Raw genomic sequence first — 72,089 nt, forward strand, 5'->3', positions numbered from 1 at the left:
GGTGACATTATGTAGTTCACTTGCTGGAATATCGAATTCAGCCACATCCTATTGGATTTGGTTACTTGTGGGTTCTCTTTTAATAGAGGCTATGCAAGTCGGGCACACCCCCTGAAGTTGGTGAGGTGTGACATTGCATTGTTTAATGCAATTTCAGCGCAGACCTCCATGGAAATGCTGAATGATACTGTCTTTGGTAAAGGAAAGGTTAATTTGATTCATGGTTGAACCAATCCTTTTGTTTACCAATTGTAATGATTAATTGACCAGAATGATAATTTTTACCCTTAATGTTCCAAATTACATGTTTTCAGTGTTTGCTCAAGGACTGATAGAGTTGTGCTGGAGTGACTTCAAAATTTACATCGATTCACAGAACCATAGATGTTTTTCACTCGTTTCTTGATGTAAACAATCTACAGTTCCATACACATCCACATCAGCAAACTGTGAATTGATGTGATTTTTAAAGTCACTCCAGTATTATTCTTATGCTAACCATAACATTGGTGTCTTAATTGATTGCTTAAGCTCCTAATATTAAATTTCTTGTGTTATTGTGCTCTTTTGAGGATTTAAGTTTGCATGTGATTGCTATGTACGTTAGTCAACTGTAGTGCAAGGTGGAGTTGGGGTTGGAGGGGGGGGGGGGGGTTTAAGATGATTAACTAGTTTTGAGATGATATTTTGGTTTAGGCATAGATGATGATGATGATTCTGCTTTACTTGAAGCTTTTTAAAATTTCAATCGAATCTCAAAATCTTTGTCAAGAACAACTCCATCCTTGTGAATCCCAGCTGCACAGACAAGGGCACAAACAAACATCACAACAAGGCCAAATCCAGTGGTGGATGCTCTTGGTATCAGTAGTAGTGGCTTGGTAGGAGAGATGGAAAGGATGTTGGGTGGCTTGTAGGATTCCTCTCAATTGAATCAGATGATGCAAAGCTTGCTCTCTAACCCTCAGTACATGAACCAGGTATATTTGTTATTTTATATATATCATTGAGCATAAAACTGTTTCTTATTTTTCTGTCTTTAACACATTTGTCTTGCTTGTTTGATTCTCGGTCTCAATCAGCTTGATTCCAATTCCCAATTAAGAGAAATGATGCAAAACCCAGAATTTCTTCCACAAGAGACGTCCCCTGAAAGAATGCAGGTACCGTCCCTTTATCTTTTGCCAAGTGAGCATGTTAAATAGTGAGGCTTACACATTTCCCGTTCCTGCTTTCTGTGATGTAAGATTGCCAGTGTTGAAGAGGGACATCGTATTCCTCGATTATTTTTCATGATTTAGATTACTATAGCTAGTTGGTACATGCTTGTTCTCCGTTGTTTTTTATTTTTATTTTGACTTTTATTTTATAATTTTCTGCAGCAAGTTTTGGCCTTACAGCAATCACTTTTGTCTAATCTTGGTCAATCGCAATCAGCACAGTAAGTCAAGGCATCTACCAATTGCTATAAATCTTTGCTTAAATTTACTTCACAACCATAATGTTCATTTTCTATTGGAAGGCGACTCTCAAGCACATATAGTAGGCTATGTAATGCCTTAATTTAGTGTGAAATCCTTGTCTTGGTTATTCATGGACTGTTTCATTTGTTTACTCTCTGGGTGACTGTGCGGGACACTGAGTTAGACTTTATGCTCACATGGAGGTGTGCATAGAACCAAAGATTTTTCTCTCATATCATTAGGAAAAGCATCGATGTTTCTGTGCACACCTCCTCGTCAGCACAGTCACTACATGCAGATTGTTTATGATTATATATTTAGATATGGATTTATTTGTTTTCCTGCTGTTTATTTCTTCTCTTTTTTATGATGATGGTTATGCTTTATGAAAATTGTATTGGTGGGATGTATATGTATGATTAATGAATTAAGACTATGTATATCATCAGTTTATAAGAAATTCTAAGTTGGTCTTATAGGGTAAGTTATTAGTGATGTATAGCTGATCAATTACTTGCAATCATGTACCTTAACTTGCCATTTTGACGATTTGGGTGTGGCCCAAATGTTAAGATACTGTGTATTTGAGTGAGATAAAAACAATTAGGTTCGAGTTTTCTTGGTCATATTGTTGGCTGAGATGATCTCATTATTCAAATTATATCTCCGGGTGATGAAGTACCGTTGAATCGGTAGTGCATTTCAGCTTGGAATATGTAGACCAACACTCCACTCAGAAGGATAGGTTGTTGAGTATGACTTGGTCATATTGTTGTCTATCAAGTTTCTTTCAAACTATGAACAACATTTCCCCTCTATTTTTTGCAGTTTTGTTTTTGTTTTTGGTGTTGTAATCTATATTGTTTTTTGTTTTGTTTTTAAATCAGTGCTTTGTTTGCGTCTCTAATCTATATAGTTGAGTTGTGTCTCTCATGTTCTTAGCATTCTTGTGTTGTTTTTGTACTCATATGTAATTTTCTTAGATGGATTCTTTTTGTTCTTTATTTGCTGTATGCCTATATCAGTAATAGATTTCATCTTGGGGATATGTGTGAGTATTAGTTGAGTTGTGTCTCTTATGTTTCATAGGTGAATGAAGGAGAATCAGAGTAATTCCCACACATTTTTCTCAGGGTCTAAAGGATCCCAAAGCTTCAAACCCAAAGTTGAATCTGGTTCGTTAACTTGAATACATAGATGAAGTGAAGATGGCTTCGAGATCCTGTTTTTATTAATAGATGTAGATTTCCCATCTTGAAACCTTTTTTCTTTATTAGTGTCTCGAAGAGGAAGAGTAAGAGGGACCCTTTTTTCTGAACTACTACTTTGTTGCTTCTTGTGGTTGGGGACTGCATTTTCCTTGTTGTCGAATGGGATGATGATTTAAGCGTAATTGGTTTGGATTTGTAAATTATGACTCATTGCAACTCTTTTTGTATATAAATTAATGTGATAGAGAACCTCGATGTTCTCTATTTGGATTTATTCTAACCGTGGGTAATAGGCAAGTAGCGAAAATAAAAAATAAAAAAAATAAAAATTAATTTTAGATATCAATTTATAACAATTTTAGATATCGGTTTATAACCGATTTCTAAAGTCTCAGACGTAGGACATCAGTTCTATAAAATCCGTTGTCTAAAATCTTTTTGGGTTATTGTGTGCTGTTATATAAAGACGCAAATTAGGAAGGGTTTTAAGCCGTTCCAAATTTCATAGATCTGGAACGGTTTTTAACCGTTCCAAATCATGAAACATAGAACGGCTTCCAGCCGTTTAACCTCATTAACGACGCCTCGATTAAAGACGCAAGCCGTTTCATAGTGGCTTAGGAACGGTAATAAACCGTTCCTAATTTCCATATTTGTTGTAGTGGTTCATCAATTATATGGGTTTGATTGGTACTATTTTCCTAGGGAAAGAGTCACCGGCGCTGAATTTATTTTTAAGCATTTTACGATTCAACTTGCTTCAACCTAAAACAAAGTTTTTGTGGTCTAGTTCCCAAATTGAGATATCCTAATTCAATTGAAGTTGATATAAAGTAAATTTTAGAGTCAAGGGTAAAAAGATTAAGAGGTTAAGAAGGAAAAAAAAAACTTAAAATAAATAGTGTGCACAAGGACACACCTAAAGTTATTTTTCAGCATTTTACGATTCTACTTGCTTCGAGGTCTAGTTCATGACTTATACATGAATCTTTCAAAAAGAGCATTGAGTCTCTCAGACGTGTCATCTTGTCTACCTGAACAATTACAGAGATTTGAGATAAATACCAACAGAGAAGAAATCCACTCCAATTCGCTAAAAGCAATTTAACAAAAATCAATATTCTTCTAAAGAGCACAGCCAATTTCATAAAGCTAGGATCATTGAAACTCTTCATATTCTTCTAGATATTACTTAAACAATATTGAGTGATTTTAAATTAGATAATTGTTGTTGCTGATTAGATTACTAATAAATACACGCATTCGCAAAGATCTACTCCATCTAAAAAAAATATTAGAGAACTACTACTATCTAGTACTGATCTGGCTACAAAAACTCAATCACAAATTCACAATTCACAATTGTCCCTAAATTTCTAAAAAGGAGTATAAATTCACCAATTTTAAAACAAATTCTATGAGGAAGAAAATTCAAAACTAATCTACAGAATTAAACTACACCAATATTTTATAGATAGAAACAAAGACGATTTCAATTGATATGGTAACAGTTAAACCTAATGAGAAATTGAAATTGATGAATTACAAAATAAAATATAAAATTAGAATCAAAATTACCTCCGGAGACAAACAAAGGCTGAGATTTGTGAATATGAACGCCACGAACAGGCCCATCATGCTCATCAAATCTATCGATAAGAGTCCCCATCCTATAATCCTAGATCACACCACTGTGAAGACTCGCAAGGATCCATGGCCTCTTAATATGGAAACTCAAGCCCTTCACCTGATTACTCTTTGTTTCGAATTCCGTCAGCATCGTTTTGAATCAAATCTCAAACTCTAATTACTAAAAACTGCATCAACCACAAATCAATTTCATCAAAACTTTACAAAATCGAAGATACCTCAAATGCATCTCTGTGATCTCTCCATAGATGAACAAAATTGGACTGATCAATCAAGAACATACCTCTTGATGACTTATCAATCAAAAAAGATGATCAGATCTTGATCGAGATCGATCAATCAAATAGAGTAGGAGATGAGATGAGAGAGAGAGAGAGGGAGAGAGAGAGAGAGGGAGAGAGATAGATCGTGGGAGAGACTGAGAGCGAGACTGTGAGAGAGAGAGAGAGACGATGAGCGAGAGATCGTGGGAGAGACTGAGAGCGAGACTGTGAGAGAGAGAGAGAGAAAGACGATGAGCGAGAGATCGTGGGAGAGACTGAGAGCGAGACTGTGAGAGAGATAGATCGTGAGAGAGAGAGTGAGTGAAAAACGTGGTGTACAAGCCGTGGAATTTTAAGTTATAAAATTCGTCGGGCCCGGCCCAACAAATTTTTTCTTTAAAATTTGAGTTTTTCACGTAGTGAACTCTAGGATTTTCATATTATCTATGGTAAAGTACTTGTTCTACCAAAATCCAACAATGTTACATTTTTTTAAAATTTTATGAGACATTTAGTTGATTGATTTCAGTAGTTGAGATTTTTTATCTAAAGGGATTTATAAATAACATTTAAATTCGCTTGGTTTAGGGTTTTATTTGAATAGAAGGATTCCAATCATTAATCTGGATTTTAAAAACACTGGTTCAAGGGAGTTAAAAAGTCTTTATTCCAGTACGGTTCTGCTTATGTTTTTTTGCTTTTTGAACTACCGAATTTTTTCAATTTATACTGTAAATAGAGAAATTAAGATTCCTATTATATTTCATTGTAGCAATGTGGATCAATTTAGTGGAGAAAGCCACCAGTGGTACTTCCTTTGGATGATAATCAGGTTAGTTCTTATCTTTTCTTATTATTGAAACATAAACAAGTAAGACTATTCATCGATGCAGGGAATTGCCTACAATTCTATGAAAATAATGTCATTGTTATAAATTCTTGGCCAACCTGCAAATACCAATCCACCATTATCATCCCTCACAATAAATCATAAACCACCTCGAGTTATAGTAAAGGATCCGTCTGTATTGATCTATATATGACTCCCCCATCTGAGCAACACCAAAAGTAATGGGTAATGCGTGGGAATTGGAAATGAGTGGTACAATTCCAGTGCTGAACAATGTGTTACAACTGCCTTTATTGATTTGGCTTTCTTCATATTTATTTTTTATCTTATCCTGTCTTTTATCATCTATAGTTGGATGATGGTAAGGGTACAATTTGCCTTTACTCAAATGTGTAACGTTGTTTCCCATCAAATTGCGCCCGCATTTAACAATGCTTTTAGATGAAATTGTTCAGGATATAGTTGTCTACTTCAGGTGCATTTTATTAGAATTACCATTAACTTTCTCAACTTTTATAATGTTCTTCAAATCATCATTCAAAATATGGACATTTCTATTTCCCAACTGCCATATAATTATTCTAATCCTCCCACAGCATAGCATAGATTGCATGGATAGGATCATAAAACTAAGTCTAGTTTTGCCCTATTCCAATTGTGGGACTCACTGAATTGTTGGTTGATCTCACTCTCTAGTAAGGGAAAAATTTTGGCCTTCCATGTCTTTGCTCAACATTTACCTTTTTCCATTCATATAGAACCATATAAACCCAACTTGTATTAGTTTCTTATACGTCATGTGCAATTAATCTTTTTTGGTTTTCGTTTATAACACGATTTTGTATTTTATGGATTTTGATTGTAGGTAACATTAACCGACATTCTCAAACAAATAGGTACTTATACTAATCCGTGACATGCATTTTAACATGCTTAGTTTTATGGACCATCAACATTATAATCAACTTCATTTATGAATTTATATAAAATCCTATAAGTGGTTTTCTCAATGCTTATGTGACATTATTATTATTTTTTTTATTCCCGGGCCGATCTATTGGATGTCTATTGTATTCATCTAAGTCATGGGGTTTTTTTTATTATAACTCCTACCACAAGCTAATCGAAGGAAGCGATTGAAGAAGCTATATTGAAGTATTTCGTTCAATTTGCACTTTGCTGATGTGGAGGTGCGCATGAAACCATAGATGCTTTTCTCTCTCGATGAAAAGGCATCTATGGTTCCCTATACACCTCCACGTCAAAAAAGTGTGAGTTGTGGTCAACCTTGAGGTCACTCCATTTAATTTTATAGTTGGAGTTATGCCCCCATAAATTTGTCAGAGAGTTCGGTGATTAAAATATATTTGCTCATTTAGTAAAAGAAAAGCATGAGATGCAAATATTATGCATATATATGTTGTACTAGTTTAACGTATTGCAATATTGTGTGGAAGGTTGAGATATATAATAGGAAAGATATTTAGAAGGTTAATTAATATTATTAATAAGATTCTTTTATAGCAGGAAAGCCAAGGTTAGATATGATTTTCTTCCATTTTTTATTCTTGTAATTTTCTATATAAATTTACAAAGGGTTATTCTAATGATAACCAATTAGTCACACATATTATAATCACAATACCATAAATTACTCATCTTAATTTATAAGGAGATTAAAACTTCTTATAAAACTGTCTTGCAAATTATTTGAGAGTATGTTATGTATTAAGAAATGTCAAAGGAGGCAAATAACACTTATTTACCATGAAGATATATAATGTTCTCTCCTAAGCATCAACATACACTTCCACGCAAGGCGCCATTCTTCTAGCATATATATATATATATATTTCGTTCTTCTCCTCACTGCAAAATGAACACAAGATCTGATAAATCAAACAGACTTTTTATGGTTCAATAAGAAATTTTTAATCAATATTTTTCCATATGAAAAAAGTTACATAGAATAAAACATTGAATGATTTACAAATTCCTCCACCTTTGGTGAATATTTGAGATATACCCCCACCTATTTATGTTTTAAAAATTAATGACATACCCATTTTGACCTCGTTGGCCTTCTATCATGACTTGGGCATTCCCTCATGGACTAGTGACAAGGACCTAAATGCCCTTGTCAACATCTAAGACAAAAAAGTTGGAATTTTCTCCCAAGAACCAGTCATCTTCAAGCTCTTCAACTCTACTATCAACTATAGTTACCCCCACCCCACCCTACCCAACAAGAAAATCCTGGCTCCATTCATGAGTAGTACTCCTAATAATGTGCACCTTGACAATAATTAATGAAATGATATGAGCATTGAAATGTTGAAACCAGAAATTCGACACTTGAGTTGACAAGTGGCTATACATACTTCGTTCCTCAGCATGAAAAAATATATTTGTAATTACTATTGAAAACGAAAATGAAGATCTTATACTCACAAAGAGGTCTACATGACTGACTACATGTTCATAGCCCACATTGTGGCACAAGCCATGAATGTTTGTCCCCACCTACACACCAAAGATCAGACTGATTGGTGATCTAAAGCCATTGGGTTCTATCCTTTTCCATCATGAACTTTATAAATAGAGCCATAAATTTGATTACTTAAGATCTCCAATCAGGCCTTGATTTTCGTATGTAGGTTTACTAAGGTGTACTTAGGCGAAACATTAAAGGATCAGTAGGCTTCAAAAGTCTACATCCGACACTGTTTTCTGTTTTGACTTGCTTTCCCACTGTGATCGTGATTGAATGAGAATGGAGAAGAGGCTTGTGGGATTATATTGCTAGGGATGGCTATATTTCTAAGAGCGAACTCTAGGCACACATGATGAAGATGGCATCCGGAGAACAGAATACTACGCTAATTCATGCAGCAAACAGGTCAGTTGTGTTACTCACAATGTGATAATATTCACCAAACGCATTTGAATCCACCATAGGAAAATTCATTCCATCAGAGGGATTAGGTTCAGCTGCTCCGCCATTGCTTCCGCTCTCCTGCTCTTTCTAATAAGAAAATACATTTATTTCGGTCTGGAACGAAATATTGATCTCAAAATTACTTTCTCACGAAGACTTGCTCTTTCTAAGTCGTGTTTAGCACGACTAACTTGACTGGGTTATTCATAAATAGTGGTAGATAGGATTTATTCTAATAATCGTTATATTGATGCATAAGATCATGAACAGATTATTTAAGAATTAAAATAGTAGGATTCTATTAATTCCCTTGATTGTGATTACAAGCACATCGACAAATGGTAAAATCATGTTACCTAATACAATTTTAAAATATTTCCGAACCCAGATAAATTTATCGTGTGAAAACTTTTGTAGGGAATATATCTCTATAACACCCCTTTGGTTGTAAGACATTCGATTATGCAACTTTTGAAAAATCAAAGGGATATAAAGATAAATTCACAACAAAACTTTTTGGACTTTTGTATATGTAAATATTTTAAAACTGCATCCCTTTACATGTGAGATCATCATTTTTATAACCAGTGAGATTGGCACTTTGAAAAACCGGCTATCTCGTTTTTTATGTTTTGGGAATTAAAATTAACAGTTAGCCAGAATGGAAATTTTGTCAAAAGTTGGCCACATTTTGGAAAATTTCTCTGCATAAAAAGTAAAAAATAATAAATAAAGAAGTAAACTCTAGCTCTCAACTAATAAATACCTGAATTTCATTATCTCTCGGAATAACGCCAACAAAGAAGTCAGGAACCTCTCCACTGCCTATGGCGTTGATGATGTCGTTCCTCTGAAGAGTTCTTCTCTTATTATTCTCAGTGTGCAACCATGCCCGAAGTGTCAGCTCCAGAATAAATAACTCACAGGCTTTGGAGAAAACAACTGGAGCATCACCACTCACCATCTGTTGGTACAATTTTAAACAAGCCAATATTAACGACCATCAAAAACTTACTTAGTTGCCACAAGCTTTTGTATTAAACTAATAGAACTTTGTTTTTAAAACATTGTAACCAATGTCGATTTGACAATTATTCAGCAAGGTCAATTTAGATAATTTATATAATAAAAAAAAATTGGGAAAATTTTGGGTGAAGTCTAGGTCAAAAACAAAAATCTTTGACTTTTGTTAGGAATCGCAATTAATTGAAAAAATCGCAGATGTTTTCTAATAATCAGAATTTGTTTTCATTTAGGCTCCAAAACACTACCTTGTTTTGGCCATCATTTATGCTACGGTTGTCCCTTTTCTAAAGTCAGCAAATGCATTTTGGGTGAAATTCAATTTTTCTTACATTAAACAGTTCAAAGGTTAGTCGGCGGTTCCGAACCTTCAGAACGCATTTTGAGGATGTTAATTAGATAGTTTTTGAAGCCGTTTTTATTTTCAGCATGTTTCTGTAAATTCTTGTCAGGGTATTTTATGTATTCTGTCATATAATTATTACTAAGATTTCTTATGTAACACTTAAGATCTCTTAGATATCGATATGTAGGTAGTTTTGCGTTGGTCCTAATTTGAAAGAAAGAGCCAGACTCTTCATCTTCTCTCATTTTCATCTCATTTTGTCCCCCCACCCACCATAAACCCCATTACAATTTTTATTTATTTTCATGAAAATTGGACCAATTTTGTGACTGTAGTCCCAGATGCAACAGGAACATGCTTATAAAAATAATTATTTATCGCCTAATATATTATATAGAGAATATTTCCAAAGACGATCAACTTTTGGCGAAATTCTGATTCCGCATCATTATTCATTTTAATTCCCAAAATGTGAAGTTTGAGATTGCAGGGTTTTCAAGTGACAATCTCACAGGTTTAAAGTGACAATCTCGCAGGTATATACATATTATGTTTTTTCCAAAGTTACATTCTTGTTTGGCTGTCACTTTGGAAAAACAATTATCTGCAAGATTTCACTTTAAACCTGCGAGATCATCATTTGAAAAACCTGCAATTTCATTGTTCACATTTTGGGAATTAAAATGATGAAATGGTAATTTTCCATATATTTTTTATGAATCTATGATTCATATGTACAGTAAGGAAGAACATGGATTAGTAGGCATACCTTTATGGCTTCATCAGATTTCATTATTCTCTTTATCCTAGCTAAAGGAAGCGCATGCTGCTTGAAATCTGAAAGGCAACATCAAATATATTAGTACCACTAAATAACTATAAAAAATAGGATTAATCTTTAAGGTTAATAATTATGACTGCCTTTTGACCTATAGAATTCATGTTTCATCATTGCTAATATTTCCAGAGTAGAAAGAGATTGCTATCTTCATCAAATTTTAAATCCACACCATCAAAATTTTCCATGTTAAACATTTTTTCTAGGGATATATTTTTCTTGGGTGCATGCTAGAGTTTTCTTATTAAAACATGTAACTATTGGCATCCAACAGAGTCGACGGTTTTAGGCCGTCGTGTTCAGCAATTTTTTACATAGTGATCAAGAGTCAACGTAAAATTACAACTATAATGAGAGATAATTTGGAGTTCAAGAGCCTTAAAAAAAATAGAACTAAAACAAAGCATGTAGAGTGAAACTTTAGCAATTAATGACTCCCATAGAGGGGAAGAGCCGTTGATATTTGTGATAGCAAATATTTATGAAAATATAATGTCTATTGCAGTGGGTTTATTATCTATAAGGGAGATCAAGGAGGATGTTTTTAATATAATTATAATTAGAATGCTAAAAGTATAGAGAGTTTTATTTGACCAACTCATTCTAAACAAATTAAAAGAAAAAAATTTATAAGAAGAAATTAATGTCATGCTTTTATAGAACTGAATCTTGGACAATTAAAATCATGCATGTTCATATCATACTCTAGTTCCCAATTTTGTAAGAAACTAAAATAAAATAAATAAGGATTAAGATGAATCTGCTATGTGAAACAAGGCTCATTGCAGCCCATGATAGAAGGATAAAAAAGTTGAGGATTATAAAAGGATGAGAGGAAGACCAAAAGGAGTGTGGAAGGGGTGGTTACGATTGATTAAAAGGCACTAGAATTATTACATGTCATGAATTTAGAGCTTTAGTGGTGGTGGTGTGGGTGGTATTGGTGGAGTAGGTTGGAAGAGAACATGCTTTTAAAATTGTACTAATCAAACCAACATTTGCACAATTGATCATAACAGGGTCTACCAGGATTCAATTTAGTCAAAGTAATTTTCACATATTAAATACAACAAACACTATTGAATTTTTTTTTTTTTTGCTAGATACAAACAATATTGATTAAAATATTGGAGTGCTAAATTGATGACAAACCGTCAACCAAACAAATACAGCATTGCACCTAGCTTATACTTTAATATATGAGAGAGAAATAGACTGATAAAAGATATAAATAAGATGTTGGAAAATGAAGCATGGTTCAAGAACATTAGAATCTTGGGAATTTGAAGTGCAAAAAGAACTTTTTTTAAGACTTCATTTATTTCACACATGTAGAAGTGTTTATTGATGGTTACAGGCAAAATAGCCTCCAGAATACAATAGAGCCACAGTAATAAAGATATAAATAAGATGTTGGAAAATGAAGCATAGTTCTAGAAAATTAGAATCTTGGGAATTTGAAGTGCAAAAAGAACTTTTTTTAAGACTTCATTTATTTCACACATGTAGAAGTGTTTATTGATGGTTACAAGCAAAATAGCCTCCAGAATACAACAAAGCCATGGTGAGAATTTGTAAAAAAAATAAAAATAAATTGGACTTGTTTCCTTGTGAATTCTCCTAAAGAAACAATATGTAATCTCCAACATAATAATTTGAGAAATTAAAATGCTTGAGTGAGTTCCTGAAAAGTTGAGTGATTTGGCCTACATGTCAATCTAATATATAGAGATTAAGGAATTTTTAAATGTCACTCATAAATAGACTTTAACAAATGGATATTTCTTTTTATGAATAACCAATAGGTATGTCCATTTATAAATAATCAAAAAGTGTAGACATTCATAGACATCCAGAAGAATTGGGTTCTTCTTTAAAGATCGGGCGGGAAGATGAGGTGCACGAATTGGGAGGAATAGGTAATTGAATCAAAGACGAGGTTTTCCGACTGAAATCAATATCTGAAACAAGGGTGATCGTAGATCAGATGTAGTATCTAAAGTATATGGAAGGAAGTTAGTCATTTATTTCTTTATTTTAGGGAGGAAAGGGTCGATGTAATTGAGAAGAAAGGAGGGTCAATGTAATATGAGAAACACTGACCCATTCCCGACCGAAGGGAGGGGCCGTATAAAACTCAAATGAAAACTCCCGGGGAATAAGAAGCCCTATGGGGTTGATTTTAAGGTTCAAAAGCGGGATTGATTATCTCGAGCCAACCTCCTCCCCCTTTTGTTTATCACGGATCTCTCTTTTATAGTCAACAGTCGATGCAGACAAAGGGCACAGTGGGAGCTAATGGGTATGCCAACATTCCTTATAATGTCCAAACCAAGAAGTTTACTCAACACCCAAATAAGAAGAGGTCTATTCGCTGCTCCTATCAACCCAGCCTCAACCCAAAAATAAGGGGATATATGTGATTAGGGCGGTATGCATGCATGGTTTCCTATACCAAGCTTTTGTATATGTGTCTCCGGGTACTCCTTTATCATTTCGTCCAAAAGGAATAGTTCTTCTAATTCTATGAATTTTTCTAGAACGTTCTTTTCTTGAATATAAGTCAAAAAAGTTTCGGATTGCCTAGTATTCCACCAATTAGTAACCCAAGATTCCAGACTTTTATTAAATGAGAGAGAGATCCACCAGGGCACCATTCATAGATCACAAATATGCATACATTTATTGATATAAAAGAGATGTGGAAATTCATAAATGGCCAAACATTTGCACTCATTCAAAAATTTATTTGATTAGATATTTTATAAATAAATATATATATATATATATATTATATATATATATATATATATATATATATATATATATATATATTATCAACAAATCCCCACTTTGATTGAATAAATTAATAAAATAATAATAATAATCTGTTTTGATATATATTAATAATATCATGGATACAAGAAGTTATCTTTCAATTTAAACCTTCAATTAGTGAAAATATCACAAAGTTCTATAAAAGTCATTGTTGGCTTGGCCTTTAAACTAGTTATCGTCTCCAAACCTTTAAAAACCTATCGTCATTGTTTTCCCTTCTTTCACTTCTGGTATCTAGATATTTAATATCATATTAGCCCAAAGAGGTCCTGATTGGCTCAAGCCTAATTGGTTAAGACCATTCCCATCATCACCTTTCAAAGAACCAATGAATCCTCCACGAGCAAGCTCATTATTTGGTCTTTTGTATCTTCCACGACCAAAACTCACTTTCGATCTTATTGGCCTAGTAGTGACCCATGTCCGAGCCTATCTACTTAATTTGAGCATAGCACATGCACCTTCATCCTTTCTCCTATTATTCAATTCACGTAGGTAAACTGAATTTTTTTTTATTCTTCTCTTTATTTCTATATTCACCTTTCGCATTGCACCACTTTATCCCAATCTATACCTACTTGTCTCTATTCTACTCTTCTTAATCCTTCTATCAACAAATCATAAATAAATATTAATTATATATAAGAAACTTTCCAACAACTGTGTATCGACTTAAAATAAGGAATTGAGCAACTCATCTTTGAAGCTTATAGTTTTTTTCAATCTCATGAGGATCATGGATCCCATTAATTTCTCGGAAATTTTAACTGACATTAAATTACTAAAAAGATCTACAATATAAAGTTCTTGAATCCAAATTTTGAGTATCAAAATCCAAACAATCGGTCTGACGTAAAGCACTCATGCGTGAGACTCACAAATGTAGGCTGGCAATCAATTCAAGCTGTAGTGTGCTAGTAGGAAATGTAGGCACCCCTACGCACAACAAATTTAGAGCTTTGTCCAACAAGTCGAGGCTAAAAAGTTGTAGCACACCAGTAGTAAGGCCCCTCTTATACGCGTCAAGTTATTCTTTTTGGAGGGCAAAACCCAAACCATAGGTTTGAAGTATAGTACTCCTGCACGAGAATCGCAAACATAGGCCCAGGGAAATGATAAAGAGCGACATCATGATTGTAAATTTTTAGCATCAGTGAAGTTGGGGTACTAATCAAGGACTTCTTTTGATGAAGTAATCGAGTGCGAATGGAAGACAAAATTTTTAAAATTCTATTATAAATGATCATGAGTTGGAGAATTTTCCCCAAAAATTAACATCGTATGGAAGATTAAGTATAAACCCAAGAAAAATGGGAATGACTTCCCAAATGTAGCATGTAGGTGCAGGTTAGGTCATTTAAAGGAGGTGAAAAAGGTTGAATAATCGGAAACCATTAGAGCAAATGATCTTTTAGCTGATGGATCTGATGGTCTAGATTTGGTAGGATAGTAAAACAAATTTTAAAAGCTAGAAAAATAGGAAACCAAATATATTATTGAGATGTCGTCGTCTATTTTTATAAGGAATTCAAATTTGAATTTGTTACATTGAAAAAACAAGTTAAAGAAAGAGTTGAAAGTAATGTTGAGGGTTTTGATTATGGACATAATGGAAATCTAGGCCATGCTTACAAATCGAAAAAACTTTCTAATATAAAAGAAATGATTTGCATTGCAAAAAATTTGTATTTTTTTTCTAAGCAAGGAAGGAGTATATAAATAAGAAAAACTTGCAAATCCAATTACTTCAAACTCAGAGACAAATCCAACTACATCAATCTCAAAGAGGGGATGCCAATTAGGTCATTTTTTAAAAATGTTCTATCTATAAAAGGTAAGCTTACAAAATAATAAAAAATAGAAGAAGAAGAAGTACTGGTCGCAAATTTGCATTGATAACTAACTTCTTAAGAAAAACCAATAAATGATTTGCAGCACAGAAGTACCCCAAATCTTTTGATAAATATTCAAGTCCAATATGTGCATTGATTCTCATAATTTTTCTTTGCACTTTCACAAAACTATCTTTACAATACAAAGTCCACTACTAAAAAATAGAAAGGAACCTCCTAGATTTCAAGAGTGATGCTCCTCTACTATGCATCCCATAATAATGATGCAGGGTGAAAAACAGTCTTCCAATTAGTTTGTGGATTCTCAAAATAAAATTGGATAGTTGGGAATAAAAACTTGTTGATTCATACAAAATATCAAGTATTGAGGGAAATAACCGCGCAATTATCTGAGCTATACACATGATCAAACCAGTTAAGTGGTACCATGCGTAAATCAGCATACGAGCACTACCCTTTAGCAGAGCAGGTCAAAGTAGAGATCTCCCCAATTTGACTAGAAGGACGGCACAACACTAAATGAGACTTGGTTTGCCAAGCAGAGTAGACCTAATCATATAATAATTGTAATCTTGATTTGCGCACGTTAATTTCAGAGATCTCGGAGAAGATCTCTACAATATAGTACGACCAATCCAAAAGATTCTCTTTTTATTTGTGGATCCACAGAATAAGGGGATCCCCAGGATCGCCGTCCAAAAATGGGAAAATCTTGATTCGCAACAAAGATCCATAAATAGTATTGTAAGCATAGGAGAAATGATCTTTTGGCAGATTGGAGGTATAACTAGTTCTTTAGACTATTCCTCTACTTCTCTAACATAAGTGTCGGAGTGATTTTGGCAGGTACCACACCGGCTCGAGGAGGGAGTTGATAGGAGTGACTTCAGATCAGTGAGGCAAGGTCCATTAGCATCACCCATTGGACTCTGACCGCATACCAAGTAATTGAAAAATAAAGAGAAAACTCTCTAAAACATAAATTTTTTTCATCAAAGAAGTTCACATGTATTTGAGTTACAATATTAGTTATAGAAAATAATTTTATTCCTAGAGAAGTACTAAAAATAGTAAAATTGAGTATGGAAATAGAAACTATTTAACCTTATAAGTAAAATAGAATTGTAAACAACTTCCTCTTCCTCAACTTCACCATCATATTTATCATATATAAGATTAGAATGAAAATACCTTTTGTGTTATATGATTTACTATATTGATCGTTTAGAGCAAACCAACGAACTTCACCAATTTGTATACATCTTCTAGAATAGCATTGCGTTGAACCGATCTTCTTCTTGGATGCATCTCAATGAGAATAACAAGCTACGCAATTGACACAAGCTCTGATACTAATTGATATAGGATGAAGATTAGTTTTTTAATTAGTTCATTAATTTTCAAAATAGATAGTGAATAAATGAGTATCAAAAACTTGTTGATTCATATAGAATACCAAGTAATTGAAAAATAAAGAGAAAACTCTCTAAAAAATATATTTTATTACTCAAAGTTGTTCCCTAGTATTGAAGTTGGAGTTACAATACTATTTATGAAAAATAGCCTTATTCCTATAAAATCATGAAAAATAACAAAAATAGAAAATTAGTAAAAATAGTAAAAATGACTTAAGAATGGAAACAAAAACTATTTAAGCCTAAAAGTAGGATGCAATTGACATTGTGTGGTTCTGACTTCTATAACTAAACTTAATAACAAAATAAAACTTTTCTAAAATAGGAAAAACATATTTAAAAAATTAGAGTAAACAAGGAATCAGGCCAAAAGATGGAAATTCTATAATTTTTTATGGATCTTAAAGATCTTGATGTTTCCATTCAAGAATAGATCTCCTCGAATTATTCTAAATCCGTAGTTTATCCGAATCTATGGTCTCATTTGAGCTTATTGAACTGCATCATTCTTCCAGAGTTGAAAGGAACTCCTCATTGTTTGAAGCGTATGGTCTAATTACTATTAAGTTCAACTTCTTTTACTCAACAATTGGAAAACAATCTGAAGGCCATCTGAGTGGTAGTTCTTCGGGTTATACATCGATGAACTCATCTAATAGGATTCTGACCATAGTTGATACATAATCAAAATCTATCTCCTCCCGACTTACTAAAGTCAAATCAAGACACTATAATGAGATAATCGATGAACTTTGCAAGTATAAGAAGATTGGAATCATTGTTGAATTTAGACCCAAGGTCATCATTACCTTTCTCGAACCGGAAGAGTATGGAAAGATGTAAATGAATCTGAGCACTTATTTGTAATTTGGAAAAAAATTTATTTAAAGGAATGTTCCTTAAGCTTCCATAGTCACTCACCACACTGCAAACTAATTCTCTACTCATCGTGCACATGGTGAAAAATATTGTTGCAAAGTGAACCATCATTAGATTAGTATTTGGATATAAATAAGATTTTCGTGGTGCTAGAGCCTCCTCCACACATCATAGATAGGATTGAAGTGAAAAATGCCTTTTGCATTACATGTCAATCTACCCACGGTTCCATCTAGACTTAAAAATTTAACTTATTCCATTTAAAGTTAAAAAATAAAAAAATAAAAAAATAAAAAAATAAAAACATCAAATCCACCCTTGGAATAATAATAATAGAAAACCTTGAAATGGATATATTAGGACAATTTGATTATAAAATTAATTTTGCATCTCAAAAAGTAAGAAAATTAAATTTTAATATTTTTTATTGTTTAAATAGATAATTATTATTTATATTAATATATTAAATATAAAAAGGTCTTATTTTAAGATTTGGCCTTAGGCCTCAACTTGTATCAAGCCGGCCCTGAGATGAGCGCATGTTCGATATTCATGAACATTTATTTTCTGATTTGCCTTTCCCCATCTTAAAATATTGATTAACATTTATCAGACTTGTATCTTCTTTTCATTAACTTATTCTATGTTTGTTTATATGTTCTCTTCTCTGTACTAAAAATGTATCATATTAATCACTTATATCCATCAATTTTTCACTCACTTAATTATAAAATGCTTATAAATTTACCTTTTCTTGGAAGCGTATATATTAGGTTCCTTAATTTTTTTTTTTCACTAAATTTTACATTATTCAAAATATAAATTGTTGTCTTTGAATCCTACATTTTTAGGTTTTCTGAATCTGCATATACTTTGCTTTCCGATTCAGACAACAAAGATTTGAAGATGCATGATACTTTTTAGATCAATCTCAGCATTAAAAAAAAAATAGATGCATAAGCAAATAAAATTAAGTCTAATCATCTACAAACTTAGAAAAAATCAATAGAAATGGAAATATAAAAAAATATAAAACCCGAAAGTTGATTGATTTCAAGCAGTTGTTGATGCCAAAACAGGTCCATGTTTTGCTTTTGCAGTTGCAAGACACTAAATTGTGTACTCCCTTCTTCAGCCTTCATGCAAGAGGGGAAAAAAGATCATTAGAATTGCTAAGAAAGAAGAAGAAAACATTTCAATATACTCTTAAAAGTCATTCACCTTATAAGCATATTCAGTCACAAAATTCTCTAATTTAAAATAAAATGTAAAGTTCTCCAAATAAGGGAGTAAAAGATTAAATTGATGAATTGTTCGGTGATTTATTGAGTAATCGCTGCATATGATAACATTTTTACCCTTTTCAATTTCAAGAACAAGAAAGAGATTTTAGGGAAGTTGACGATGATGAGTTTAGGTAAGAAACCAAAAAACAATCTTCTGTATTCAGGAAAATTTCCCCATATTTTACCAATCTTTCCCGAATTTTCCAAATTAAATGAACACCAAATAATTAGTGAATCCAAACTTGGGTTACAAAACTCATAATAAGAGGATGTCCATTAAGAGGCATAAAGGGAGAGGAGGGTACCTGCACGAAATCATGGACCTCCATCGGTTGACCAGAAGTAGATGATTGGAAATTCATCAATTGGTTCACATCCATCCCTCAGTTTTAGCTCAGTCTCTCTCTCTCACCAATGGCTCTGAGAGTTCATGCTAGAGGTGGTTCTTAAATATAGGGGAGAGGAATAAAGAAAGAGACTTTTGCTGGGCTGACTATTATTCTTACATATTCTCCCCTAAAGTTGATAGAACTCTTTAAAGACCTTACATTTTTAACTTAGTTACCAATTCATCCTGCCCAAAAGAAATTTCTTTAAATGACAAGGGTATTTCTCATTTTCAAATGATTAATTATAATTTCAATAGTTCTACATCATGATTAAAATATTATTTATCCTTGAAAAAACAAAAATACCACCCTACATTTACAATTGGGTAAGGTCCAAATTTTTGTGGATGTATAATTATATAACGCTGAAAACTTAACCTAGGGAAATCTTAAGTGTCTATGATTTCAAAACCCTAAATCATAATCCACTAGATCTGGAGTTTAGGATTTAGGTTTAGGTTTGAGAACCCTTCTTTTATAATTTAGTAAGATTGACCATTTTGTAGAAAAAAAATACTAGATGAGCATATCTTTTTCTAAAGATGATAAAATAATATTGTAGTGGTGTACAATTTAGTTTTTATCATTTTGTTTGTAATAATCAAAATGATTGAAATAAGTTGTATTTCTGTAATTTAAAATTTAATGAGATTAATTTTTTGAAAGGGCGTCTTACAATGAAGTTGGAAAAATAAGGCTTAAAGAGAATTTCCTCAACTTTAAGGGATCCATATTATAAAATTAAGATTAATTAAGGGCTTTTGAGGGGAAATGAGGCATCAACTTAAGATTGGAGAGAGAGAGAGAGAGATGGGAACTGGGGATGGTGGGGAAGACTGTAGCAATACAAGGAAACAACAAAAATATATATCCTCGTGATAGCAAGATTTAAATCTCGAGGAAATTCTAGCGGTCCATTATGAGCAAATATTGCCGCTTTCATGTGCCGGTGATTGTAATGTTTGTAAAAGCAATTTTGCATTTATTGTATTAAATGAGATAATTAAACAGAAGAGTCTGATTCTTTAGAAACGCCCCAACCTCGTCTTCATTTGCTTTAAATGTTTCTTTGTTAGTTTCTCCATCTTTGAAGTACTCTTCACACGTTTTGAAATTGGCTAGAGTTCGGACAAATTTAATAATAACTTTCAACTAATGAAAATTACTTTCTAATAATTCACAAATTATTGACAATGAAATGTACTGACACACATCTACGTCAGAATTGAGCCGTGCTGGAGTAACAAAGAAATGTCCTTACACACATCTATGTAAGAAATGTACTTGTATCTCGATAAAAATCATCTACAGTTCTGACACACATCTACATCAGAAATGTCCCCCACAATATACATTTTAATGTTACTTCAGCATTATCCTTTACGAATAATACAAACTGTTGGGTTAAGTCTACATCTATGTTACCTGGTTCATCAATTCGCTTGGTTCAAATTCGGATTCATTGTTTGTGGTTCGCCACTCTAGAACAAACCCAGTTCGTAGGGCGTAGAGATAATTCATTTCTTTGCTCGCTTTGGTTTCTTAAATGGGTTTGCTAGCTTGGTTCATTTGTAAATATATATGATTCAAGTAAAATAGTTATTAGTACAATTATAATGTTAAAAAATTCAAAGTTAAATAAAAGTAAATTAAAAAAATATTCCAAGTTTTAAATATAAATAATAAAAAAATATGATAAAAAATTATTTAGTTCGTTGAACACAATTAAAATTTGGTGGGTTCGTGGTTAGCTTGATTTTATGAACAATACCGACGGTTCATGATTTGTCCTAATTGCAACAAATGTGTACCACAGGTCTAAATTAAGAAATTATTTCGAATAGTTGAATTGGATGGCTTTTGCATATATCTTTTAAAAAATAAAAATTATCATGTATAATTAGTAGTTGGCATGTCCATTTGCGCATGAATTACAAACATTATCATTCATGTAAGGTTATAATTGTCTTCATAATTAATTTTAGAGATTTCTATATATATTTCAAATAGATAAAAATAATAAAAAGAACACTAATGATAAATAAAAAATAAAAAAATAATTCTTTTATTATTCGATCCCAAATTACATTTATTAAGAAAATAAAAAAGTAATAATTGTGGGGATATAATTATGTTAGACTACGTGTACCAATAAGAATTTGGAAAGCTATTAAAGCTCAAATGCACCATACTATCTTGCTTACCCAAGCCTTAGTTTTGAATGAATTAAAGACGTCTTTTGCCCTTCATAATTGGTCGGGTGAAGGTTCTTTGATTCGTAGGTTCCCAAATCTTCTTGTGGATACCAAAATCAGTGATGTATGGAAAGGGGTAGGTGGAACCTAGAGAAGCTTAAAGAAATGTGTCAATATGAGGATATTTGCCAAGAGGCCAGCCTACTGGAGATCAAGCCTAGCTCTAAGGAAAGACTAGCTTGAAGAAGCTCAACTTCAAGGTGGTTCTCAGTGAGGAAGGCTTTTGAATCTATCCGAAGCCTAGGGTCTGTAGATAGATTATGGTGTACGATTTGGAAATCCTAGATTCCAATGAAGATAAAAAAATTCTTGGCTGGAAAAATTTTCACAAGGCATGTCTGATGGATCTCTTGCACTCAAAAAGTGGGGGTTAAGCTTGGCGTCGAATTGTATTTGCTATAATTGTTCCTTGGAATCCATGGAGCAAATTTTTCTAGCAGGTCCTTTCATCGTTAGAATTTGAAACCACTTTGGATCTTTGATCTCGAAAACAAAGTGCTCTCGAATTTCCAAAAGAAATGTGCAGAGTTGGTTTTCAACTCAATCGAGCCAAGTGGCTTCCATTACTAATATGATTCCTTGGATCCTTTTTTGGGAGGTTAGACTAGAAAGGAATATAATAATATTTGAATCCACAATACCCTCTATTCTATCAATTATCACAAAAGTGCGAAGGTGAATCAAGGAGCTTAACAACATTCTTATAAAGCTGAATATTTTTCCTTATGTGGAGGACTTGAGTATTCTTTCCAATAATGCATGTAGCGTGGATGAATAAAATCGTCTCTCATCCGGATCATTCATCCGCACCATCAAACGCATCCCAATGTAGACATGCGATATCATTTGAAGATGACTCTATCTTATTAAGGAAGAATCTCAATTTAAGAGAATTCTTCCCCGTTTTATGTAATTATTAATTTGGGTAAGGGGTAATATGGTCAATTGTAATTTAAGTAGGGTTAGAACTTTTTTAGGATTTTTCTATTTAAAAACCTTGAGGCTATTGTAAAAGGGAGGGGAGGGGGAAGGAGAAGAAAAAATGGAGAGAAGGTGAGAAGGCCATGTAATTGTAAGATTTATAGTGAAACGACTCCCTAAGCCCGTGGACATAAGCACATTTGTCGAATCACGTAAAAAATCCTTGTCTTCTTTATTTTTCCATGTTTTTTTTATTTTTTTGTGGATTAAATGATGAAATCATGATTGAGATCAATTTATCAAAAAATCAACATCTACAATTGGCGTCATTAGTGGGATTTGAAGCAAGAGACACGACTTACACATAGAGATCAGAGGCAAGTTTGAAGTTCAATGATTCATAGATCTGGGACGATTCCAAGCTTCGTCAAGTGTTTGATCTCACACGATGTGACGAAATTTCCTATAAAACTTTGTATTGGAGTTACATATGATCGGTCCAGCATCTAGAGATGGCTTGACAATGGAAACAACATGTGTCCAGCCATTATGCAGGTTTTGAAGAGCAAAGACTTTTTTCCTAATCACGTTGTCCACCGTTTGATTCAGACCTGGTCAAATTCCAACATCTCATCAGAATCTGACGTTTCTCTACAGTCCATGTCTCCTCCTTGTATCTCACAACAAGAAGCGAGAGATTTAAGCAAGAGTGTCAAATACAGGGATGCAAATTGTTTAGGTTATTAATCCAAGATCGCTGATTTTGCAACAAAAAAAAATTCTAATGGAATAAAAAATTCCTTGTTAAGATGGACGATTTTGTTTCGATTCTTTTAGGTATTCTTTGCAATGTAGATGTCAATTTGGATGAGAAATTAGCATTTTTTGAGCATTCGATTTGGTTTTTAGATCTGATTTTGACGAATTACAGAGATAAAGAACGATTAATGAGATCAATGGTGACAAATCAAGAAGTATTGGCTTCGACTGTTCCTGTTCTACAAAAAGGAAGTTTGGATAGCAGAATTGGATTTGTTAGGGTTTTGGTAGGAATCACAATTGATCCAAAATCCAAGCTTCTGATCACTAAAAAAGAAGGCACGTTGTTCGAGTTACTACATCTAATTAGTTTTGAGATGGATCCAATTGCGATCCACGTAGAACTTTCCTACTTGATCCCAATCTTGATCCCAAGATGGATCAAACTATGAATCATATGGTTCAGAGTGGTTCAGAATGTGGGAAAATTACGTAATAAGTCAAATCCTGATGTTTCTTCAATCATCGAAAAAGTATTGAAGTTCTTGGAGATGGTATCAAAGTGTACGGAAGGGTGTCCATCGATATGTGAAGATCCGATCTGTGTTACTACGATCGTTCAAAAGATGTTGAACGTGTCAAAAATGGCTACGGAACAGGCGGTTGTCATACTGTGGAGCAATAATTCACCATTCAACAGATGTGTGGTGATCTAATTAAAGATCTTTCGTGTAAACTCGAAATCTTGTCTTTCAAGTAGCAAGGCAAAAGATCCCCTAGAACATTATATGGTCAAGATATACATGTTACTGTAAAGAATTAATTGCTTCCAGATTGGAGTGTCATTAAGTAGTGAAAATGCCAAGACTAGGTTATGTGCAATCTTGAAGGCTATGAAACAATTAGGGTGGTACTTTTAAGGGCTACTAATGTTGGAAGCTAGCATAAAACTAACAAGGTCTGCAAAGGGTGCTCATGCATGGAGGTACTATAGAGTATTTGCAAGATAATGGTAATATTTCAATAAGATCTGGAAGTTGGGTGATTTGTTGTTTATACAACACGCAGTAAGGATCTTTCGATGGAAGGTGGCACTTAACCATGGTGGGGAATGATATTGCCGGGTCTAATTTTCTATAACAAAATTCACGTGGAGGTGCAAGGGGCTAGTGTGAAAATTGCAGGGTACTGCTATGAAAAGCCAATGTCAACAAGGTCCTATGGGAAAGGAAGGTAATCCACTGTATTTCAATTAAAAAGGTTAGTGCCGAAATAAGAACATCACAGTCTTCCAAACAAAACGACGTATCACATATATGGTTATAAAACTAAGTATTTATGTTAAATTCAAAATTCTTAAATCTTATTAATTGTCGAAACAAACAATAGTGCCAAATGATTATTGTGGCGCCCCGCCAGACGCTAACACAAATCCCAAGGTCAAATCTCAAGGTACTAGGTGGCACCTCGAAATTTGGACATGGTTACCTCTTTTTATGTTAGTGTTTCTCAAAACTCGAAACTCGAAATCTTGATAAGTCAATATCCAACAAATCTTGTATAAAAATGTGCCAAAAGTATACAAGATGCGGAAGACGATAAATTGCGAACAACATAGGGTTAGATCAGAGTTTTATAAAAGGTAAAAATATATAAGATTACAAAAATTTATCCTCACTCTAATATAAACCTATCACTCGGCCAAAAACTATATACACCTCCTGGACAAGATGACTCCTAGTGGAAGCAGTCTCAATGCTCACCAGGTAGTGGACTCTGTTTGTCAATCTGACCAATCAAATGCTTATTGACTTATGATTCTACATTCGCCTTACCAGCTATAGGTTCTGTAATAAAAAAAGATGGAAGGAAAGGGTGAGTAATAATGGTTACACATTAAGTCCACAAATAATTCCTACTAATAATTTCACCTAATGTGATCGAGTAATTATATTGAATCATTTTAATACATACAAAGCTTTACAAATTAAACTACGATTAACTGGTACATATAGCCAGGGATGAGCAACTAAACAGTTTTAAATTTCTTATAACATCAATCATCAATACTCACTATACATTTTTATTCTTATACAAAGATAATTAACAATATTAAAATCGTAAACAGGATTTTCAGTTTATAATTTAAATTAGAACAACAGATACATATTACACAATGGTGAAGTAGTGGAATTAGAGAATTGGAATTCACGATTGGATCATTCCCATATAGGTCATGATGTTAAAATATTTTACTAGCTTTTAATTCTTGATTTTGTGGTCGGTCACTGTGCTTACCACACTAGGTGACCATTTATCTGGCTCAGGCAAGCCGTTTGACGCGACTGTAAGTTATAGGTATCTTTTTGATGTGTCAGAACATTCAACTACTCTACATTATTGAAAGCGCCCTCAATCCGTGAGGTGCGCGGATCCGCTTTTGACCCTTGAGGTTTGGGAGTCGCCACCTAGTTATTACGGTCTAGGAACCGAATACTGACTCTAAACGGATAAAAAAAACTAATCTATTACAGAAAAACTAAATTCGGAGATCACATTACGGGGTTGGAAAGTGTTAGGCACCAATCCTGCCCGGCCAATGCCGGTCTCTACTTATCCCAAATAAGACTATATTGCTAATGACAAAACTAGATAAAAAATAATAGAAATTTTACCTTCGATACGCAAATGTTCTATTCCCTCAGATCTAATGAAACTGCTCCTTGTACCGTACTCCTTGCTTCGTTCTATTTCCGGACCTGATTTTCGATCCCCGAGGCAAGGTATATCCTTCTTCGATCTGGATTCTTCGAATTTTTTATGAATTTTGGGGTATTTTTGAAAGGCTTCAAGGTGTTTTTCAGGCTAAAATCGAAGTATGGGTGTTAGGTAAGGAGTTGGGACTTCAAAATTAGGATTTTGGGGAGGTTGTGGAGGCTTCTTCACCTACTTTTTCTAGGGTTTTTTCTTTGATACGAAAATAGGGTGTGGAGGCTCCTATTTATAAAGCTTTTTAAAAAAATTAAGGTTTGATTAGGGTTTCTTTTAGGGTTTTAAGTAGGATTTTGATTTTGGTCTTATGAGATTGACTTAATCTTTAGGGTTTTGACTTTAGTCTTATGAGATTGAATTGATTAGTTTAGATTTGGATTTTGATTTAGGGTTTTGACTTTAATTTTATGAGATTGACTTGATTAGTTTAGATTAGGGTTTTGATTTAGGGTTTTGACTTTAGTCTTATGAGATTGACTTTAATACTTTGCCTTTTGTCTTTCTTGGTTGGCTTTTAATATCTTGACTTTAGCCTTACTTGATTGACTTTAAGATTGACTTTACTCTTACTTGATTGACTTTAATTTTTGAAGAACCCCCTTTTATTATATCCTTAATTCTTTAGGCCCCCAGATGGAGGGGTCCTTGAATAAATATCCTGGCAACCATCAACAATTTTGCTTGAAAGCCTGATTGATCGATTTTTTTGTTCAAAATTTTAAATTAATTTTATTAATGTTCACTTTACATTATTTAATGGTTTATTTATTAATTTCAAAATTTTTAATTATTAAAATTATAAAATTATCGTTTTGCCCTCGGAGAGGATTTTTTACCTTTTAAGTCATTTTTCAATGTTCTAGGATGTTTTGGAATCAGTTTTTCATAAGGAATTCGATGGGAATGTTGGTTTTTGTCATTTATGAAGTTTTTTGTATGAAATGATCATGAATTTTATGAGGGGCATTTTCATAATTTTTTCGAATCCTGTAAAAATTGACGAAATAATTTATTTGGTTTCGATTTGTTATTTTATGTGTTTGAATGAGTTTTCCTAATCGTAACGTAGGCTCTAGGGTTGTTTTGATGTTAGGGGTATTTTGATAATTTGGTCATTTTTAGTGATTTTTATCGTGAAGCTTCTTTTTGGTTTGCAAGATGATGATTTCTATGTTTCTGGGGTCATATTTTCCTAGCGTAGCGTAGTTTCTAAGTTTTGTCAGTTCGAGATACCTTATCCAAATTTTTGAAACATATATGGTAACAAAATAAAGCATTGGAATAGACATCCATCATTGGGAACCGTTGCGATTGGGTTGACGAGTTGATTAATCAGGCGAGTGCAAAAATGGGGTGTCTACAGATGCCCCTCTTTGGTAGAGGGTTGAAGCAAACTAGATAGCAAATCTATTTTGGTAGATAGTGCGATATCCGAATGTCAAAGCTAGTGACAATTTATTTTGCAGCCTGATTTAGCAATTCGTCGGGGTGTTCGGATCCTTGAGGGTAAAACTCTCCCCGAACTAAAAAAAATGTCAGGTTCTTGAGCGCGAGCTCTCACTGCAGTGTCAGATCCTTGAACTTTAGAAAATTCTCCTTGACTGAAGTAACAACTATGCAAGTGTGTGGACTTAAAATCTGAGATAGATTTCAAAGAGTTTGAGTAAAATCTGAGCACAAAATGAATATAAATTGAGCTAAACTGGGCATAATTCCGAGAAACCCTCGGCGGTATCTGATCATAGTTCCGAGAAAACCCTTGGCGGCATTTGAGCATAGTTCCGAGAAAACCCTCGGCGGCATCTGAGCATAATTCTGAGAAAACCCTCAGCGGTAACTGAGCATAATTCTGAGAAAACCCTCGACAGCATCTGAGCATAATTCCGAGAAAGCCCTCGATGGTATCTAAGCAAAGTTCCGAGAAAACCCTCGGCGGTAACTAAACGTAATTTCGAGAAAACCCTCAGCGGCATCTGAGTATAATTCCGAGAAAACCCTAGGCAGTAACTGAGCATAATCCCGAGAAAACCCTCGGTGGCATCTGAGCATAATTTCGAGAAAACCCTCGGCGGTATCTGAGCATAGTTCCGAGAGAACCCTCGACGGCATTTGAGCTTAGTTTCAAGAAATCCCTCGGCTGTAACTGAGCATAATTCCTAGAAAACCCTCGGCGGCATCTAAGCATAATTCCGAGAAACCTCGGCGGTAACTGAGCATAATTTTGAGAAAACCCTCGACGGCATCTGAGCATAATTCCAATAAAGCCCTCGGCGGTATCTGAGTATAGTTCCGAGAAAACCCTCGGTGGCATCTGAGTATAGTTCCGAGAAAATCCTCGGCGGCATCTGAGCATAATTTTGAGAAAACCTTCGGCGGCATCTGAGCATAATTCCGAGAAAACTCTCGGTGGTAACTAAGCATGGTTCCGAGAAAAATCCTCAACGGTAACTGGCTGAGTAAAACTAAAAATGAAAGAATAAATCTGGGAAAGAAACGATTGAAGATGAATCTGAAAAAGAGTGATCGAATTTGGGAATGAATAGATCTGGGAAAGAAACGATTGAAGATGAATCTGGAAAAGAATGATCAAATCTGGGAATGATTAGATCTGGGAAAGAATGAATGCCCTATCTCCTGAGAGGGTTATGAGTTAATCTCTAGGCAAAACCAAATGTGACATCCAAAATGCTTTTGTTTGACCCTTAAGGTTTTATCCAAAAGTTTTATGAATTTAAAACCTGAGTTTTTACTTCTTTTTGAACCTCAAGGGTTTTTAAAAAAAAACTGTTATCAAGAGGGTAACCTTTAGTTTGGGGTTCCCATTATCTTTTAGGATTAACATTGCTCAAAAATAAAATGCCCCTGGTTTGATAACAAATATGGCACTGGAAATAATTGAATACATCATAAAAAAATGCCCCTAGTACAAGGGGGGAGATTACATATTTAGAGGAAAAAAGAAAATACCCTTTGTATGAAGGTTTGAAATATTTGACTACCACAAGCGCAATAAAGATTCAACTTTTAATTTTGATTAATTTTATTGAAGATTTTGAGTTAGGCTCAAGGGAAATATTTCCTTTTGAGACTCATCATAGAATTCACCCTTCTCTCCATTGGTTCACTTGGGGAAGTAAAAAATTTTCAGATCGATCGTAGACGAGATACTTGTGACTTCTGAGTCTGTGCCTGGTTTAAGCTAAGTATTGAACTTGATTATTCGGACTTCTGATGTTTCAGCTCAGACTGCTCTTAATTTTTTTCTTCTGTTTTTCTTTGTTGCTCTAACTTTTGCCTAGATCGCCTTTTCAGGTTTTCAATCTATCTAGCTTGCTCTAGCTTTTGCCTAGATCGCCTTTCCAGGTTTTCGATCTAGTGAGCGTTTTTTTTTTCTTAGCTCTGATTGTTGCCAAAGTTGTCCTTTCAGATTTTCAACTTTGCGAGCTTGCCTTAATTTTTGCCTAAGTTGCCCTTTTCGGGTTTTTAACTTAGCAGGCTTCAACATTTTTTTTTTCTTTTCTTTTTCTTCTCCTTTGAACTTCTAGAGTTACTATCTGATCATGCTTTGCTATCTTCCTTGACTTTTCGTACAGTACTTAGGACGACTTTTATAGGTAAGCTTAGGACTGGGAATAAAAAGAAAAGGAATTTTGAGGCTCAAAAACCCAAATGCCCCTTGTGTGGCATTTCATTTAAACATTTTTCTTAAATTTTTTTCCCTATTTTGGATGATATTTCTTTTTCTTTTGAATATTTTTTTTAAGATTTTTTTCTTTGTCGGGGAATCTATTATTTTATTTTGATGTGGTCAAGCCTGAAGTAACTTCTCAGGTTGCCTACGTACCCCAGAATTTTGGCATCAGACCAAAACGTAGTTCAAAATTTTCCCTTCCTTGGGTTAGGTGATCAGGCTAAGAAGTAAAAGACATAATTTTTCTCTTTTTGAAGGCTGCAAAAGGGGTTGAGAAAGGAGATAATGAACTAGGTAATAGGAAAATTGATAAGGCCAAAAATGGCCTCCTTAAATGTAGTACCGTTTGATTTGGTCAAGGTTGGTTGGTTCTGGTAACTCGATTCCATCATGATCTTGAAACCTGACAGCTTTTCCTGGTAATATTTCCTTGATGATGAACGGACCTCCCCAATTTGGTTTCAAATTCCCTTTAGGGTCAAAGATAGGTGCCCGATTCTCTTTGAGTACTAAATCCCTGACTTGTAAGTGACGGGCCTTGATATTTTTGTCAAATGCACGGGCGACTCTTCTTTGATAAGCTTGCACGTGATACAAAGCTCTCAGTCGTTTTTCTTCGATCAAATTCAATTCTTCATACCGCTGGCGAACCTAATCTGTTTCTGATAACTGGCTTTCTAGCAAGACCTTGAGAGATGGAATTTCCATTTCAACTGGCAAGACTGCTTCCATGCCATACACTAAGGAGTAGGGAGTAGCTCCAATAAAGGATCGAATTGAAGTTCGATATGCCCATAGTGCAAATGGCAGTTTTTCAGACCAATCTCGATGTGATTGACACATTTTCCTGATGATAGTCTTAAGATTCTTAATAGCTACTTCGACTGCTCCATTAGTTTGAGGACGGTAAGGAGATGATTTGTGGTGTGAGATTTTGAACTTTGAACACAAAGTAATAACCTCAGCTTTGAAATGTGACCCGTTATCAGAAATCAATTCCGAAGGTACCTCGTACCGGCTGATGATGTTCGTTTGGATAAACTTTACAACTCGAGACGCAGTGAGAACAGCATAAGAGGCAGCTTCGACCCACTTAGTAAAATAATCGATAGCAACTAAAATGTATTAATGCCCGTTTGATGCTTTAGGTGATATTTTACCAATAATGTCAATTCCCCAAACTGATAATGGCCATGGTAAAGTCAGACCAACTAATCGAGAAGGTGGCACATGTATGAGATTTGCATGTACTTGGCATTTGTGGTAGGTCTTGACCATGTGATGACAATATATTTCCATCGTAGGCCAGTAGTACCCTTGTCTCATAATTTTCTTAGCTAACATTTTCCCACTCATGTGAGGGCTGCATTCTCCTGAATGTAGTTCGACCATTATCTGTTCAGTTTGATCTTCATCGCCGCATGACAAATGAATCCCATCATAAGACCTTTTGTATAAACTTCCTGCGCACAGGATGAATTGAGATGTTAATCTTAGTAGGGCTTGCCGTTCCTTCCTCGATGCTTCTTCTGGGAATTCTTGTTTTTCCAACAGCCGTGACGGTATTGTCCACCCGTCATCCTTCCTTAGTCTATTACAATCCAAGCCTTCTTTGATAATTAAAAAAAATTACAAAGAATCTTATACAATTGTTTCTAAAATAGAAAAATAAACCTATCTAAAGATTCAAGGAAATTGAAAGAAAAGAAGAAAAAAAAATGTTCACCTACAAGAAGCAAAACAGAAATGTTAGCAGAAATGATAGTAAACGGACTCAAAAGTAGAATCTGACTTACCACAATCTTACTGACTATGTCACATTTTATAAAAAATTTCGTTCTACCCCAAATCGATATATTATAATAGATAATCGGATATCGGAGCAGAAAGTTACAGTCAGTTTAAGTTCTGCTGTCTACGGTGAAAAAACAAACAGGAATGACTTTTTTTTTTCTTTTTTCAATGTTTTTTTCTTCTTTCTTCTCTCTTAAAACCTCAAGAACACTTGAACTTATAGAAAGAAATCAAAATAAAAAATAAAATAAAATAAAAATGAAAGAAATGAATTTTAAATCAAAACTTACCACTACTACCTTTAACTTTTCCTGGCAGCGGTGCCAAAATTCTTATGAGACTATCGTTGTTCTTCTCACCGGAGTTAATAATAATCTTACTTTTACCTTACTTGTGGGATAAGTAGGGGATCGAACCCAAGAGAAAGGAGGAATAGAGTTAAGCTAAGAAGATAAAATTCAAATTAATTAAAAGGAATTAAAACTGTTTTTCTTTGTATTTTTGAGCTTATAAGAAAATGTAAAATTGCTAAAAAATAAACTAAAGTAAATGAAATTAAAAGCAACTAAACTTACGAAATTAAAACACCATTGGAGATGGATCTACCTAGAACATGTTGATGAGCAATTCCTAGTTTCTAGCCTTTTTATAACTCAATCGTAAGGGCTTTAGTGTTAGCTCCTTAGATCGAAAAATTTTGCATATGAATTGAAATAAGGGAACATAAACAAAGTAGAATTCTTTGAAAACTTCCTACTACCAATTATCTTATTTAAGAATACTTTATCTTGATCTAATCTAAGCATAAAGTATCTATATTAAGAATAAAAGGTGCAAGAAACTTAAAGAGAACTCATAAGCATTTTAAATAAAAGAAAGGCATGAAATTAGAAATAATACAAGAACTTCCTCTAGACTTTTCCACTCTCCAATGGAGGGGAACTTAGTCTAATGTCATTTCAAGAGAGGAAAGATAAGAGATGAAATAATTTTTCTTCATTTCATGGAGAAACTTATAACTTCTTCTTCTTCTACTTCTTACAAGACTATTTAACCAAAAGAAAATAACTAGAAAATGAAAATACAAAAAATAAGAGAATAAGGTAAGAGCCTTAGATTAAAGGAGTCTTGGATAAGATAACCAAGATGGGGCCCTTTCTCTAGAAATGGAGGCTCTATTTCTAGAGAAAAATGTGTGTAGAAGAGTCTAAAAGTATCCTCCACTTTTCTTTGCATAAAAAGACAAAAGAGGAGAATATGAGTTAAGGATTAGGGCATTCCAAAGTGGGTCCAAATGCTTTTGTCTTGAGATTTTGATTCCAAATTGTTGATTTTCTGCACAAGAAACACACGTAATTAGATTTATCTAGTAAATGAATTTATTTATATATAATTAAGCCTAATTAATATGCAACATGGTGTTTTGAGGCTTAACATGATTATTACCTTAATATGAATAAATAGGTACAAAAATCAAGATAAATAATCGAAAAATGTGCGTATAATTGAGTGTTTAGAGATACTCCACCACCTATTACTCTAAAAAAATAAAATAAATAAAAGCTTTGAAAATATTTTTTATCACAAGAGAAGTTTTGAAAATGTTTTCTAAAAATGATAATGAAAATACTTTCATAAATTTCATGGTGTTTTAAAGATGTTTTCGTAAAGAAAGTTGGAAAAAGTTTGCAAATATATATATATACTTTTCATAAATAAATAAAAAATACTTTCTTGAAATATCTTGGAAATTTTTTAAGGTATTTTAGGAATAAAATATTTTGAATATATTTTCATTAAAAAAAGCAAAAAAGAAAAAAGAATAAAATAAAATAAAATCATCATCATTTTATATATATATATATTTTAATATACATATATGTGTATTATGAACAAATGATGAAAACATTTTTTTTTTTTGTTGTTCTTGTTGTAGGATTACAAGGCAAATTCAAACGTGGATAGCGTCTTTCAAATTTGGGGATTTTTCACGATCTTTAAACTCAAAGTCTGAAATGGACAGAAAATACAACTCTTCGAATTGGAAAAGAATGACGACCGTTCGTAAAAGAACTCAAATATATATAAAAATCACTTGAACTTGACTTAGAGAAAAACATCAAGGATGCGCCATCGTTAGTTACACGTCCGAGAGCGCATCTTTGAGGAGGCATTTCTAGGCACCAAAATTTTGAAGAGGCCTTTACAAATTTACAAATGAAAAATTCCTAATTTTATTAATGAGCCTCAAATCGAAATTGAGTCCATTAAATGGAAAATGCCTCTTACAGGCCACATATAGTTTGGATTTGGGCTTTCGTAGATAAAGCCCATGATCTAAATAAAAATCAAGTGATCCACACATTAAATATTGAGCCTTATACCCAAATAAATGAGTTTGGCCCAATAATAATCCATAGAATCCTTAAATGGGATTTAGACAAATTTAACCTTTTAAATAAATCAATTAAACCTCTTTAAGTTGGGGGAATAATTGGAAAGCTAAATTATCTTTAAGTCTATAAATACAAGAGCCTCTCTCATTGAGAGGGGATCTGGATTACTTTATCTCAGAAGATAGAAGCTCTCCCTCTAGAAAAGAAGAAGCTCTCAAGCCTTCCTCCAGAGACAAAGCAAGGTTCTTCAGAGATCCAGACTCGGACTAAAGAGAAAATCAATCATAAAGCCCTTTTTCAGAAGCCAAGAAAACCTTCTCAGCCGATAAAGCACGAAGTCCGGAGAGAAGAAAATCTACAGAAGCCTCTACCGAAGATTAAACACAAAGTAAAATCACCGTCCAAGCAACCTTCTCAGCTGATAAAGCGCGAAGCTCGGAGAGAAGAAAAGCTACATACGTCATCATCACTATTTTTGTACTTGACTATTAATCAGAGGAAACACTGAGATCTGTATCTCCTTTTTACTCAAAATCAATAAAATCATTTGCGATCTTATTTCACGAATCTCGAGATAGATCCGTTGAAATTTATTGTCGACAGTAACGAATCACAACTTTGCCTAATTTAACATGAGTGTCTATTTCTAAATTGAATCCTAATGAGCCACGAAAGTCTATATTTTGAGGTCTATTATGATTCTCTTATTAATCTCATACACTTTCCTTTACGAACTAACCACTTAGTCGTGTTCACCTAAATATTTTAGGTTTTACCATGCTTCATTCAAACTAAGTCCTCTCAAGGAGTTGGTTCTGCTGAAGTGTGGATGTCTCAGCCAAACAACTCATTTATCGAGTGGGTTTACTTATTTCGAGGATGAGACATATGTCTCTCTTGACTCAACCTTTCTTGGCTTTAGTGGCGATGTGGAGGTGTGTTTTCTTTTTCTGAATAATCCTAAACTTTATTAAAACGGAGGACGTACAATAAAGGAAGAACATCCTTTACTTTACAAGTGTAACTAAGGGAAGATTAAGAGAGTCCCATACAAAAAATTTCCTCATAGGGAAAGGCAGAGAAGAACACTGTTAATGATGCCTGAAGAGTTGGAGATTAAAACATAATTTGCAAATGAGTCAGCTACCGAATTAGCCTTTCTCCAAGAATGAGAAATATGCTAATTAACTTTGCTTATATAAGATCTGATTTGATTCAAAATGGGATCCGGTCTTCATGGATAGCTAAATCTAGATAAAGCTTTGAAGATCAACAATAAATCCATTTCGATCATTAAGTTGCAGTCTTTAAATTTGAAAATTTTCAAGGCAGCCAAGAAAGCACAACCTTTAGCTTGGTTGTTTGTCGAGACACCAAAAAACCAATATCCAGCAGCAATTAAGTTCCTGGTCAACTTCATCTTTATGGACTCCACCTCCCCCCACAATACCAGGGTTACCTCTACAAGCCCCATCAATGTTGAATTTGATCCATCTAGTAGGAGGTTTACACCACCTCACTAGCATACATTTTTTTGGAGGGACAAAACGAGGATCCAAATTTAACTTGGAAAGAATACTCATGTCCTCCACATAAGAAAAAATATTCACCTTTATAAGAATGTTGAGCTCTTTGATTCACCTTAGCACTTTTGCTATAATTGATGGAATAGAGGGTATTGTCGATTTAAAGATTTCTATATTCATTTTTCCAATCAAACCTCCCAAAAAAATGATCCAAGGGATCATATTAGTAATGGAAGCCACTTGGCTCACTTGAGTTGAAAACCAACTCAGCACAATTCTTTTAGAAATTCGAGATCAAAGATCGAAAGTGGTTTCAAATTCCAACGATGAAAGGACATGCCAAAAAAAGGTACTCCATGGATTTAGAGGAACAATTATAGCAAAAACACTTGGATGCCAACTTCTTGTGCAAAAGACATGCCTTGTGAAAGTTTTTCCAGCCAAGAATTTTTTATCTTCATTGGAATCTAGGATTTCCAAATCGTAGACTATAATCTATCCATAGACCCGCTCGGGCTTTGGATAGATACCCAAGCTTCCTTTATTGAGAACCACTTTGAAGTTGACCTTCTCCAAACTAGTATTTCCTTAGAACTAGGCATAGAAGTCAATTCTCTGATAAATTGATCTCGCTCATGATTTCATCATTCAATTAACAAAATAATAAAAATAATATGAAAAAATAAAAAAGATGAGGATTTTTTACGTGGTTCAACAAACGTGCCTTCGTCCACAGGCTCGGGGAGTCGTTTCACTATAAATCCCATGGTTACATGGCCTCCTCACCTTCCCTTTATTTTTCCCTTTTCCTTTACCTTTTTCTCCTTCATTTTTTATAATGGCCCCAAGATCTTTTAAAACAAAACTTCTAAAAAGAATCTTAACCTTAATTAAGTTACAATTGACCATATTAGCCCCTACCCAAATTTATTATTACATAAAAAGGGAAAGATTCCTCTTAAATTGATATTTTTCCTTAATAAAATGGAGTCATCTTCAAATGATGTCACGTGTCAGCCTTGGGATGCATGTTGATGGTGTAGATGAAAGACGATTTTATCCTTCCACATAGCCCCCTCTCGAAGGTGGAGATCGATGTATTGAGATCCATTTTTGAGAAATACTTCTAACCTGAGTGAGAACCATCTTTGATTTTCGAACTGGTATGATTCTTAATCCCTCGAGCTTATTTTTTACAAATTTGATATTCAACTTGGTCGAGCTTACATAATAAGTAGATGTTTCAATAACAAAATTGATTGCAAGTTAGGCTTGGTTTATTTAATGAGCCAAGACTTTGATTAATAATAGAAAAACTAACCGAAGTCTTAGATAGGACTTCAATCCCAAAATGATCTAAGACTTAGATAAATAATAGAAGAATCAACCAAAATCCTAGATCAGGTTTGGATTCCAAAATGATCCAAGAGTTAGATAAATAATAGAATAATCAATCAAAGTCCCAGATCGGACTTGGATCCCAAAATGATCCAAAACATAAATAATAGAATAACCATAATTGCCCTTGCCTTGTAAAAATTTGTTTCACTATCCTCAGAATGAAGTTCGGTTCACATAAATTGACTTTTTTGCCTTGTTTGGATTTTTGTATTACTTACCTCATAGAGTGATGCTCGGGTCCAGAAGGAGCTGACCTTCTCTCCTTATTAGGTTTTCACATTACTCACCTCATAAAGTGATGTTCAGGTCCAAAAGGAATCGATCTTCTTGCTTTATTGGATTTTTGCATCAGTCACCTCATAAAGGGATGCATTGGTTTAGGAGGAACTGACCTTCTTGTCTTATAATTTGTTAAATCGACCTGAAAAACTTATTGAAAACTTCAAGGAAAATAAATTATAATACCATTCTTAAAAATATATCTCTTATGTAATTCCAAGTCCAAGTCCTTAATTATACTTTATTACTTTATGTACGAATTTACCATTTTACTTTATTAAATAGGTTTGTAACACCCCGTCAAAATCTAACACAAAGCCCCTTGTTAGATCTCGAGGCACTAGGTGGCGTCTCGAAATTTTGACATTGTCTCCTATGTTTATGTTAGCATTCCAAGGTGCTAAATACCTCCACTTAAGAAACAACATATACTATATCCTACATATATACATACAAAATAAAATAATAGTAGAAGCCTATATACATCTAATAACGTATGATAAATTAGAGTGCGGAAGAAGAAATTTATATAAAGGATTATATAGAAACTCCTTTGTAACACCCCGTGTTTTAACACGTATCTCAGAGAGATCAGATAGTGTTAATTCGAGGAATATTCTGAAAATATAACTTAGTGTAAAATAACCGGATTATGCTACGTTCATTTTTGTTAAAAATCGATTTCACCATTAGTTTCAAAATGATCGTAATATATACTTTAGCCTGTAAGCAAGTTCGAATTCAAGTTCGGGTGGAAAAATTAACCAATCCTCGAATTTCATGATGAGCGGGACCCAATATAGAAAATTTTTGTTAGAGAGAGAATCAGGAAGATTCGACCACACCATTAGGATAGCAACGAAAAATTATTCGAAATGGTATACTCGTTTGTCATTTCCCGAGTCCGGATAGTTAAGTTACGATCGAAATTAAAAATGATGGGAAAATTACACGTATGCCTTCAGCTTTTTATAACAGAAAGCAAACTTCCTTTCTTTCTCATTTGTTTTCCTTTTCTCTAAAGAACCCACATATCAACTATTTTCTCAACCTAGGGTTCTCCTCTCTTCACCTCAAGATTCGTTGAGAAGGAAGGACTGTTGAACCCCGACAAAGAAGACAAATTTGTCGGCTACGACGATAGCTACTACCTCACCCTCCTTGTTAATCCATTCACATTCGTTTTCCTTACCCTCCATAAAAAATCAGCAAGCAAATTAGGTTATCATCAAACTCGGAGCTCCAACTTGTTAGTAGAGACTCGTCTTCTAGTGTAGAAGTAAAGGAGAATGTCGTCGTCGAAGGAGTTGCAACCCTCGCCCACTTTGCGCCAAACTCAACCCAACATCGACTCTTTTGCCACCAACCTTGATTATTATGCGAGTTCATCACTTTCGACGTCTACAAACCAAGTAGGGGACTTTCAATTCCTATTGTAACTTTAGATTTCAAAATGTGCATTTAGATTTTATAAAACTCGTTAGTTGTTTGTAAATCGTAGAAATATTTGTTAAACTTTCAATCCATGATTAGGATTAGAGATTTGACATTTTTTTTTATCAATTTTAAGTATTGAATTCGTGGGTGGGTTGAAGGATTTGAATAACGGAACAAAGATCCAAATAATGGATTGAAAAACCCAAAATCCGCGAGAAAGTTTAGTGCTGTCGGTAGGACCGTCGGTCCCACTGACAGAATGAAACTTCTACCGTCGATAATTATCTTCTGTCGGTAGGAGCTGTCGATTCCATCAACAGAACCACTTTCTGCTGCCGACAGAACCATTTTCAAACAGCTTCTGACTTTGGCTCTTGGACTGTGATCCTTATGACTTGCACCTCTGACTCTTGGACTGTGATCCTTTTGACTTGCACATGATTTCAACTCTTTAATTTTTACTTTCCATTTACTTTAAGTCCTTTTATAAAATTAAATTTAATAAAATTAAATTTAATAAAATTAAAATTTTACCCCCCATTTCGGAACAATGGAAATGAGTTCGAGATTTGAATCTCAAAGGATCAAAATCCAAATTTTGGTTTCAAGAACAAAACGTAGATTTTGATGTTTTCAACAAATTTTCAAAATGTAATAACTTTCGCATTACTTTGAATTATATTACAAAAACTATATGGTGTCGAATCTCGTGATTGAAACTTTCATTTTCAAAAACCCATTTTCAATTTAGAACTTTGAAAAATTGAGTTTCCGACACTTAGCCAAAATTTTATCAATTTTTCTTATTTTTAGCAGCTTTGATCCTGTGCATCGTCGGGACCTCGTTTTGAATAAACCCTGATGTTTTTTGATGGAAAGACTAAAAAATGACTTTGAAAGATTGAAAATGAATGGTTTGACTTGAAGAGACGAAAAGTGAGAATGTCGAGAGAATGAAAAAGGGAATAAACGATAAAATATTAGAATCACACCCGAGAGGTGATGTCTGCATTTTACATTGTATGTTGTGTATAGGTTGGTGAAAGGATATCCAGGTTATTAATGAAAGGGTTGCATGTTTATTTAAGATTATGTTAATGCGTGCGTTGAGTACTGTTATTTATTTTAGGCCGGGGGACCACAATTGCATGGTAAGAACTGAATATCCATTCTCAATCCTATTCTATTAATTTCTCTTTTATTTTAAATGAAAAATCATATATATACGTAGCTATTTTGTGAGCTGTTAAAGGGTTTGTGAATGCCTGAAGGGATAGTGCGTCACATCATCTGGAAGGGTGTACTATCCTGAGATGTACGGTAGGGACCACCAAGCTTATACGTGGTATAGGATGCATATGAGAGTAGAGTCACAACTAGAATCCGGGTCCATTCCTTTCTTATTTTTACCAGTGAACGTGTATTGTAAAGGTGGTCGTATACGAGTGGAGTATTATTTTGAGAATCACATGCACGCCTGATAGGCATAGACGAAGATGATTGATCAGTGATCACTAACAATGTAGTAGTACTCGAACGTTCTAACACATCGAAAAGAGACCCATTGCTTACAGTCACGTCAAACGGTCCACCTGAGCTGGATAAATGGTCACCAGTATGGTAAGCGCAACGACCGACCACAAAATCAAGAACTAAAAGTCAAATTTACACTGTAACATCATGTCCCGACTGGGAACGATCCAATCGTGAATCCCAACGCTCAAATTCCATTACTCCACCACTTATATTATGTATCTGTATTATATTTCGAATTATAAACTGAAAAGCATTTCTACTCTTTCAATGTTGTCAACTGTATTTGCATAAAATGAAAAATGTATAATAAGTATGGATGATTGAAGCGATGTGAAAATTTTAAACTATTTAGTTGCTCATCCCTGGCTATACGTAACAGTTAATCGTAGTTTCAATTGTAAAACTTGTATGTTTTGGAATGACACAATATGATTATTCGATTACGTTAGGTTATGTTATTAGTAGGAATTGTTTGTGGACCTACTAAGTAACCATTGTTACTCACCCTTTCCTTCCATATTTTTTTTAGTTGTAGAGCCTACAGTTGGTGAAGCGAGTATTGAGCCATTAGCCGATGAACATCCAGTCGATCAAATCAACGACCAGAGTCCGTCACGCGGTAAGCATCATAACTACTTCTACTAGGAGTCTGTTTGTCCTAGGAGAGGTCTATGTTTTTGGGGCCGAGTGCTAGGTCTATGTTAGAGTGAGAAAAATTTTGTAATCCTGTATATCTTATTCCTTTTTATGCAACTCTGACCTCGCTTTATGTTGTTCAAAAATATTTTCCTTCTTCCGTTTCTTATTCATTGTGGATATGTTGCTTTATATAGGATTGTTTGGATTTGATTTATCAGGTTTGAGTTCCGTGAAACGCTAACATAAACAAAGGAGACCATGCTGAAATTTTGAGACACCACCTAGTGCCTCGAGGCGGCCTTGGGATTTGTGTTAGCGTTTGGCAGGGTGCCACATCCTTACGATACCAAAATTCTTAATGCTCAAAACCAAAATCTATATTACTACCTGAACAATCTGACGCTGCTAGGTATAGTCCAGTACTTACCATGAAAGGGCTTTGGTTGTCTATCTGACCTACCAAATAATCCTCACTCATGCTCTACACCTATCTCGTCAAGCTCTACTAAAAAAAATAGAAAAGGAAAGGGTGAGTAACAATGGTTACCCAATAGGAAATTAAATAATTTATACCAATAACCTCTCCTAACATAAACGAATAAACATACTGAATCATTTTAAAATATGTAAAGTTTTACAGAAGAAATTACGATTAACTGGTACATATAGTCAGGGATAAGCAACTAAACATTTTCAACTCACATTACATCAATCAATAGTAATCACTATAACATTATTTTATACAAATTTAATTGACCAAATGAAAATATTAAACATGCATTTCATTTTATATATCAAATTAAAGCAACATATACATAATACACTATGGTGGAGTGGTGAAATTAGAGATTTGGGATTCACAACTGGATCATTCCCAGTCGGGACATGATATTTTATAATAAAGTATTTGATCCTAATTTTGTTGTTCGTCATTGTTTACCATATTTACGGGATCATTTATCCAGCTCAGGTTGGCCATTTGACATGACCTAAAACAATGGGTCTCTTTTCGATGTGTTAGAATATTCGACTACTATAACTTGTTAGTGATTACTGACTAATCATCTTTGTCTATGCCTATCAGGCGTGCATGTAATTCCCAAATATACAATCCATTCGTATACAACCACCTTTACATTACAAGTTCACTAGTAAAGATAGAAAGGAATAAGTCCGGATTCCAGTTGTGACTCAACCCTTATACACGTCCCATACCACGTATGAGTTTGGTTGTCCCTACCGTACATCCTAGGATAGTATATCACTTTGGATGATATGACAGACTATCCCTTCAAGTATTCGTAAGTTCTTTAATAGTTTACAAAATAACTACATATATATATATATCATTTTCTTTATTTGAAAACAAATAAGAAATTTTCTTTGAAAACAAATGAGAAACTAACATTACAAAGTTGAGAATGGATATCCAGTTTTCTACCATGCAATTGTGGCCACGCAGCTTAAAATAAATAATAGAACAAAACATAATTTGCGCCTCGCGTTACAGAAAGTAAATAAACATGCAATTAATATCATTATCCCTGGATATCCGTTCACCAACCCACAAATAACATTACAATGTAAAATACAGTCATCATCCCTCGAATGTGACTTTTACATTTTATCATTTCATACCATTTTCCCTATTTTTTTTCGATTCCTGCATTTTTTACATGTTCAAACACATCATTCATTTCAGATTTATTCACTCAAATATTCATTTTTCAAGATCAAATTCTTTTTTTACACTTTTAAATTCATTTTTATTATTTAAATTGAAACTTTACAAAACTTATATCAAAACAGGGTTCGAATAGTATACAGAACCCAACTAGAGAAAATAACCCGGTAAAATATCCTACCCACGTATAATTTGTTATAAAATACAATTAAGCATATCAAATATGCAAGTTCTGACATGAATTTGAAATAAAGAAAAGAATTCTACAATTTTTAAAAATAGATCACAAGTTTTCGATAAAAACCCTAAATGCAATGTTTACAATTTACGGTTACCAATAGAAATTGAGAGTCCTTATTATATCTGTGCGATAGGATTGAAGCGCGTACATGGAAATCAATATGATTGACGTGAAAATCAAGGTGAATTGAACTTTGAAGAAGCTACTTTTTGAATTTGGCCCACTGATTTCGAAAATCTCGATGCCATCATCTTTTCTCCCTTTCGGGGCAGAAGATAGTTTGGCCCCAAAATTGATTAAATCTGAGGTTGAAAAATCGAAACCTCCGTATCACATGCGATTGATTTTAGACAAAACAGGACAACAGAGAAGAGAAAATGAAAGCAAAATGGGTGGCTTTTGTAGAGGTCGAAGCTGCGGACGTTTTTCACTTTTGCATCGGAAGTCAATGACGACCCGATCTCAACGAATCTGAGGTGGAAAGTCGAGAAAAATCTAAAAATTATTTTATTAGAACCCATGGCTGGTTTCGGACGATTTTAAATGATGATGTGTAATACCCCAAAATTTTAACTCGTATCTCGAAGAAGCCAAATGGTGATATTTTGAGAAAAATATCGAAGAAAGAAATTAGAGTAAATACTCGAATATTGTTCTGATCATTTTTAAAGAAAACCGACTCCACCATTGGATTTAAAGAGGTCGAAATATATACTTTAACCTGTAAGCAAGTTCGAATTCGAGTTCGGAAGAAAAAGTTATTAAATCCTCAAATTTCATGTTAAATGGGACCCAAAACAATGAAATTTTGCTAAAGTAAGAATCAGGAAAAATCGACTTCACCATTAGTTCTGCAATAAAAAATTATTCGAAATGGAATGCGCACATGTTATTTTTCGAGTTCGAATGGTCAAGATTTCTTCGAAAATGAAAATAAATAGAAAAATACAAAAATGCCCTCCAACTTTTGTTATAAATAGAAACAACTCATTTCTTTTATTCACTTTCTACTTTTCAACTCACAAAAGGTCAGTCCATTCTCCAAACATAGGGTTTCAACCCTTCCTCTCAAGATCTATCGCAAACGAGTCCGAGTTGAACCTCGACGAAGAAGGAAAAATCGTCAGCGTTGTCGAGCTCCACGTTCTCACCCCATCCAACCTCCATTTCCTTTCCTTTCTCTTAGACTCCCACTAAAAATCAACAATATGGGTTTTGATTTTAACCACTTGGAGTTCCACCTAGTTTGAAAAAGAGTGATCCATGTTGTTGAGGGAGGAGGGACACCTCCATCAAGGGTTTCGCAACCAAACCGATTCGTTTGGCATTCAAGTTCTACCAAATTCGATGTTCCGGACCGCCACTTCTTTATTTTCAAGCTAGCTCATCGTGTCCAACAACCGCAAAAGTAAGGGACTCTTGATTCTTATTAATAACCATAGATTTTGAAAAAATTGTATTTAGGGATCTTTCAAAACTTGTGTATGTTTTAAATTCATAGAATGTTGCTTAAATTATTTCAAATTCATGCTAGAAATCGTTATGTTTGATGTGTTTTATCGTAGTTTGAATATTTAATTCGTGGGTGAGTTATTAGAATCGAAAACGAGTGAAAAACGAAGAAAAAATAGAAAACATTCATGAATTTTCAGCGTTCTAACGGTGCCACCTTGAGCCACCGTGCACTATTCACGATGCCACCGTGAAAATCAAAAGTTTCCTAATTTTTTTTTCTGATATTATTTTTTGATTCCTCATGCTTTTAACATGCCAAAACGACTACTTATAGCCTCCGTAACTCCTTCAAATGAAAAAGGGAAAAAAATAAATAAATTTTCGTCACAACGGGAATGTTTTAAGTATTCGCGTGATATCTTTTGCATTACTTTGAATTAGGTTACAAAATTATATGGCCATTCTTATGTTGTCGAGGGCCTTCATTTATGAAAATCCATTTTCAATTTTGACAACTTTGAAAAATCGAGTTTCCGACACTTAGCCAAATTTCATTAGTTTTTCTAGTTTTGACAGTTTGCCTTCGCATACCTGTTGGGACCTCGTTTTGAATAAACTTTAATGGTTTTTAATGGACAGATAAAAAAATGGCTTTGAAAGATTGAAAATGAATGGTTTGATTTGAAAAGACGAAAAGTGAGAATGTCGAGATAATGAAAAAATAGATAAATCGGTAAAATGTCAGAGTCACACCCGAGGGGTGATGTCTGCATTTTACATTGTATGTTGTATGTAGGTTGGTGAAAGGATATCCAGGTTATTAATGAAAGGGTTGCATATTTATTTAAATTTATGTTGGCGTAGAGGCTCCGAGTACTATTGTTTATTTTAGGCCGGGTGACTACAGTTGTATGGTAAGAATTGGATATCCATTCTCAATCCTATTCTGTTAATTTCTCTTTTGTATTAAATGAAAAATAATATATATCTATATATATATATATATATATATATATATATATATATATATAACTATTTTGTGAGTTGTTAAATGGTCTGTGACTGCCTGAAGGGATAGTGCGTCACATCATCCGGAGGGATGTACTATACTAGTACGTACGGTAGGGACCACCAATCTCATACGTGGTATGAGACGCGTATGAGAGTGGAGTCACAATTGGAATGCGGGTCCATTCATTTTTTATCTTTACTAGTGAACTTGTATTGTAAAGGTGGTTGTATACGAATGGAGTGTTTATTTTGGGAATCACAGACACGCCTGATAGGCATAGACGAAGATGATTAGTCAGTGATCACTAACAATCTAGTAGTACTCGAACGTTCTGACACATTGAAAATAGACCCATTGCTTACAGTCACATCAAATGACCAGCCTGAGCCAGATAAATGGTCTCGCAAGTGTGGTAAACAGCGACCAGCCACAAAATCAGGAACTACGATTTTATTGATGAATATCATGTCCCGATTGGGAGCGATCCAATCGTGAATCCCACCTCTTTAATTCCAATACTCCATCACTTGTACTATGTATCTATTGTTATATTTCGAACTATAAACTGAAAAGCGTGTATACTATTTCAATGTTGTCAACTATATCTGCATAAGATGAAAAATGTATAATGGGTACCGATGATTGATGATATGTGAACTTTTAAACTGTTTAGTTGTTCATTCCTGGCTATATGTACCAGTTGATCGTATTTTATTCTGTAAAATCTTGCATGTATTAAAATGTTCAGCATGCTTACTCAATCATGTTTAGGAAGGGTTATTAGTAGGAATTGGTTGTGGACTTATTAGGTAACTCTCGTTACTCACCCTTTCCTTTCTATTTTTTTTAGTTTCAGTACTTGTAATTATCGAAACAGACGCAGAGTCGTTAAGTAAGGAGTATTTGGTCGGTCAGATCAACGATCAGGGTCTATTGCTTGGTGAGCACTAGGGCTACATCCCCTAGTGTTGTTAGTTTCATCCAGGATGTATGTAGTCTTTGGATTGAGAGTTTAGGTCTATGTTAGAGTGAGAGTATTTTTTGTAAGCATGTATATTGCTAAATCTTCTGCACTCTGATATACTCATGTATTAGATATTTTCAGTCTTCCGCTGTTATTTTCGTGTTGCCTTTATATATAGTCAAAATTTGTAATATATTAGATTACGATATTTTCAAGTTCCGTGGAACACTAACATAAATAGGGGGGAGTCATGTCTGAATTTCAAAGTGGCCTTGGGATTTGTGTTAGCGTTTGGCGGGGCGTCACAATATGAATAGTTAGTTCGTTTAAAAAATATATTTATATAAGTTTTGGGACAAAATCGATATTTTACCTATTGTTTCGTTTGACTATAACATGATCGTCTGGATTCTAAAAGTGACGAATGAATACTATATTTTATCTAATTTTTGGTTGCAGATTTAGTGGTGTTGTCAAATTCAAAAAATTATGTCTCTAATAAAAATTTACTTTTTTGGCCCGATGGGATCCTAAAATTGACGTCATTTTTATTTTTACGATAATTCGACTTTTTAGGCTCTAAAAATGACAAGTAAATTATCTATTTTCTATAATTTTTTGTTATGAATCCAATGGCATGATCGAATTTTAAAAATTCTTACTCTATAAAAAATCATTATTTTAGCTTAGTTTGACTCGAAAATCTAGGATTTTTCAATTTTTTTGTTCGGATTAGCATTTGAACGTGCTTATAAGCTAAAGTATCTTTTCTAACCATTTTGAATCCAATGGTGAGGTAAAATTTCATTAAAAATGATCAAAACAAAATTCTAAAGTTTTATCTTAAGTCCCACTTTTAGGATTTTCTCAAAATTTCACTATTTAATTTTCTCGAAATACGAATAAAAAAGTTTGGGTTTTACAGGGCTTGCGTCGAGCCTCCACGTATACCTTTTATCTCGGTATGTTAGAATTATGGGCTAAACTTCTCACCTCAACAGAGTCCCAAAACTCAATCAAGTTGAGTACAAGATTAGACCTCATACTACTTTTAAATTGACCCATCTCAAGTAACAAATTGAGTCACATGGGACCCTTATTATGAGCTTGAACTAAGCCCCCAAAATACGACATTCGATTATAATTGAATTACAAATTGAGCAACTTAACTCAGTAGTGTCTGTATACTCGATCGAGTTAGGAATAAAATTAGCCCCAAATATTTCTTTTATCAGGACAACCAAATAAAATAAATTAGATCACATGGGATCCATCTTACGGGGGAGAACAGAGCCCCCAACCACTAGCCCCTACCTTATTTTATACTGAGTTGACTCAAGTAAAAAATTGTGTCACGTGGAACTTTATTATGCACGTGACCTAAGTCCAAACGTAATATAATCACTTGGCACTATTATTTGTTTCGACAATTAATAAGACTTAAGAATTTTGAATTTAATATAAATATCTATATATCCATATTTGTGATATTTCTCTTTGCTTGGAAGACCGTAATATTATTGTCTCGGCACAAACCTTTTTAATTGAAAAGTGGTTGGTGGTACTATCGTTGTTCTTCCTACCGGAGTTAATATTAATCTTACTTTTACCTTACTTGTGGGACAAGTAGGGGATCGAACCCAAGATAAAGAGGAAGTAGAGTTAAGCTAAGAGGATAAAATTCAAATTAACCAAAAGGAATTAAAATTGTTTTTCTTTGTATTTTTGAACTTATCAAGAAGATTTAAAGTTGCTAGAAAATGAACCAAAGTAAATGAAGTTAAAAGAAAGTAAATTTATGAAATTAAAACACATTGGAGGTGGATCTACCTAGAACATGTTGATGAGCAATTCCTAGTCTCTAGCCATTTTATAACTCAATCGTAAGGGCTTGGTGTTAGCTCCTCAGATTGGAAAGTTTAGTAAATGAAATCAAATGAAGGAACATAAAAAAATAGAATTCCTTGAATTTTCTACTACCAATTATCTAGTTTAAGCATACTTTATCTTAATTTAACTAAGCATAAAGTATCTATATTGAGAATAAAAGGTACAAGAAATCTTAAAGAGAACTCATGAGCATTTTAGATAAAAGGAAAGCATGAAACTAGAAATAACACAAAAACTTGCTCTAGGCTTTTTCATTCTCCAATGGAGGGGAGCTTAGCCTAATATCGTTGCAAGAGAGGAAAGATAAGAGATGAAAGAACTTTTCTTCATTTTATAGAGAAACTTACAAATTTTTCTTCTTACATCTTAGAAGACTATTTAGCAAAAAAAAAAAGAACTAGAAAATAAAAATACAAAAATATAAGAGAAGAGGCTAAGAGCCTTAGATTAAAGGAGTTTTGGATAAGAGAACTAAGAGAGAGGATTTCTTTATAGATTAAAACTCTATTTACAGAGAAAAATTTGTGTAGAAGAGTCCAAAAGTAGCCTCCACTTTTCTTTGCTCAAAAAGATAAAAAATGAGAGCATGAGTTAAGGATTAGAGCATTCCAAAGTGGGCCCAAATGCTTTTGTCTTTAGATTTTGATTCCAAAATATTGATTTTCTACACAAGAAACACACATAATTAGATTTATCTAGTAAATAAATTTATTTATGTGTAATTATACCTAATTAACATGCAACATGATGTTTCGAGGCTTATCATGATTATTACCTTAATACAGAGAAATATGAACAAAAATAAAGATAAATGTCTGAGAAATGTGAGTATAATTCAGTGTTTTGAGACACTCATCACACCCCCAAACTTACCTTTTTCTAGTCCTTAGAAAATAAAATTACCACTTTTGCAAGCGCCTCGACTGATTTTAGCAAATGCAACAAGCCCTTGAATCGTTAGATTACCCCTAGTGGACGAATTTCACTCATGAGGGTTTGCAAAAAATATACTCACAAAATTGAAAATAACTTTGAAGTAAAAATAGTCAAAATAAAAACTTATATTTAAAAACACAAGTTTTTTTTTAATTTTGTCAGTCAATTGGAAGTAATGTTTGGTATAGAGTCCCAACTCTTATTTCTCTACGACAAAATTTAGACTTAAATTGACCTTTGAGCGATAGCAGTTCTAACTTAGAAATTTAAGAGATTTAATTTCCTAGAATGAGTTTCAACCTTCTAACTACTCAAGAATAGTTAAAGTAACTTGGGGTTTAATTCTAAACTTAGCATCCTGTTTGTGGTAGTGAGAAGCGTGGACATTCACTTTAATACCTCTAAGGGGCTTTATCTGTGATATTCCAGTATACTCACATTTTTACACTTGATGGCTTTTACCCTACTACAACTTTACATTTACTTTTGGATCTTTGATTTTTTTTTAAGGGGTCTTTTTTTTCTATTACTTCTTTACTCTTTTTCTAAGAAAAGTAGGTAGCCCTTTTCAATATATCTAGTCTAATTCAATGGTTGCTATACAAGGTGTATACAACCCAGTTCTATTTTTCTTCTAATCAGCCAACCAATTGAATAAGGAAGTCAAAGTTCATCAAACCTAGTTTTTCCTTAAACTCTAGGCAGAAAGAAGGTAACAAGCTCTCTTAATACAATCTTGACTCTTGGTCACCTTATTAGAAGTGTCTATAAACCAAAAGATAACTTTGCTCTAACTTTTGTCTAAGAGAAATACAAATGGGGATTCCAACTCATACACCCCCAAACTTAAATATTATATTGTCCTCAATATTTCAACATATACATGCAAAGGTAAAATTGAAATTGACAAAATGAAATGAAGTGGGTTAGATAACACCTGAGAAAGTTCCTACAATCCTGTTGATATTTAACACAATGTCCCTTAAAGCGCGTGGGTTGCCTCCCGAAGCGCTAAGTTTAATGTCTTTAGCCAGATAAAAACTTAGTTTATTTTGATAGATGGGGTCATCGAGGAGAAGAACTTCCTCTTGTGGAACATACTCACGAAAAGGTTTGAGACGTTGACCATTCACTTTGAAAATGGATCCGTCCTTAGGATTAAAGACTTCAACAATACCATAGGGGTAAACTGTTTGGATAATATATGGGCCAGTTCATCGATACTTGAGTTTTCCTGAAAAAAGGTGGAGTCTGTTATCATATAACAAAACTCTTTGATTGGGAATGAAATTCCTCCTAAGAATCTGCTTATCGTGAAAGAATTTGGTACGCTCTTTGTATATTTTGGCACAATCATGAGTCATTTCTAATCTCTTCTAACTCGTCTGGTTGTAACTTTCGCTTCTCACCAACCTTATTAAAATCAAAGTTGAGGCGCTTGATCGTCCAATACACACGATGCCCAAGTTCTACAGGGAGATGACAGGCCTTGCCAAAAATTAACTAGTAGGGAGACATCCCTATGGGTGTTTTGAATGCGGTCATATAGGCCCAGAGTGAATCACTCAATCTCAAAGACCAATCTTTCCTTGAAGGATTGACTATTTTTTCTAAGATAGTCTTTATTTTCCTATTAGAAATCTCCACTTGCCCATTTATTTGTAGGTGGTAAGGTGTGGCAACCTTATGCGTTATGAGGTACCTCTTCATCAATGAAGCAAAGATATTGTTGTAAAAATGCGTGCCACCATCATTTATGATAGCTCGCGGAGTACCAAATCTTGAAAAAATCGTCTCCTTGATGAATTTTATCACAACATTGTGATCATTAGTTCTATATGCCACAACATCGACCCATTTTGACACGTAGTCAACGACAAGTAAGATGTAATGGTAACTCATTAAGTCTATACCCAACACGTCAAAAATTTTGATAATCAGGATAGGATTTTGAGGCATTTCGTTTCTCTTGGAGATTTTTCCAAATCTCTGACATCTATCACAAGATTTGCTAAACTCGTGGGCATCACGAAAAATACTAGGCCAAAAAAATTCGTACTATAAGATTTTCATAACGGTCTTCTTACCACTAAAGTGCCCTCCATAGGCATGATTATGAAAAAATTCTAGGATATTGACTTGCTCACAGGTTGGAATATAACGTCTAATGATCTGATCGGGAAAATACTTAAATAAGTATGGCTCATCCCAGAAATACCATTTTGTTTTCGACAGAAGATGGAGTTTCTCTTGGTTATTCATTTCGATTGGGAATTGACTTGTAACTAGGTAGTTGACAATGTCTGTATACCATAGAGCGTTGGCTTGAGGGATTTGCATAAGTTGCTCATCAGGAAAGGATTCAGAGATAGGTAAGGACTCCTCGGATGGTTTATTAACTATCCTAGACAAGTGATTAGCTACGACATTTTCTACCCCCTTTTTGTGTTGGATCTCGAGATCAAACTCTTGTAGAAGTAGAATCTAATGGATTAGTCTTTCTTTAGTATCTTTCTTCGATAGAAGGTACTTCAATGCTACGTGGTCTGTGTAGATTACGACTTTAGATCCTATGAGGTAGGGGCATAATTTTTCAACAGCATAGACCACTGCTAGCATTTCCTTCTCTATTTTAGAGTAGTTAAGTTGAGCATCGTTAAGGGTTTTACTAGCATATTGAATAATATGAGGTTGTTTTTTCGATTCGCTGACCCAAAATAGTACTTATTGCATAATCCGAAGCGTCGCATATAACTTTGAATGGAATGCTCCAGTTTGGAAGTTGAATAATGGGTGCTGAGGTTAACTCGGACTTGAGCTTGTTGAACGTAGAGAGACATGACTCTAAAAAGTCGAAAGGAACATCCTTTCCAAATAATTCACATAAAGACTTCAAGATTTTCCCGAAATCTTTAATGAATCTACGATAGAAACCCGCATGACCTAGGAATGACTTAATTTCTTCGACTATTTTAGGAGGTGGTAATTTTTCGATTAGACCTACCTTCACCTTATCTATTTCAATCCCCTTAGTAGAAACAATGTGCCCTAGCACAATCCCCGATGTTACCATGAAATGGCATTTTTTCCAATTGAGGATTAGTTTTTGCAACGTACAAGGACCAAAGTCAAGTGATGGAGATATTCCTCAAAACTTTGTCCGAAAATTGAAAAATCGTCCATGAACACTTCGAGATATCTTTCTAGCATGTCATAAAATATACTCATCATGCACCGTTAAAAAGTTTGAACTAAGTCCGAAATAACCATCTAAAAAGCAATAGTAAGAATTGGGTTACATGGGACCCTTATTATAAGCTCGAACTAAGCCCTCAAAATACAACAATAGAATATAAATTGAGCTACTTGACTCAGGGGAGTCTATAGACTTGAATGAGTTAGGCATAAAAGTAGGCCCCAAATTTTCCTTTTGTCGGGACAACTAAATAAAACAAATCGGATCACATGGGATCCATCTTATGAGCTAGAACGGAGCCCCAAACCATTAGCCCTCACCCTATTTATATGTCGAGTTGACTTAGGTAATAAATTGTGTCATGTGGCACCTTATTATGCGTGTGACCTAAGCCCCGAGTAATATAATCACTTGGCACTATTATTTGTTTCGACAATTAATAAGATTTAAGAATTTTGAATTTAACATAAATACTTTTTTTTATCATCGCATATGTGATACGTCTCTTTGTTTGGAAGATTGTAATGTTCTTGTCTCTGCACGAACCTTTTTAATTGAATTACGGTGCATTACCTTCCTTTCCCACAAGACCTTGTTGACATAGGCTTTTCATAGTAGTACCCAACAATTTTCATACTAGCCCCTTACACCTCCACGTGAATTTTTTTATAGAAAATTAGACCCGACAATATCATTCCCTACCATTGATTAAGTGCCACCTTCCACCGAAAGATCCTTACTATGTGTTGTGTAAGCAACAAATCACCTAACTTCCAGATCTTATTGAAATATTTCAATTATGTTGCAAATCCTTTATAATATCTCCATACATGAGCACCCTTTGCAGATCTTGTTAGTTTTATGCTTCCAACATTAGTAGCCCTTAAAAGTACCACCCTAGTTGTTTCATAGCCCTCAAGATCGCACATAACCTAGTCTTGGCATTACCACTTATTAACGACACTCTAATCTGGAAGCGATTAATTCTTCACAATAACATGTATATCCTGACCATGTAATGTTCTAGGGGATCTTTTGCCTTGCTACTTGAAAGACAAGATTTCGAGTTTACATGCAATATCTTCATTAGATCACCATACATCTATCGAATAGATGGTGAACAATTATTGCTCCAAAGTTTCACAATCGCCTGTTCCGTCACCAATTTTCACACCTTCAGCATCTTTTGAACGATCATAGTAATGATGAGTGTCTCCAAACACTCAATTATACGCACATTTTTCAGATATTTATCTTGATTTTTGTACCTATTTCTCTATATTAAGGTAATAATCATGATAAGCCTCAAAATATCATGTTGCATGTTAATTAGGCTTAATTATATATAAATAAATTCATTTACTAGATATATATAATTACGTGTATTTTTTGTGCAGGAAATCAACATTTTGGAGTCAAAATTTCAAGACAAAAGTATTTGGGCCCACTTTGGAATTCCCTAATCCTTAACTCATATTCTCCTCTTTTGTTTTTTTGTACAAAGAAAAGTGGAGGCTACTTTTAGACTCTTCTACACACATTTTTCTCTATAAATAGAGCCTCCATCTCTAGAGAAAGGGTCCCCTCTTGGTTTTCTTCCCTAAAACTCCTTTAATCTAAGGCTCTTAGCCTATTCTCTTATTTTTTGTATTTTTATCTTCTAGTTATTTTCTTTTAGTTAAATAGTCTTGTAAGAAATAGAAAAAGAATAAGTTGTAAGTTTCTCCATGAAATGAAGAAAAGTTCTTTCATCTCTTATCTTCACTCTTTTGGAATGACATTAGGCTAAGTTCCCCTCCATTGGAGAATGGAAATGCTTAGAGCAAGTTCTTATGTCATTTCTAATTTCATGTCTTTCTTTTATTTAAAATACTTCTGAGTTCTCTTTAAGTTTCTTCCACATTTTATTCTTAATATAGATATTTTATGCTTAGATTAGATCAAGATTAAGTATGCTTAAACTAGATAATTGGTAGTAGAAAGTTTTCAAAGAATTCTACTTTGTTTATGTTTCCTCATTTCATTTCATTTGCAAAACTTTCCGATCTAAGGAGCTAACACCAAGCCCTTACGATTGAGTTATAAAAAGGCTAGAGATTAGAAATTACTCATCAATATGTTTTAGGTATATCTACCTCCAATGGTGATTTAATTTCATAAGTTACTTGCTTTTAATTTCATTTACTTTAGTTCATTTTCTAGTTTTCAAAAATACAAAGAAAAACAGTTTTAATTCCTTTAAGGTAATTTGAATTTTATCTTTTTAGCTTAACTCTATTCCTCCTTTCTCTTGGGTTCGATCCTCTACTTGCCCCACAAGTAAGGTAAAAGTAAGATTATTATTAACTCCGATGAGAAGAACAACGATAGTCTCATCAAGTAACACAGATCGAATCCTCACATATCATCATGCGCCCTTTTGTATACTTCAATACCATCTCCAAGAACTTCAATACCTTTTTGATGATTGAATAAACATCGGTATTTGACTTATTGAGTAATTTTCCCATGATTTAAACCGCTCCGAACCATATGATTCATAATATGATCTATCTTGGGATCTAAATTGCGATCAAGCAGAAAAGTCCTACGTGGATCGTAGTTGGATCCATTTCAAACTAGTTAGATGAAGTAACTCGAACAACATGCTTTCTTTTTTAGCGATCAAACACTTGGATTCTAGATCAGCTACAATTGCTTCCAAAACCCTAGCAGATCCAATTTTGCTATCCAAACTTCCTTTTTGTAGAACAAGAACAGTCGAAGCCAATGATTATAGATTTGTCACCATTGATCTCTTAATTGTTATTTATCTCTGTAATTCGTCAAAATCAAATCTAAAACCCAAATCGTATGCTCAAAAAATGCTAATTTCTCATCCAAATTGACATCTACATTGCAAATAATACCTAAAAGAATCAGAACAAAATCGTCCACTTAGCAAGGAATTTTTGAATCCCATCAGAATTTTTTTTTTTGTTGCAAAATCAACGATCTTGGATTAATAACCTAAACAATTTGCATCCTTGTATTTGACACTCTTGCTCAAATCTTTCGCTTCTTGTTGTGAGATACAAGGAGGAGACATGGACTGTAGAGAAACGTCAGATTCCGATGAGATGTTGGAATTTGACCAGGTCTGAATCAAACAGTGGACAACGTGATTAAGAACAAAGTTTTTGCTCTTTAAAACTTGCATAGTGGCTGGACATGTGTTGTTTACGTTATCGAGCCATCTCTGGATGCTGGACGGATCATATTTAACTCCAATACAAAGGCTTACAAGAAATTTCATGACATCGTGTGAGATCAAACACTTGAAGAAGCTTGGAATTGCCCTCGATCTACGAATCATTGAACTTCAAACTTGCCTTTGATATCTTTATGTAAGTCGTGTCTTTTGTTTGAAATCCCACTAATGACGCCAATTGTAGAGGTCGATTTTGTGATAAATTAATCTCGATCATGACTTCATCATTTAATTTACAAAATAACAAAAAGAATATGTAAAAATAGAGAAAACAAGGATTTTTTACATGGTTCGGCAAATGTGCCTACGTCCACGGGCTTAGGGAGTCATTTTACTATAAATCCTACGATTACATGGCCTTCTCACCTCCCCTCCATTTTTTCCTCTCGCTCTACCTTCTTCTCCCCCTCCCCTCCCCCCTCTTTTTTTACAAAGGCCTCAAGGCCTGTAAATAGAAAAATCCTAAAAAGAGTCCTAACTCTAATTAAGTTACAATTGATCATATTACCCCTTATCTAAATTAATAATTATATAAAATGGGAAAAAATCCTCTTAAATTGAGATTCTTTCTTAATAAGATAGAGTAATCTTCAAATGATGTTGGATGTCTGCATCGGGATGCGTGTTGATGGTGCGGATGAATGATCCAGACAAGAGACGATTTTATCCCTGCATGCTACATGTATCATTGGAAATAATACTCAAGTCTTCCACAGAAGGAAAAATATTCACCTTTATAAGAATGTTAAGCTCCTAGATTCACCTTAGCACTTTTGCGATAATTGATGGAATAGAGGGTATTGTGGATTCAAATATTGTTATATTCCTTTCTAGTTTAACCTCCTAAAAAAGGATCCAAGGAATCATATTAGTAATGGAAGCCACTTGGCTGGATTGAGTTGAAAACCATCTCTGCACAATTCTTTTGAAATTCGAGTGCACTTTGGTTTCAAGATCAAAAATCCAAAGTGGTTTCAAATTCTAATGATGAAAGGACATGCCAGAAAAAGGTGCTCCATGGATTCCAAGGAAAAATTATAGCAAATAAAATTCGACACCAAGCTTAACCCCCACTTCTTGAGTGCAAGAGATCCATCAAACATGCCTTGTGAAAATTTTTCCAACCAAGAATTTTTTTATCTTCATTGGAATCTGGGATTTCCAAATCACAGACCATAATCTGTCCACAAACACTAGGCTTTGGATAGATTCCGAAGCCTTCCTCATTGAGAACCACCTTGAAGTTGAGCTTCTCCAAACTTTTCTTTCCTTAAAGTTAGGCTTGAGCTCCATTAGGCTGGCATCTTGGCAAATATCCTCATATTGACACATTTCTCTAAGCTACTCTAGGTTCCACCTACCCCCTCTCCAAACATCACTGATTTTGGTACCCACAAAAAGATTTGGGAGCCTACGAATCAAAGGACCTTCACCCGACCAATTATGATGGGCGAAAGACATCTTTAATTCATGCAAAATTGAGGCTTGAGTAAGCAAGATAGTATGGTGCATTTGAGTTTTAATAGCTTTCCAAATTCTTATTGTTACACATAATCTAATATTATTATATCCCCACAATTAGTACTTTTTAATTTTCTTATTAAATGTAATTTGGGATCGAATAATAAAAGAATTATTTTTTTATTTTTTTTTATCATTGGTGTTCTTTTTATTATTTTTTTCTATTTGAAATATCTATAGAAATCTCTAAAATTAATTATTAAGACAATTATAACCTTACATGAATGATAATGCTTATAATTCATACACAAATGGACATGGCAACTACTAATTATACAAGATAATTTTTATTTTTTAAAAGATATATACAACAGCAATCCAATTCAAATATTCGAAATAATTTCTCAATCTAGACCTATGTTACACATTTGTTACTATTAGTACGAATCACGAACCGACGGTATTGTTCATAAAATCAAGCTAACCACGAACCCACTGAATTTTAATTGGGTTCAACGAAAAAAATAATTTTTTATTATTTATATTTAAAATTTGGATTATTTTTTTAATTTAGTTAGGTTTATTTTTTTGTTTTAGAAACTCTTGTATAAGATTCTTTGTAATTTTTTTAATTATCCAAGAAGGCTTGGATTGTAATAGACTGAGGAAGGACGACGGGTGGACAATACTGTGACGACTCCTTAGGTTCGCACACTAAAATTGGAGATAGTGTCCTAAGTCGACTCAAACCGTCGTTATCCCATCTAGCACGGGAGGTAATCCCGAAACACCCACGCCTCTCTTTGCTAGTGGGTTACTCCTTGTCTTTGTATGTTATTTTTTCAATTTGCACACACTTGAAATAGTTAATTAAGTAGTAAAGAGTACCCCTTTCCTAGGGATGGCATGATAAGATAAGGATTGGAAGTCATTACCAATTCTTTGCTCTTATTAGGATAATCAACTCACTAGTCATCCAATCAAATTAATTAAAATCAATTAGACTTAACTATAGGGCCAATGAGCTCAATAGGAGAAATTCTGCTTCAAGTTGTGCCAATTACGCTTCTTAGTCATCTTTTGTATCTAGTAAGATCTTGCCCTTTTAGGGGATAGACTCAGTCTATTCAAGAAAGGAAGATGATTTAAGAGTGCCCTTGCTTATACATTGTGAGCCACCTCCTATCTGGAGATTCGAATGAGTCAAAATTGACTTTATAGAACCGAGTTGGAAGGCTAGTTGCGCTATTTCTACCCAGTTAGGAGCTGTCTAGCTTTAGGCAACCTATCTAGGTCCAGGTTTTTCTTTTCATGATTGTTTGATCGACTGTGTGATTTGCATGCTTGGTAGACGTTCACAGAACAACGTGTTAGAACCATTTGATCCTGAGATCGAACGTACCATTAGTAGGATACGCAAGATACCATCAGTAGTTATGATGGACGATCGAGAGTGAAATCTTAATGAGCTCTTCGCTCCAGCTTCCACATCTCCTCCTACATGCATTGTTTTACCATTGAACAATGTACCTCAATTTGAAATTATGGCTACCATCATCAATATGCTCCCTAAGTTCCATGGTTTAGAGCGTGAACAACCTTACACTCATCTTAACCGATTCTTGACTATATGTCAAACTTTTAGAAATCATAATCTAGATGAGGAGAGTATCAAGCTTATTCTGTTCCCGTTATTCTTGGAAGACCACGCACACCCAATTCCATATCTACCTAGGATGTTCTATCTAAGAAATTTATGGTCAAATTCTACCCCATAGCCAAACCTGAGAAAATGAAAGACTCCATTAGAAATTTTAGAGCCCGTCCTGATGATGAATTTTTTCAAACTTGGGAAAGATTCAATGATTTATTGGTCAAGTGCCCACACTATGGCATTGACAAAGCACAGTTATTGCAAAGTTTTTATATAAGATTAACAATGAATCAACATACCTTAGTCGAGTCAATGCATAAGGTCAGTTCATGAACCGGACTCCAAACCAAGCGTACAATTTCCTCGTGCAGTTAGCTGAGAGTACTCAAAATTGGAGCACTAACAAAGAAGAGTTTGATAGAGACGATCAAATTAAGAAGACAGGCATGTATGAGATGAAGGCAGACCCTGATCTCAAAAATGTCATGTCTAGTCTAGTGAGTGGGATGAATAATCTCATGAAGAAGTTAGATGCCTTTACCATCTTAGCATCCAAATCTCACCTAGACCCTCGTACAATTTCGCAAATGACTGTCGAACCGAGTTCTTTGTGCGTCATATGTGACGGCAACGACCATTTGGTCGAGTGTTGTCCAACATTGCCTCAAATCAAAGTTGAACAAATAAATGCGATTAATGGTTATAGTGCTTTTAGGAAGTCAACTCTAAACTCTTTTAGCCAAACGTATCACTTAGATAATAAGTTTCATCCTAATTTCTTGTACAGACAGAATGAATGTATTCAATCTAATGGTCCGTCAAGTTACAATAGAAGTTTTCTTAAGCAATCTGGTTCTTCCACAAACCAAGCCATTGTTCCTCAAATCCCTTATCAACCCCAACAATCTACAGATTGCAGAGTCATCATACCAGATCCCATGACCAATTACCAGTAGTCTGCCCAACAACAGTCGTCCTTAGAATCTATGATTGTCGAGTTGATGAGGCAGCAACAATAGTTCATCCAAACTCAACAGCAAACCTATTAAAATCAAACTCAGATTAACCAGGCCACTACGCAATCCATAGCTAAGATGGAAGTTCAGTTGGACAGTTAGCTCTGAAAATACGTGCTTCGTACCATATCTAGTCCTAGAGGGGGTGAATAGGATAATTAAAATTTCTTTCGATTTGTCCAATTTTAACTTAGATTGATAATTTGATTATGTGTTCTAAGTCATTCAACTAGCCTCGATTTGGTACTTATGTTTCTAAGATGCATTTAATGAAAATACACTTGAAATTTAAACATTCATTTAACAATGTCATTCAATGGCATATTCAAATATGATTTACCTATTCGACATTCATGGCATCTCATGACATTCAAAACAGTCAAGTGTAAATTGCGGGGTTATGAAAAGATACACGAGACATAAGGCATAAGGCATTTAATGGATCGGCAATATGCCTACGTCCATTCTCACGACTAATCTCTAGTTTGCAATGCAATTGAAGTTTACTTAGAATCTAAACATTCATGGGATGACCTACATAGCATAGTGTTCATTCATAATATGCATTCATCTAAGTATAAATTGATAGAGGCATTTTCACAAACATGAGACAAGCATTTTATAGTAGTTCGGCAACGTGCCTACATCCACTCCTAAGGTTCCTACCTAGGAACTTGGTGTTCACTATCAATGAGGTTTATGGTTGTGGCGCCCCGCCGAACGCTAACACAAATCCCCATGTCAGATCTCGAGGTACTAGGTGGCACCTCGAAATTTCGGCATGGTCTCCTCTGTTTTTGTTAGCATTCCAAGGCGTTCAACCTGCACCTGATAAACGACATACAATCCTGCATACATATACAAAATATAATACTAGCGGAAGCTTAAATACGTCTAATAACGTACGAAAGATCAAAGTGCGGAAGAATAACCAGAATACAGGATTATACAAAATTTCTCACTCTAACAGAATTCCTAACACTCAAGACAGAATCCATAAAACTACCTGGGGGAATTGACACCACTAGGGGGTATAACCCTAGTACTTACCAGGTGACGAACTCTGGTTGTCTATCTGACCAACCAGATGATCCTCATTCGTACTCTATACTTGCCTCGCCAAGCTCTGAATTTGAAACTAAAAAATAGAGAAGGAAAGGGTGAGTAACAATGGTTACCCAGTAGGGAAACAAACAATTTCTGTCAATAATCCCTCCTAGCATGAACGAATAAGCATACTGAATCATTTTAAAATAATCAAAGTTTTACATAATAAACTACGATTAACTGGTACATATAGCCAGGGATGAGCAACTAAACATTTTAAAACTAACATTACATCAATCAACAGTACTCACTATACCATTTTCTTTATGTACAAATCTAATTGATCAAATGGAAACATTAAACATGTATTTCATTTTATATATCAAAGTAAAGCAGCAGATACATAATACACAATGGTGGAGTATTGGAATTAGAGTGTTGGGATTCACGACTGGATCGCTCCCAGTCGGGACATGATGTTACAATTTCTCTCTGGCTTTTAGTTCCTGATTTTGTGGCCGGTCGCTGCCCTTACCACGTTTGGTTGACCATTTATCCGGCTCAGGCTGGCCGTTTGACGTGATCGTAAGCAATGGGTCTCTTTTCGATGTGTCAGAACGTTCGACTACTATAGATTGTTAGTGATCACTGACCAATCATCTTCGTCTATGCCTATCAGGCGTACATGTGATTCCCAAATATACAAACCATTCGTATACGACCACCTTTACATTACAAGTTCACTGGTAAAGATAGAGAGGAATAAACCCAGATTCCATTTGTGACTCCATTCTCATACGCGTCCCATACCACGTATGAGCTTGGGGGTCCCTACCGTACATCCCAGGATAGTACACCACTCCGGATGATATGACGTACTATCCCTTCAGGTATTCACAAACTCTTTAACAGCTCACAAAATAGTTACATATGTATATTATTTTCATTTGAAAAAAAAAGAGAAATTAACAATACAAGGTTGAGAATGGATATCCAGTTTCCTACCATGCAAGTGTGGCCACCCGACCTAAAATAAATAACATAACGGAAACGTAAACAGCGCCTCGCGCTAACAGAAAGGAAATAAACATGCAACCAATAATATTATCCCTGGATATCTGTTCACCAACCTGCACACAACACGACAACGAGAAATGCAGACATCACCCCTCGGGTGTGACTCTGACATTTTACCGTTTCATACCCTTTTTTCCTTTTTTTCTGATTTTTACAGTTTTCAATCTCTTCAATAAAATATCCATTTTCTAATATTCATCAACTCAAAATGAGTTCATTGAATATTAAATCACATTTTCCAACTATAGAATTTATTTCTATCAATAATATTGAAAAAGAATATAATTTTTATATCAAAACGGGGTCCGAACAGTGCACAAGACCCAATTTATGGAAATAACCCGTTATAATACTCTACCCACGTATAATTTGTTAAAAATACAATTAAACATATCAAACATGCAATTTCTGGCGTGAATTTTGAAATAAACAAAGAATTCTATATTTTGAAAATACATCCAAATTTTTCCAATAAAATCCTAAATGCAATTTTCACAATCTATGATTACTAATAGAAATTGAGAGATCCTTACTATGTCTAGGCGAAAGGATCAAAGCGTGTGCGTGGAAATCGAGGCGATTGGCACGGAAATCGAGACGGATCGAACTTCGAAGCGGCTGATTTTCGAAACTGACCCGGTGGTTTCGAAGATCTCGATGTGCTCGTCTCTTCTCCCTTCTATGATAAAAGACGGTTTGACCCCGAAATTGATGAAATCGAGGTTGATGTTACGAAATCTCCGTATAAAAATACGGCTGATTTTTGACTATACGGGGTGAAAAAGGCGAGAAAACGAAAGGAATTTGGGTGGGTTATGTAGAGAATTGGCTGCGGACGTTTCTCCTTTCTGCGTCGGAAGACGGTTTGACCCAGAAACGGACGAAATCCGAAGTCAAAGTTTCAAATTTTCTATATCCAAATACGGCTGATTTTTTACGATATCGGGTAAAATAGAAAGTGAAACAAAGAAAGGTTGGGTGGGTTTTGTAGAGAACGTAGCTGCGGACATTTCTCCCTTCTGCGTCGATCGTCGACGGCGAGCCGTTTGTGAGAGATCTGAGATTGAAGATCGAAGAAAAAAAAATTCATTTTTTTTATATGTCTCGGCCGTATGGACGCGTTGGGGAAGATGACATATAAAAAAAAATTAAAATTATTATTTAAATAAAATGTGGGACGAATTCGGTATTTTGTCAATTGTTTCGATCGATGATAACTTGATCATCCGGACTCCAAAACTGATAAATGAATACTCTATTTCACCTAATTTTTTGTTCTGAATCTAATGGTATAGTCAATTTCTACAAATTATGTCTCCATAAAAATTTTACATTTTTAGCCTTATCTGACCCCTAAACTTGATATCGTTTTCGTTTTTGGCGATAATTCGACTTCTTGATCTCCAAAAATGACAAATAAATAGTCCATGTTGAATAATTTTTTGTTATGAATCCAATGGTATAATCGAATTTTAAAAATTATTGCTCTAATAAAAAGTCACTATTTTAGCCTAGTCCGACCCGATAATCGAGGATTTTGCAACTTTTATATTTGGACTCGCATTTGAACGTGCTTATAGGCTAAACTATGTTTTTCGATCATTTTGAATCTAATGGTGAGGCCAGATTCCATTAAAAATGATCAGAAACATCCTAAAGTTTTACCCCTAAATCCCACTTTCAAGATTTTATTAAAATTTCACTATTTATTTTTTTTCTCGAGATATGAATTAAAATTTTGGGGTGTTACAATGGTTCACCTCTAACCTTTTACATAGAATTTTTATACCTAGGCTAAATTCTAAAACCTTAACATCGAGAAAACGCATCCTCTCGAAATTGTGAGTTTTATTCCTCGGAAACTCACGAACCTCTACTCTTGTCAAGAATTCTCGATTCTAACAAGAACTTGATTTTTGAGGGCTGAACCAAGTAACCACATACATATGTTTTTAAAATTAAAAACAAAATAAAAGACTCACTCAACTTTATAAGATTTGTCAATGGAGATCTTGAGTTCTTCGAGTCCTTAAGCTCACAAGTATGTCTCGATGGTTGGATCTTCCAATCAAGCTTTCGAGTTCATCAACTACTTGTAATTACTCCTACCATCATCTCCTTTTTACTCCTTACTCCATGAATATACCAATGTGTGTGCAAGGTGACGTTTGATGGGCGGAGAGGGATCAAAAGAGAAGTCTAGGAATGTTGAAGGGTTCACCTAAGTTAGACTCTCATGAAAGTAGAGAAGACTCTCAAAATGTGGAGAGAGGAGAGGCAATCATCTCTAGGATTGATCCAAAGGAAGGGCAAAGGGTTAAAAGGATTTTCAATGAAGTTTGAGCCCTTCCATGGCTAGAGAGAGGGTTAAAAGTATGTAGAAATAGAGGATTTACTTCTCTCAAGCTTCAACCAACCCAAATGAATGAGTTGGAGTTGTCATATATGAGAAGAGAGCAAATTCGTGACTAAACGGTCATAAATATGATCGTTTGAGCGCTTGCTGTCGGTGGCATCGTCAGCCACAAGTGAGGCACATCTAAAAATTATCAAAATGCCCCCGCAGAGTGTTTTGACCATAACTTTCAAACGGTAGCTCCGTTTTGTATGCCGTTCGGGGAGCTGATAGACATTACTATTTAGAACATCCCCAAACTGCCACCAAGGGGTGAGCCATTATAAAAATGGGTAAAATGACTAAAATACCTTTTTTATCATTTCTGATCAAAACGAGCTTTCGGGAAGTACGACTTTGAAACGGTTCGAAGGTATGCTAGATTTTACCTATATAATGACACCTATAAAGTACCAAGGACAAAAAATGATTTTAAGGTGGTCAAATATTTAATGTCCCCTCTATATCCATATTTGATTACCGAAAGGTCCGATGAGCGAACGGGACGAGGAAAGAGTTTTCATAGTTACTACGGGTTGACCTATCAATCATCTTTGTATTGGATAATGGTATTAGGTAGTCTCATTACCTCTTAGGCTTTGTGCACACACATGGGAGTTTTTTGTCGAGGCGTGTATGGTTGAGTAGCTTTAACGGAGTCTTCATATGTCTTCAATGGCAAATCGATCCGACACTCAACATGTGTCTCGGGTTGACAAAATATGGAACTTACAAGCTCTCTTCTTGAGTGGGAGAAAGAAAGGTCAATTTCCTAGTCAGACTATTCCTAATCCTAGAGGTCAACCTTTGATTCAAAATAGATCAAAAGGTCAATACGAAATAGGAAGCCATTCTGGAGCTCCACAAGACTCAGTTCAGGATATCCACACCTTGTATTCGGGAAAGAAGGTGGACAACAAGGTCTAACCTATTGACAAGGGAGAAAAAGTCCTAGAGAAGATCAAAGTTCAAAAAGAAGTCATAGAGTTTTCAAAAGAGAAGGAGAAAGATTTGGAGAATCCTCTCATAATTTTGTCAAAATCGAAAGCTCCATTTCCCCATTGTCTTAGAGATTTTAAAAAAGATAAGTAATTTGAGGATGTCTTAGAAGTCTTCCAAAATGTGCATATCAATATCCCATTTCTAGATGCCATTAAACAAATACCTTCTTATACGAAATTCCTAAAGGATTTGACCACAGCTAAAAGGAAAATACCATTTCCTCGGAAAGCCATCATGGCAGCCCAAGCTTCGTCGCTCATCCAACAAACGATTGCACAAAAATTTAAGGATCCTGAATGTCCAACAATTTCCATTTATATTGGAAATCAAGTGGTCGAAAAATGTCTCTTAGACTTAGGGGCCAGTGTGAACCTTTTACTATATTCGATTTATAAACAATTAGGTTTGGAGATTTTAAAACCCACCGATATCACGTTGAGTCTAGCCAATAGGTCCATAAAAATTCCAAAGGGTATAGTTGAGGACATGATAGTTAAAGTCAAAGATTTCTATTTCCTTGTTGACTTTGTTGTCTTAGACATAGAGCCAGCTATCAATTCGAACAGTCATATTCCTATCATCTTAGAACATCCATTCTTAGCTATGTTTGACGTAGTCATTCGTTGTAGAAACGGGATTATTACTTTAACATTTGGGGATATGAAAGTGAAACTGAACATTTTTCATAATTTTCAAGGAATTGATGTAGATGATGGTATGAAGGAAGTGAACATGATAGATTCACTATTCAATCAAACGTATCAAGAGTTAGGGTACTCTGATCCCCTAACGAAATGTTTGGTTTACTTTGGCCTTGACTTGGATGTAGAAGAGTATATAAGCGAAGTCAATGCTTTGCTTGAATCTGTTCCACTCTTAGATTCTGTGCGGTGGCACGCAAAAGCTGAAAGTCTTCCAGTGCATACATCCAATCTTGTTACTTCCCATGTCGAGCCTCCAAAATTAGAACTCAAGTCACTTCTAGAGACCTTGAGATATGCATTTCTTGGCAAGAATCAAACCTTTCCCGTGATCATTTCCTTTCACATCAATGAAGTTCAAGAGGAAAAGTTATTAGGAGTATTAAGAGTATATCAAGAAGCTATTGATTGGAGCATAGTTGACATCAAGGTAATTAGTCCATCTGTGGTGATGCACCATATTCGTTTAGAGGATTTCGCTAAGCCTTCGTTAGAACCTTAGAGACGGCTAAATCCTGTCAGGAAAGACGTGGTTCGGATGGAAGTGATGAAATTGCTAGATGCGGATATTATCTATCCTATCTCTGACAGTCGTTGGGTGAATCCTATACAAGTAGTTCCTAAGAAATCTGCTATCACTGTGGTAATGAACCAAGACAACGAATTAATCCCCACTCGAGCCCAAAATGGATGGAGAGTGTGTATCGATTATAGGAAACTCAACTCGATGACTCCTAAGGATCATTTTTCCTTACCTTTCATTGATCAAATATTAGAGCGTCTAGTAGGACATTCTTACTATTGCTTCTTAGATGGTTATTCTGGGTACAACCAGATACCTGTTGCTCCAATCGATCAAGAGAAAATAACTTTTACCTGTCCCTTTGGAACTTTTATGTATCGTTTCATGCCTTTTGGATTGTGCAATGCACCCGCTACTTTTCAATGCTGCATGATGAGTATATTTTTCGACATGTTAGAAAGATATCTCGAAGTGTTCATGGACAATTTTTTAATTTTCGAACCAAGTTTCAAGGAATGTCTCCATTACTTGACTTTGGTTCTTGTACGTTGCAAAGAGGTCAATCTAGTCCTCAATTGGGAAAAATGCCATTTCATTGTAACATCTGGGATTGTGGTAGGGCACACTGTTTCTACTAAGGAGATTGAGGAAGATAAGGCAAAGGTAGGTCTAATCGAAAAATTACCACCTCCTAAAACGGTTAAAGAAATTAGGTCATTCCTAGGCCATGCGGGATTCTATCATAGATTCATTAAAGATTTTGAAAAATCTCGAAACCTTTATGTGAGCTATTGGGAAATGATGTTCCTTTCGACTTTTCAGAGTCATGTCTCTCTACGTTCAACAAGCTCAAGTCCAAGTTGACCTCGGCACCCATTATTCAACCTCTAAATTGGAGCATTCCATTCGAAGTTATGTGTGACGCTTCGGATTATGCAATAGGTGCTATTTTGGGTCAGCGAATCGAAAAACAATCTCATGTTATCTAATATGCTAGTAAAACCCTTAACGATGCTCAGCTTAACTACTCTACAATAGAGAAGGAAATGCTAGCAGTGGTCTATGCCGTTGAAAAATTCCGCCCCTACCTTATAGGATCTAAAGTCGTGATCTACATATATCACGCAGCATTGAAGTACCTTCTATTAAAGAAAAATGTTAAAGCAAGGTTAATCCGTTGGATTCTACTTCTACAAGAGTTTGATCTCTAGAGCTAAGACAAAAGGGGATAAAAAATATCGTAGTTAACCAATTGTCTAGGATAATTAACAAGCTATCCGAGGAGTCCTTACCCATCTCTGAATCCTTTTTCGATGAGCAACTTATGCAAATCTCTCAAGCCAATGCTCCATGGTATGCGGACATTGTCAACTACTTAGTTATAGTCAATTCCCAGTCGAAATGACTAGTCAAGAGAAACTCCGTCTTCTGTCAAAAACAAAATAATATTTCTGGGATGAGTCATACTTATTTAAGTATTATCCCGATAAAATCATTAGACGTTGTATTCCAACCTGTGAACAAGTCAATATCCTAGAGTTTTACCATAATCATGCCTACAGAGGGCACTTTAGTGGTAAGAAGACCGCTATAAAAATCTTATAAGGCGGTTTTTTCTGGCTTAGTATTTTTCGTGATGCCCACGAGTTTAGCAAATCTTGTGATAGATGTCAAAGATTAGGAAAAATCTCCAAAAGAAATGAAATGCCGCAAAATCCTATTTTGATCATCGAAATTTTTGACGTGTGGGGTATAGACTTCATGGGACCATTTTCTATCTCTCAGGGTTACTAATATATCTTAGTTACCGTTGATTATGTGTAAAAATGAGTCGAAACTGTGGCATGTAGAACTAACGATCACAAGGTCGTGATAAAATTCATCAAGGAGACGATTTTTTCAAGATTCGATACTCCGCGAGCTATCATAAGTGATGGTGGCTCGTATTTTTACAGCAAGATCTTTCCTGCGTTGATGAAGAAATATCTCATAACACATAAGGTTGTCACACCTTACCACCCACAAACAAGTGGGCAAGTGGAGATTTATAATAAGGAAATAAAGACTATCTTAGAAAAAATAGTCAATCCTTCAAGAAAAGATTGATCTTTGAGATTGAGTGATTCACTCTGGGCTTATAGGACTGCATTCAAGATATCCATAGGGATGTCTCCTTACCGGTTAGTTTTTGGTAAGGCCTATCATCTCCTTATAGAACTCGAGCATCATGCATATTGAGCGATCAAGCGCCTAAACTTTGATTTTAATAAAGCCGGTGAGAAACGAAAGTTACAACTAGACGAGTTAGAAGAGATTAGAAATGACTCGTATGATTATGCCAAAAGGTACAAAAAACGTACCAAATTCTTTCACGATAGGCACATTCTTAGGACGAATTTCATTCCTATTCAAAGAGTTTTATTGTATGATAACAGACTCCACCTTTTTCCAAGAAAACTTAAGTTTCGATGGACTGGCTTATATATTATCTAAACAATATACCCCCATGGTGCTGTTGAAGTCCTTAATCATAAGGACGGATCCACTTTCAAAGTGAATGGCCAATATCTTAAACATTTTCTCAAGTATGTTCCGCAGGAGGAAGTTCTTCTCCTTGATGACCCCGTCTATCAAAGTTAACAAAGTTTTAATCTAGCTAAAGACGTTAAACTTAGCGCTTCTGGGAGGCAAACTACACGTTTCAGGGAACATTGTGTTAAATATCAACAGGATTGTAAGGTCTTTCTCAGGTGCTATTTAACCCACGTCATTTTATTTTGTCAATTTCAATTTTACCTTTGCATGTATATGTTGAAATATTGAGGACAATATAATGTTTAAGTTTAGGGGTGTATGGGTCGGATTTCTTCTTTTATATAAAAAAAAATTGAAAAATATTTGGTTGGCGACTTTATTGTATTTTGCTCAAAATCTTCACTTGTATCTTTAAGCACTTAGTTAAAAATATTTAATCAGTCTTTCATTGGAAGCTATGATCTGGAGTCCCCATTTGTGTTTCTCTTAGGTAAAAATTAGAGCAAAGTTATCTTTTGGTTTACAGTCAATTCTAATAAGGTTACCAAGAATCTAGATTGTACTTAGAGAGCTTGTTACCTTCTTTCTACCTAGAGTTTAAGGAAAAACTAGGTTTGATGAACTTTGACTTCCTTGTTCAATTGGTTGGTAAATTAGAAGAAAAACAGAACTGGGTTGTATACACCTTGTATAGCAACCATTGAATTAGACTGGGTACCTTGAAAAGGGCTGCCTACTTTTCTTAAAAAAGAGTGAACAAGTAATAGAAAAAAAGAGACCTTTCAAAAAAAAAATCCAAAATCCAAAAGTTTATGTAAAGTTTTAGTAGGGTGAAAGCCATCAAGTGTAAAAATGTGAATATACTGGAATATCACAGATAAAGTCCCTTAGAGGTATTAAAGTGAATATCCACACTTCTCACTACCCCAGACAGGATGCTAAGTTTAAAATTAAACCCTAAGTTACTCTAGCCATTCTTGAGTAGTCAAAAGGTTAAAACACATTATAGGAAATCGAATCTCTTAAATTTCTGAATCAGAATCACTATCGCTCAAAGATCAAAGTCTAAGTTTTGTCGTAGAGAAATAAGGGTTGAAACTCTATACCAAGCAGTACTTCCAATTGATTGACAAAAAAAAAAAAAAAGTTGTGCTTTTCAATATAAGTTTTGCATTTTTACTATTTTTACTTCAAAGTTGTTTTCAAATTTTGTGGGTATATTTTCTGCAAACCCTCATGAGTCAAACTTGTTTACTAGGGGTAACCTAGCGGTTCAAGGGCTTGTTGCATTCGCTAAATACAGTCGAGGTGCTTGAGAAAGTAGTAGTTTTTTTTTCTAGGGACTAGAAAAAGGTAAGTTTGGGGGTGTGATGAGTGTCTCCAAACACTCAATTATACGCATATTTTTCAGATATTTATCTTGATTTTTGTACCTATTTCTCTATATTAAGATAATAATCATGATAAGCCTCAAAACACCATGTTACATGTTAATTAGGCTTAATTATATATAAATAAATTTATTTACTAGATAAATATAATTACGTGTGTTTCTTATTCAGGAAATCAACATTTTGGAATCAAAATCTCAAGACAAAAGTATTTGGGCCCACTTTGGAATGTCCTAATCTTTAACTCATATTCTCCTCTTTTATCTTTTTATACAAAGAAAAGTGGAGATAACTTTTAGACCCTCCATCTCTAGAGAAAAGGTCCCCTTATGGTTCTCTTCTCCAAGACTCCTTTAATTTAAGGCTCTTAGCTTATTCTCTTATTTTTTGTATTTTTATTTTTTAGTTATTTTCTTTTGGTTAAATAGTCTTGTAAGAAATAGAAGAAGAAGAAGCTGTAAGTTTCTCCATGAAATGAAAAAAATTTCTTTCATCTCTTATCTTCTCTCTCTTGCAATGACATTAGGCTAAGTTCCTCTCCATTGGAGAGTAGAAACGCTTAAAGTAAGTTCTTGTGTTATTTCTAATTTCATGCCTTTCTTTTATTTAAATGCTTATGAGTTCTCTTTAAGTTACTTGCACCTTTTATTCTTAATATAAATACTTTATACTTAGATTAGATCAAGATAAATTATACTTAAACTAGATAATTGGTAGTAAGAAGTTTTCAAAGAATTCTACTTTGTTTATGTTCCCTCATTCATTTCATTTGCAAAACTTTCCGATCTAAGGAGTTAACACCAAGCCCTTACGATTGAGTTATAAAAATGTTAGAGACTAGGAATTGCTCATCAACATGTTTTAGGTAGATCCACCTCCAATGGTGTTTTAATTTCATAAGTTTACTTGCTTTTAATTTCATTTACTTTAGCTCATTTTCTAACAATTTTACATCTTTTTATAAGTTCAAAAATACAAAGAAAAATAATTTTAATTCCTTTTACTTAATTTTAATTTTATTTTCTTAGCTTAACTCTACTTTGCCTTTCTCTTGGGTTCGATCCCCTACTTGCCCCACAAGTAAGGTAAAAGTAAGATTATTATTAACTCTGGTGAGAAGAACAACGATAGTCTCATCAAGTAACACAGATCGAATCCTCACATATCGTCGTATGCCCTTTTGTATACTTCAATACCATCTCCAAGAACTTCAATACCTTTTCGATGATTGAATAAACATCGATATTTGAGTTATTGAGTAATTTTCCCACGATTTAAACCGCTCCGAACCATATGATTCATAATCTAATCTATCTTGGGATCTAGATTGTGATCAAGCAGGAAAGTCCTGCGTGGATCGCAGTTGGATCCGTCTCAAAACTAGTTAGATGTAATAACTAGAACAACGTGCTTTCTTTTTTAGCAATCAAACGCTTGGATTCTAGATCAGCTCCGATTGCTTCCAAAACCCTAGCAGATCCAATTTTGCTATCCACACTTCCTTTTTGTAGAACAAGAACAGTCGAAGCCAATGCTTCTTGATTTATCACCATTGATCTCTTAATTGTTCTTTATCTCTGTAATTCGTCAAAATCAGATCTAAAACCCAAATCGTATGCTCAAAAAATGCTAATTTCTCATCCAAATTGACATCTACATAGCAAAGAATACCTAAAAGAATCAAAACAAAATCGTCCACTTAGCAAGGAATTTTCGAATCCCATCAGAATTTTCTTTTTGTTGCAAAATCAACGATCTTGGATTAATAACCGAAACAATTTGCATCCCTGTATTTGACACTCTTGCTCAAATATTTCGCTTCTTGTTGTGAGATACAAGGAGGAGACATGGACAGTAGAGAAACGTTAGATTCCGAAGAGATGTTGGAATTTGACCAAGTCTGAATCAAACAGTGGACAACGTGATTAGGAACAAAGTCTTTGCTCTTCAAAACCTGCATAGTGGCTGGACATGTGTTGTTTTCGTTATTGAGCCATCTCTGGATGCTGGA

The 72,089-nt window shown here is 34.4% G+C and overlaps 1 protein-coding gene and 2 long non-coding RNA genes across 8 annotated transcripts; 1 reads left to right on the forward strand and 2 right to left on the reverse strand.

The window, feature by feature from the left end:
* The first annotated feature begins 544 nt into the window (after positions 1–544).
* LOC147380523 (uncharacterized) lies at positions 545–3,161 on the forward strand. 2 transcript variants are annotated; one of them, XR_015175274.1, is made up of 5 exons: positions 545–980; positions 1,083–1,163; positions 1,383–1,441; positions 2,553–2,638; positions 2,751–3,161. It is a non-coding gene; the product is annotated as an uncharacterized LOC147380523 (long non-coding RNA). The 2 variants fall into 2 exon arrangements; XR_015175275.1 differs by having other exon boundaries at positions 656–980; positions 2,553–3,161.
* A 201-nt stretch (positions 3,162–3,362) lies between these two features.
* LOC147380524 (uncharacterized) lies at positions 3,363–5,019 on the reverse strand. Its single transcript, XR_015175276.1, has 3 exons — positions 4,608–5,019; positions 4,253–4,491; positions 3,363–3,708 (listed from the first exon to the last, which is right to left on the reverse strand). It is a non-coding gene; the product is annotated as an uncharacterized LOC147380524 (long non-coding RNA).
* A 1,956-nt stretch (positions 5,020–6,975) lies between these two features.
* Positions 6,976–19,317, reverse strand: LOC147380525 (nuclear transcription factor Y subunit C-2-like). 5 transcript variants are annotated; one of them, XM_086431591.1, is made up of 6 exons: positions 19,159–19,317; positions 18,604–18,703; positions 10,514–10,581; positions 9,142–9,339; positions 8,355–8,453; positions 6,976–7,306 (listed from the first exon to the last, which is right to left on the reverse strand). In XM_086431591.1, exons 1-6 carry the CDS (start codon positions 19,231–19,233, stop codon positions 7,304–7,306), a joined length of 543 nt encoding a protein of 180 aa, XP_086287717.1. In that variant the 5' UTR covers positions 19,234–19,317; the 3' UTR covers positions 6,976–7,303. The 5 variants fall into 5 exon arrangements, with proteins under 5 accessions (XP_086287717.1, XP_086287718.1, XP_086287716.1 ...); XM_086431592.1 differs by having other exon boundaries at positions 8,355–8,458; XM_086431590.1 differs by having other exon boundaries at positions 8,355–8,462.
* Positions 19,318–72,089: the final 52,772 nt, after the last annotated feature.

The sequence above is a fragment of the Akebia trifoliata genome, unplaced genomic scaffold (genome assembly GCF_017979445.1).
Source record: "Akebia trifoliata isolate Shusen 1 unplaced genomic scaffold, ASM1797944v1 Contig01334, whole genome shotgun sequence".
NCBI classification, from domain to species: domain Eukaryota; kingdom Viridiplantae; phylum Streptophyta; class Magnoliopsida; order Ranunculales; family Lardizabalaceae; genus Akebia; species Akebia trifoliata.

What these genes read in the sequence shown, in the direction of transcription:
- LOC147380525 (XM_086431590.1), bottom strand. Translation starts at nt 19,233, where the DNA reads ATGGATGTGAACCAATTGATGAATTTCCAATCATCTACTTCTGGTCAA. An exon ending in TGAAATCAATCAACTTTCGG is followed by an intron (nt 10,582 to 18,603) that starts GTTTTATATTTT and finishes GTTGCCTTTCAG; the next exon opens with ATTTCAAGCAGCATGCGCTT. An exon ending in CGAGAGATAATGAAATTCAG is followed by an intron (nt 8,463 to 9,141) that starts GTATTTATTAGT and finishes TTTTCTTATTAG; the next exon opens with AAAGAGCAGGAGAGCGGAAG.